The sequence below is a fragment of the Ranitomeya variabilis genome, chromosome 5 (genome assembly GCF_051348905.1).
Source record: "Ranitomeya variabilis isolate aRanVar5 chromosome 5, aRanVar5.hap1, whole genome shotgun sequence".
Classification (NCBI taxonomy): domain Eukaryota; kingdom Metazoa; phylum Chordata; class Amphibia; order Anura; family Dendrobatidae; genus Ranitomeya; species Ranitomeya variabilis.
In genome coordinates, this window is record NC_135236.1 from 19228924 (window position 1) to 19301012 (window position 72089).

The window sequence follows — 72089 nt, forward strand, 5'->3', positions numbered from 1 at the left end:
ACCATGGGCTTGGAAACAACATGAAAACACATCGAAAAAAGATCATGCCCATACATTGGGAAGACCTCAGATTATATAAAAGTCAAAAAAGCTTTATTGGTAGGAATACACAGCACAAACAACAGTTAAAAACACTAAAATACAAACAGATAACTATACAATAAACTATACCCTAGTATAAGGGCAATGATGACTAGCACCCAGAGTCCCCTTTCCCCCCTTATTTTTCTCAGACCCTCCCATCGTGGTGGCACAGAGGCAAGGGGTGCTGTCACAAGAAGTGCAATGTTTGAGAAGATGGTGAGGGTGTACCTTGCAGATCGTACAAACTGCATGAACTGGCTCTCTATGCCTTGAAGGTCCTGGCCTGCCCTGCTGCTAGCGTTCTGTCAGAGAGGATTTTTAGTGCCGCTGGTGGAATTATGACAGATAAGCGCATCCGCATGTCAACTGAAAATGCTGCCAGGCTGACTTTTATTAAAATGAACAAGGCCTGGATTGGGACTCCTGTACACCACCAAGTGAAACCAGCGAAACATAACCTCAAATAAATTCTCTGTTTTGGAGAGGTGTATTCTCATGCACCTGTTCACAACTACACATGGGTATACGCTTCCAGATTTGGTCTGTTTGTTTTTATCCTCCTCCTTATCCTCATCCTCCTCATCCAGAACCACTATATCACCATGGTGAACGTGGTCTGTATGGTGCATTTTGGCCAAGGGTGCTGTGATGGCACTCTTTTATTTTTGAAAATAAGGACAACACAATGGGGAATTGGGCATGACATTTCTTTGGGCCTACTTCTTAACTCTGTCTCCTGCAAACTGTCCTGTACCTGCCAGTAGATCACCAGGGTGAACGTGCTCTGTACGGTGCGTGTTGGCCAAGGGGCCTGTGATGGCACTCTTTTCTTTATGAAAATGGGGAATTGGGCATGACATTACATTGGGCCGAATTCTTAACTCGGTCTCCTGCAATCTAAAATGTACCTGCCACTAGATCACCTGGGTGAACATGCTCAGTACTGTTATATGCCATTGAAGTTTTGGCAAAGGGCATGCGATGGCACTAGTGTATTTTTTAAAAAAGGTACCACCATTGGGGAATTGTTTGGCAGATCATTCGCTGCATTAAACGTCTCAGAGACATACAACACTACATTAGCCCTAATTCTTAACTCTGTCTCCTGCAATGTCTCTTCCTTATGTCCGACGATATGACCAGGGTGTACGTGCTCATTACTGTTATAGGCCGGTAATTTTTGGGCACTAGGGCTGTGAAGGCACTATTTTATTTTGTAAAAACAGGACCCCACATTGAGGAATTGGGCATTACATTACATTGGGCCTACTTCTTAAGTCTGTCTCTTGCAATGTCTCTTGTTTAACTGCCACTAAATCAGCAGGGTGAACATGCTTTGTACTGTTATAGGACGGTGAAGTTTGGTCAAAGGGGGCTGTGATGGCACTAGTCTATTTTTACAAAATATACCCCTCATTGGTGAAACCACATCCTTGTTGGCAAACACTTCATAGCATTTGTGTACCTTAAAGAGCTCACTTGAAAAGCTCCCTTTTGTGTTGCCTGGTTGCTAACATTGCACACAATACACTTCATATAAATTTGATAAAGCAATGCTGTTACTTTGCCTCAGTAGTTCATTAAAAATATAGCTTTGCCCACTATATTTGTTTCTCTCCTTGCGAGCCTTAACTTTCTCTGTCTCAAATGTACAAATGGAGAATATGCAAATGGCGATTTGTAAACAAGATTGAAATACTGTATACCGAATGCATTCAGACAATCACATCCAAGGATTATTGGGCTGCATATGAATTGGTAGCAGGGCAGGCCATGCATTCAACGCAGCAATTTTTTCAGGAGGCCCTCCTGGACATCTTATGAAAGGGGTATTGTGGTGAGTCGGAATTCTTGGCAGCCCATCCACTCACAGCATAGGCTACAACAGCTTAGGAGACCCACTGTTTCACAATGGACCTTTAAGAAGATTAATGCCGCCAGATGCACCAGTAAAAATAGGCCCTGTGACTTTCCCTCCTTTGTAAATGAAACAAGATGGGTCTGCTTATGTGTCACACACCACATGGCCAGCTAGGGGTGTTAAATGCTACTATGACATTTCCCAGTGAATGCATTTGTAGTGGTTGAAACAATGTTAAAGTTGAAAAACGCTTCAAAAACGCAGCATCTGAACTAAGCCTAAGTGGGAGATTACATATTCAGGCTGGGGTTAAATATTTGGCCTTAATGACTTGCCCTGCAAAGGGTGTACCTTGACATATTTCCAAGCAAAACACGTTTTGGTTTAGTTTTCATGTGTTTTTTGTGGCTCCGGGAAAAATTGCATGAATCTTGGAAAAAAAATGATTAAGGCTGTGAACTAGGAGTCAGGAATGCTTCCAGGGGCGATCCACATGAGGTCCCTGTGTCATTTGAGCAGTGTTTCCATCATTTTCAGACGTTTTTAGACCTTAAAAGGACCCACGGGGGGGGGGGATTGCGGATAAAATACTAGGGTCTCCCATAGACTTACATTGGGCTCGTTGTTCTGGCTGAGTACCCGAGTATTCCAATTTGCTCGACCCGAGCAATGAGCACCCGAGCATTTTAGTGCTCACCCATCACTACTGACTATGCTTTCCTTCACCTCCTCTCTGTCCTCAGGCCATCCTCGCTGAACAGACTGTATGACAGTTGTGCTTGTAGTACTGTCTTCAGCACATGAAAGTAGCTCCTGATTTTCCTCCTCCTTCTCTTCCTCATCGACACCCAATCCACGTTTGGATGAGATGAGGCTTGGCGGTTTATAGTCACCCTGTATGGTTCCTTGCTCCATCTCATTGTGCTCTGCCTGCAATGCATCCTCTTTGATTGTGAGCAGAGAGAATTTCAGAACACACAGAAGCAGTATGGTGATGCTAATTATGGCATCAGCACCACTCACCATCAAAGTTTTGGCAGATGGTTCATATGTCTGACATTCATGTCCTCTCCTGAGATCTAATGTGTGGAGTCAGCAACTGCCTCTTCTGCTCACAAATCCTTTCCAACATCTGTAGTTTAGAGTTCCAACACGTGGGGGCATCACACAACAGTTGGAGAGCCAGAAGCTGCAAACGCTGCTAAAGCACGACAAGGGTGGCAGAAGCTGTAGCTGACTTTCTTAAATGGGAACACAGGTGATGTACTTTGACAAGCAGATCCGGAAGCTCCAGTTAGGTTTAGAGAAACCACTGAACGACGAGGTTAAGCACATGGGCCAGACATGGTACATGTGTGAGCTCGTCTCAGACCGCCACCAGGTTCCGGCTATTATCATACATGACCATGCCTGGCCGTAGGTTCAGGGGTATCAGCCGCAGATCTGCCTACTCTTTCAGAGCTGTCAACAACTCTTTAGCATTGTGCGGTTTGTCATGTAAGCATATTAGCTTCAGCTCAGAATGTTGCCACTTGGCTGAGGCAGTGCTGTAGTGCCTTCACCTTTTGACCGATGTGGTCATTTCAGAGATGGAGGCTGAAGAGGAGGAGGAGCATGAAGTGGAGCAGGAGCTGTAAGCTGTGCGGGCAACCCTGATTGACATTGAGCCCACAATCCTCGGCGCCGTGAGGATGTTCTCCATCCCAAGGTCTGACTGGGTTCTGGCTTCCATTTAACCCAGTGTGCCATCAGCAAAATGTAGCAACCCTGCCCACAATCACTTGTCCATGTGTCCATGGCTAGGTGGACTGTTGTGAATTCCGTTCTCGGGCTCCCTCCTGTGGTCATGAACGGTATTGTGTGAGTTTGTTCTGGGGCTCCCTCTTGTGGCCTTTAGCGATATGGCTGGTCTTGGCTGGGCTCAGCTTCTTCATTTCCTGCTATGCTGAGGCCTATTTAATTCAACTGGCCCTTCATTTGTTGCCTGCTGTTGGTGTATTCAGTCCTGTTTCTGAGAGCTCCTGAATATTCCTTGTGACCAGTCTCCTGCTGGAGAAGTTAAGTTTGTTTGTTCATTTTGCTCATTATTTCCTTGAAAACGTTTCTCTGTATATGATGAGTTCAGTCCAGCTTGCTTATATGTGATTTTTCGCTTGCTGGTTAGTTCTGGGGTGCAGAGTGCGCCCCTCACATCGTGAGTCGGTGTGGGGGTTCTTGTATTCTCTGCGTGGTTTATTTTTGATAGTTTTTGTACTGACCGCACAGACTCCTATCTATTTTCAGTCTATCTAGTGTTAGCGGGCCTCATTTGCTAAACCTGTTTCATTTCTACGTTTGTCTTTTCCCCTTAACTCACCGTTATTATTTGTGGGGGGCTGACTAAAACTTTGGGGTTATTTCTCTGAGGCAAGTGAGGTCTTTGCTTTCTCTCTAGGGGTAGTCAGTTTCTCAGGCTGTGAACGAGGCGTCTAGGATTTTAGGAACGCTCCACGGCTGCCTTTAGCGTTTGTGGATAGGATCAGGATTGCGGTCAGTATAGCTTCCATCTCCCCAGAACTTGTCCTATATTCTGGTCATATGTGTCAGGTCAGTTTTGAGATCCTACCACCGGATCATAACAGTGGACTTTCCTAATAACTGCATTGTTGAGGGTACGGCTAATGTTGTGAGACACGTGCTTGTGAAATGGGGAACGGCACACCATGTGAAATAGTGGCGGCTGGGGGCCAAGTACCTTGGGACGGCCACCGACATCAGATTGTGGAAAGCTTTGATTTCCACAAGCCTAAAAGGCAACATTTCTAGATCAAGCAGTTGCGAAATGTGTTAATTTAGTAGTGTGACCTGTGGGGCATTGGCTGCATTATTTGTGCTTGTGTTCCAAGGGCTGGGGTATGAACAACTGAATGCTGAGCTGGGACTAGGATGTGGACGTACTTGCTGATATTGCTAGTTGAGTGTGTGCAATGACAGGTGCAGGGCAGGAGGTATCTTTGCATGCACCATGGACAGGGGATTGTCTTTCATGCACAACAGTGGAAGAAATAATGGTGTCACCCGCAGACAGTGTTCCTGGACTCTGGGGTTCGGCCCACAAAGTCGGGTGCTTTGCTGCCAAGTGCCTGATCATGTTGGAGGTGGTCAGGCTGGTAGTTTTGCTACCCCTACTGATGCTGGCCTGACAGGTTGTGCAAATGGCCTTTATGGGGTTATCAGAAAGTCTTAAAAACAACCACCTGATGAAGACGGGGTACCGTCGAAACACGTTGTGGTTTACACCAATATTCTTGTCCTGATTTCATTTAAGTTTTGCTCGATCCTTCTAGAAGGTGCATAGCTGGATCTGAGTTGAATCCTGCATCCCTTCTTAACTCCCTCACCGCCCTCACAGCGCTCCCAATAGACCGCTATTTTCCTGACTCATAGAAAACAACCAGACTCGGAATGACCTAACAGTTGGACTGGCAACTTCCGTTGTGTTGGTGTTACGGAAAATGGTTGCCCACCTTCTGTCTGCAGCCACAACACTGCTTTTTCCTGCCTGTTGGGGTGCTAAGCCTCCTTCCCCCTGTGTGTTGCTGTCCTTGCTCTGCATGTCCTCTTGCCAGCTTGGGTCAGTTAATATATCATCCACCTTGGAGGCTAGTCTGTAGTTATTTGTGCAGGATGGGTCGAGAGTGGGTTTCTTTAGTAATGGAGTAATCATAGAGTGTTTGAAGGAGGATGGGAAAATGCCTGAGGATAGAGAGAGATTAAACATTGCAGTTAGGTGAGTTGTGATGACTGGGGAGAGAGACTGGAGGACATGACAGGGAATGGGGTCAGTAGTGCATGTAGTCGGATGAGAAGAAGAGAGGAGCCTGGAGACTTCTGTGATGGGATCGAATATGGAGAGTGAGCTAGGGGAGAGGCAGGGAGGGATGGGAGTCACTGCACTTGGTGGCTGGGAGCGGATTTCCTGATGGATATTGTCTATTTTGTCTATAAAGTGTGAGGTCAGGTCATCAGCACAAATGTCGTTGATAGGGGCTTGTGCTTTTGGGCTGAGGAGGGAGTAAAAGGTGTAAAAAAGTGTCTTGGGGTTGTTGGATAGTGAGGAGATCAGGGTGGTGATGTAGGTCTGTTTGGTGAGACAAAGGGCATATCTGTAGGTTTTTAGCATAAATTTGAAGTGGATGAAGTCTTCTGGTGTGCGAGTTTTCCTTTAAAACGTTATGGCTCTGGGAAGAAGTGGAACAAAAGCGCAAAAAATAAAAAAGGGCTGCAGTGTGAAGGGGTTAATTAACCAGACATATATTTTTAGCAAACCAAGAAGAATAGACTGTTATCTGTATGTTGGCTTTTGAATGTATGTATCGGTCAAGAAAACAGACTTTTGCTTGTGTAAACCTGTAATATACACATTTCATATAACATATTGTGCTCTTATCCTTGATGACTAGTGTTGTTTATTGGTTTTCTAATTTTGCATTGTGTAGGCCAGATAGTCTGGTGACTTTGAAAACAGAGGAGGAAAAACTATGCACATAGATTAAGTAATCAAGTAATGCTACTTGATCTCATCTCCAATCTTACCGTTTATGTAAATACTGAATGAAGGACACTTGTTAAGTATAAAAATAGGTTACATGCCTTTGCATAGTCTGACAGAGACAGAGAGATAGAGACAGCCAGAGATTCTCCAAAGACATCCAAGCATCCAGGAAACTTTACAGGACTGCTGCCAATACATCATGGCTCCACCACGTGGAACGCGGATCTTTAATTCTACAGGAAACAAACTAGGGGACCTCGGCCCCAATTGTAAGAATACAGTTCTGCTCCATTGACCATTGTTAAACCATTGATACATTTGGAGAAATCCAGAACTGGGACTCTCCGGTCACATGGCTCCAAGGAGATGTTCAGAGAACCCAGGTTATGACCCTCTGGTTAACTGGCCTTGTATTTCAATGGACTGTCATCTTCCTATGCTTGTCGTTACCTCATCTCTGTGTGCATGCCAAAGGTGGGGTAGTGGACCCTGGCAGCTCTGAAGTAGCAGCTACCATTATACCGGCGAGTCAGTGGAAGGGTGAGACTCTGCAATGTGCACCAACTTTAAGTATTTTGCTTTGACCGTTCTACGTGTTATCTTCCTGTTTTGTTGTTCAATAAAGCATTGCCACACTTTTTTACCCTCATTTTGTGTTGTTTCAGTAGCTTCATACCCATGTTAAATTTAGAGCAGGCGTTTGGTGGGATAATCCCTGGTTCATGCGGTTTTGGCGAGTGGACCTGGTTGCCCGCCGACCTTGTGTCTTCACAGTTTCTGCATGCTGCATTAACAAAAACACATATCACTGGGACCTCTGAGTGCTGTGGAATTCATCATTACCTGACCTGGCAATATCATTCTCCAGGTCGGTACGATTACACAGATTCTAAACATGCATGTTTTATTTTTACCAAAGTGCTGAAAAAAATTGGGAAACAGGTAAAAAATCAAATAAATTGTTTTGGTCGTCATTTTCGGAGACCCGTAACATTCTCTATTTTCTGACTCTGTGACTGACCGAGGGCTTATTTTTTCAGTCTGAGCTAACTTTTTACTGATACTATTTCATGTTAATTGAAATGACGTGGCTGCAAAAACAAGAGTAATTTTGACATTTCATTTTTTTTATTGGTATTCTACTTGTCGGTTGGATTAATTTTTTATGTTTTAATAGATGAGACTTTTTTCTGAATACAGCTACACCAAATATGTGTATTATTTTTGTTGTCTTTTGTTGGGGAAAAAGGAGGTGTTAAATGCTGCTGTCAAAGATTGACAAAGATTGCCAACAGCATTTATCAGGTTAATTTAATCAGCCATCATGTGCCAGGAAAGATGTATGATGAGAATGCAAGTCTGCATCAAAGTCTGGGAGCTAGCATGTGATGTACCTTTTTGTTGTTTGTCGGTAAGAGATTGAAAGAAAACTAATGTCTGTACTGCTCACATCATCAAATTTTACAATTTCTCATGAAACATTACAAAACAAAGTAGAACAATTATGTTGAGTATCTTGGTTCAGCCTCTTTGATACTTAAAATATTATTTATAATTATCTAGATTACATTCTTATAACATGCTTTTTGTATGGCTTTTATAAAATCTTTATTTCTTAGACTGTATATAATGGGGTTAATAAAAGGAGTAAGCACAGTATATAGCAGGGATAGGATCTTACTGATTGTTGATGATTGCCCTTTTGTTGGGACAACATAAACACTGAATATAGTCCAGAAGAATATGGAGACCACAGTGAGGTGGGAGCTACAGGTGGAGAAGACTTTATGTCTACCGGTACTGGATGGAATCCTTAAGATTGCTAGAACTATACAGGTATAAGACATCACAATAGTTGTAATAGGAATAAAGACAATTGGAATACTCAGCAAATAAACCTCCAAGTGAACAATATGCGTGTCAGAACAGGCAAGATCTAGTAAGGGGACAATGTCACAGAATAAGTGGTCAATTATGTTAGGACCACAATAGTTTAATTTTGCTGTAGTTATCATGTAAATCAAAACAATAGAAAATCCAAACACCCAACAGATGACGGTCAGTTTCACACAATAACCACTTTTCATGATAACGTTAAAATGTAGAGGTTTACAGATGGCCACATATCGGTCATAAGACATCACAGCGAGGAGAAAACATTCAACTGTTTCTGAAGCACCTAAAAAATAAAACTGCGTAATACAGCCAACAAAAGTAATGGTCCCCCCATTATTCAGTATGACATGAAGCATATTCGGGACAATATCTGTGATTACTAAGATGTCACTGATGGAGAGTTGTGAGATGAAGAAGTACATTGGAGTGTGGAGGATATTGCTGGAGGACACCAGGGTGATGATCAGGAGATTCCCACATATTGTCCCACAGTAAATCATCAGGAGAAGACTGAATAGGAACATTTTTAATTCTTGGCTGACTTGAAATCCTAAAAGGAAAATCTCATTGACTGATGTCAGATTGTTCTCCATCATGTAGAACAAATTGGTGATGCTAGAAGGATGAATAAGAATAAAACACTACTATTTTATTTTTTAAAGTTGTACACATTTTAATTTTTTTTTACAAAAAACATATTAGTTTTGGTTGATATGCCCAAGTGTACATTTTGAAACAACATACGTTTTCATGGAAGCCACAGGAAGTAAAAAAAAACATCTGCACAATACACATAAAATAATCAAATCAAAACTCACCAATCTTTGCCAGAGCATTTGCCCTTTCAAAAAAAAAGCCTAAATTGAGCATGAAATGTATAAAAATAAAAGATAAATTTATATCACTCTCAAATGTAAAACATTTTTATGCATAAAAAAGGATTTATTATTATTATTTTTTTTTGGCTATTATTATGTTTTTGGCTATTATGATACCACAATATAATTTCGGTATTGAACATTTTCATTCTCAAAGAAATGAATTAGAATTTTAAAATATGTTTTCTTTATCTTTCCTTTTACAATGTATGATACACTAATAATACATACGTAAATAATTCTGCATTGCTTAAAAATACTGTAAAATGTTTTTTTAAAAAACCTTTGAAATGTTATATTTATACCATGGAATAAAAAGTGTTAAGTCATCCAGGTCTAAAATTGTTAAGCTTTATAATTAAAATTAACTACAAATGAAGCCTTTCACCCACTCATTCCAGAAGGCAATTTTTTTTGTAACCATACCCTAAATGTATAAAGTGCCTTAGAATTCCTAAGATTTTATTACATTGCTTAACATTTAAAGTAAGATTTGTAGCAGAACTAGTTCAACAAACTTTAAAAAAAAAAAAGAAAAACCTTTTTGTCTCTGCCAAAACACAACTTTTTACAACTTTTTGGATCTGAGGGTTTATTTCACTAATCCACACAAATTTAGTTTTATATCCTTTATTTAAGCACATAATGTAGTAAAATGAATGGTGTCATTAAAAATTACAACTTGTCCCACAAAAAAAAAAAAGGCCGCATATGGTTATGTTAATAATACTAAAAAAAAGGTTATGGTTCTAGAAAGAAAAGGAAGTTACAGCACAACAATGAAAACTTGCCAGATATTAAAAGAGTTCAGCAGAAAAAAAAAGGTTTGAAAATGCATAAAACAATATATATGCAATTACTTCGCGAGATATCTTAAGTAGACTTTATTAAACATTTGTTCAAAATAATACTTACAGATATTTTTTTGCTTCTTCTGTTTATTTCTTTAGTCTCAATTTCAGTTGTGGTTTCATCTACTAGAGGAAAATTGGCTAAATGTTAGACAGCATAATATCTTGTTGTGTTCATGAATATGAACTACAGGGGATATTTATGTACAAAATATGGGGCAAGGTGCCAGGTAGGAGTCTTCAGAGATTTTTTTCCTATTCTCTATAGGGTCATCTTTGTAATCAAAATTGAAAGTTAAAAGTAAAGCTGTTATTATTAATTTGATTGGAGAATATGGGAATCTTCTCATTTGTTTACATGAAAAAAGAAAATATAGAATGGCATTAGAAAGTGAAATGAACACATGGTAATATTAATATTAGATGGCGTAGGACCGTCCTGATCCAGGTCACCTTGTCGACAGTAGGAGTGCTATTTTTCATCAAAAGCAGTATTACTAAAAGCCCTGTGTTATTTAATGCACTTTTGACTTATTTAGTTACAGCAGGGTTTTTTGCTCATTTTGTTTCTTGTAGGTTGATTCTTGTATCTGAGTCAAATCAGGATTGCCTCCACCCTTGGTAGTTAACATCTGGTTACGAGGATCTTGATTCTGCTTGGACCTCACTTCATCCTGCCCATGATCCAACATGAGACAATTTTGGGCATCAGTGCAGATGCTTTCCTACTCTGGATTCTCTGATTCTTAGGAGCAGAGCTCGAATGCCCATGGAATAGAATGTGTAAACAGCTCTTCAAAGTGGACTATCTGTGGTTCACCGTAGTCGGTTGGATGTTTGGAAATTTTTGATGCAGGGGGTAACAAGGGTGATTGGGGTGCCACCTCTGAGGATTGTACTGTGTGTGTGATGTTAAGGTGGAGGAAGAGGAGGAGAGGCTACTTAATGCAGCACAGCGAATGCCATTCACTGTAGGACATTCTCTTTCTGAGCCTCATCTACAAGGCAGACCGCTGTGCAGCTGAAAAAAAAGGGAATTGAGTAGCCCGGCCAGTAACAGATAATGTCAGTGGTCTTTGGATAGGATGAAATGTGTTGAGCTTTCATTCACATTGATACCTAACCAGCGTACACGTCAAACATCAAGCCTATTTTCCCTTTCACACCACCTCGCTTTTTTCCATTCATGTTGCAAGTAGCCTTCCCCTCTTGTACCCTGCTGTTTCACAACCTTAGGTCCACAGCTGTCAGTCACCTGTCACTAAGTGAATAATCAGTATTTGTTTTCTTAGATGTGTTCCTGAACAACACTGTTATACATAACGATTTTAAGTGGAAATCTGACCTACTGATTGGTCTCTGAATTACTGTTTTATCACAAATGATTTTGAGTAGATTATTGGGCTTCTTGGTTGCACCACTATATTAGGCCTAGCAATTTTTAAGTGGAAATTTGGCCTACTGATTTGCCACTAAAACATAGTTTTAGCACAAACTATTTAGAGTAGGTATTTAGGCCTCATGGCTGCACTATTATATTAGGCCCAATTACTTTTAAGTGGAAATCTGAGTTTCTGATTTGCCATTGAAATACAGTTGTATCTCAAAAGATTTTGAGTAGCTACCTGGGCCTTGTGACTGCACTACAATATTATGTATAACAAGTTACACGGCACTCTATAGAATTGTAAGTGTAGGTGCTCAAGTAGGGTCTCCAGCCCGTTAAGTCAAGTATATAGAAAAACTTGGCACTCAATGATTTTGAAGAGATTTAGAGTCATTTATTTTCACATCTGGACAAACAGATCAATCGTAGCTCAATTGCTGCTAAACGTTTTCGGTCCGTTATGGACCTTCTTCAGAGCAAGTTTATCTAGAGCATGGGATCTGGATATGTGCCCAGATAAGCTAGCTTATTGGCACTGCGTATGGTAGCAAATTTCGGAGGCAGTGTATGGAGACAGTGACTGCAAGCACAATAGGTTGCTTAGGACATGCGGTAAGCTCACACTGTGCGCGTTCTGCGCCTGGAGCGCTGGTGGCATGCTGAGACGCTAAGGGAGGCGCGCTGCAAGTGCGGCATGAACTTCCAGGTAGTTCCTTGCATTCTGATTTGCCACTGAAACACAGATTTACCACAAATGATTTGGAGTAGCTAATGCGGCCTCGTGCCTGCAACACTATATTAACCTTAACAATATTTAAATAGAAATCTGACCTTCTGATTTGCCACTGAAACACAGTTTTAGCACAGGTAATTTGAGCAGCTAATGGATTCTCCAGGCTGCAACCCACAATCAGTCTGAATGATTTATAAGTGAAATCTGGCCTTCCGATTTGCCACTAAAACACAGTTGTAGCACAAAGGATTTTGGAGTAGCAAATGGGGCTTCCGGAGACTGCCACACAGTTTTTGCACAATCTACTTTGATGCTGAAAGATCAATTTCACATAGGGCATGATACTATTTATTTAACTGGTAAGTTCACTTTCAGCACCAGCACTAGAGCAAGAGCAACCTCTCTGCACTGTGACAGGGACATGTGACTTTGGCAGCCAATCACAGAAGACCTGGTGTTGTGACATTGTGGATGGTTTCTACACCCTGATTGGTTCCCGGAATCAATACACATTAAGTTAAGTGAAAAAAAGCGTGCGTTGCTGCTGTAACCTCTCCACACTCTTCTAACCTCTCCACACCTATTTCCCTTCAATTCCCCTACACATCAAACACATTTCCCCGTCCACCCACCTCATCATACAGCACCACTATCCTAGCCAAAGTAATAACAAAAGCATTAGTAGAAGCACAGTGATTTACCAAACTGCAACTGATTTTTGCCGACGTTGAGTAAAAATGCTTGTGAAAGCGAATCTGAATGTGCTACGTATGTGCTGAATTTGAGATTGACAAACATTTTCCGAACATGTTTGCTCCTCCCTACCTACTATATTATTTAATGAGACACGCGTTCCAACAGTTCAGAGATAATACCCCCACCTCTGTGCTGCGCAGCCAGGGCTCACTGCAATCAGGAAGTTATTAAATTAATATGCCTTGGAGATCGCAGTGACACAGCTCAAGAGTTGTAGACAGATCTCCAGGACAAGTTAGAGTAATGACTGTCTCCACAAAACCTGGAGCCAGAAAAGGCTGTGTGCGATAACAGTGCAAACCTGGTGGTGGCCTTACACAGGGGTAACTTCACACACATACCTTGGATGGCTCACTTCCTCAACCTGGTGGTACAACAATTTTTTTTCCACCTTCCTGGCCTTGATGCGCTGCTTTAGAAAGCATGGTAACTGTGTGCTCACTTCTGACGATTGTGCCCCACAGGTTAATACCTTGCATTGCTATAGAGATCTTTCAGCCTATGGGTTATCCATTTGATTTGCGATGTGTTGACACAGTGGAATTCTACTCTGCACATATTGTAGTGACAGCAGTGATGAGCCCTTGAGCAGTATATCCTTTTGCATAGCCTTGGTCAACACACTACAGACGCTTGCTGAGTGGGCACAGTGTTGTGAATTCTGTTTTTGGGCTCCCTCTGGTGGTTACTGGTGGTACTGGCTGACTTTTGTCTTGTGTTTCCTGTGCACCTGTTCCCATCAGGAAACTGGGAGTTTCCTATTTAGTCTGGCTTCTCAGTCATTCTAGTGCCGGCAATCAATGTTACCAGAGCACCTCTGTTGCTTGCTACCTGCTCCAAGCCTGCAATTCAGCTAAGTTGGATCTTTGGCATTTTTTGTGTTTGTTTGTCCAGCATGCATTTATATTTCTCTTGCTGCTGGAAGCTCTAGTGATCTGAAATTACTACTCCGGTGTCATGAGTTGATAACGGAGTTAAAGTAATTTCAGGATGGCTGTTTAGGATTTTGAGGTGACCGCGAAGTCCTCTTTTGTATTTTCTGCTATCTAGTCAGAGGGCCTCTCTTTGCTGAATCTATATTCATACTGCGTACGTGTTTTCCTCTTACCTAACCATTATTATATGTGGGGGGCTACTATCACTTTTGGGGTTTCCCTGGAGGCAAGCCAGGTCTGTGTATTCCTCTACTAGGAGTAGCTAGATCTCCAGCTGGTGCGAGGTGTCTAGGGATAATCGTAGGCACACCCCCTGGCTACTATTAGTTGCATGTTAGGTTCAGCATCGCGGTCATCTGAGATTCCATCTTCCTAGAGCTAGTCCGTTTTTGCCTGAGTCCCTGCCATTGGGAACCATGACAGTATTGCCGGCCGAAATGTATTAAAGGTATTGGCTGAAGAAAGAGAGAAAAAAGAAGTTTCTGACACTTTTTTTTTTTTTTTACTCAGAAGTTCTGTCTAGCCATAATTGCAATCTGCTGCTTTTTTCTCTCCTCTTAACCCCTGAATGGCTCAGATCTCAGCTGTTAAGAAATGGATATCCAGAGTTTAGCTACATACCTGAATACTCTTGCTTCTAAGGTTCAAAATATCCAAGACTATGTTATACATGCTCCTATGTCTGAACCCAAGATTCCTATACCTGAGTTCTTTTCTGGAGATAGATCTCGTTTTTTGAATTTTAAGCACAATTGTAAATTGTATCTTTCTCTGAGATCTCACTCTGCTGGAGACCCCGCTCAGCAGGTTAAAATTGTTATTTCCTTGTTGCGGGGTGACCCCCAGAATTGGGCATTTGCATTGGCACCAGGGGATCCTGCGCTGCTCAACGTGGATGCGTTTTTTCTGGCACTGGGGTTGCTCTATGAGGAACCTAATTTGGAGATTCAGGCTGAAAAGGCCTTGATAGCCCTCTCTCAAGGGCATGATGAAGCTGAAATATATTGTCAAAAATTTCGAAAATGGTCTGTGCTTACTCAGTGGAATGAGTGCGCCCTGGTGGCGAATTTCAGAGAAGGTCTCTCTGACGCCGTTAAAGATGTCATGGTGGGGTTTCCTACGCCCACAGGTCTGAATGAATCCATGACTATGGCTATTCAGATTGATCGGCGTTTACGGGAGCGCAAACCTGTGCACCATTTGGCGGTGTCTTCTGAGCAGGCACCGGAGATTATGCAATGTGATAGAATTCTGTCCAGAAGTGAACGGCAGAATTATAGGCGTAAAAATGGGTTGTGCTTCTACTGTGGTGATTCTGCTCATGTTATATCAGCATGCTCTAAACGCACAAAAAAGGTTGATAAGTCTTTTGCAATTGGCACTTTACAGTCTAAGTTTATTTTGTCTGTAACTTTGATCTGTTCTTTATCATCTATTACTGTGGATGCCTATGTGGATTCTGGCGCTTCCTTGAGTCTTATGGATTGGTCCTTTGCCAGACGCTGTGGGTTTAGCCTAGAGCCTTTGGAAGTTCCTATTCCTCTGAAGGGTATCGACTTCACACCATTGGCTAGGAATAAACCACAATACTGGACACAAGTGACTATGTGTATGACTCCTGACCATCGGGAGGTGATTCGCTTCCTTGTGTTGCATAACTTGCATGATGTCTTCGTGCTTGGATTGCCATGGTTGCAAACTCATAATCCAGTCCTTGACTGGAAAACAATGTCTGTGTTAAGTTGGGGATGTCAGGGGGCTCATGGGGAAGTACCTTTGGTTTCCATTGCTTCATCTACTCCCTCTGAAATTCCGGCATTTTTGTCTGACTATTGTGATGTTTTTGAGGAGCCTAAACTTAGTTCTCTCCCCCCTCACAGGGATTGTGATTGTGCTATAGACTGTGCTATAGGCAGCAAGTTTCCCAAGGGTCGTTTGTTCAATCTGTCTGTGCCTGAGCATGCTGCTATGCGAGAGTATATTAAGGAGTCCTTGGAAAAGGGACATATCCGTCCATCCTCATCCCCTTTAGGAGCAGGTTTTTTTTTTGTGGGTAAAAAAGATGGCTCCCTGAGGCCCTGTATTGATTATCGCCTGTTGAATAAGATTACAGTCAAATACCAGTATTCTTAGCCACTATTGACTGATTTATTTGCTCGTATTAAAGGGGCAAAGTGGTTCTCTAAGATTGATCTTCAGGGTGCGTATAATTTGGTGCGGATTAAGCAGGGAGATGAGTGGAAAACTGCATTTAATACGCCCGAGGGCCATTTTGAGTATTTGGTAATGCCTTTTGGTCTTTCTAATGCTCCTTCAGTCTTTCAGTCCTTTATGCACGATATTTTCCGTAAATACCTGGATAAATTTATGATTGTGTATTTGGATGATATTTTGATTTTTTCGGATGACTGGGAGTCGCATGTTCAACAGGTTAGGAAGGTTTTTCAGGTTTTGCGGGCCAATTCTTTGTTTGTAAAGGGTTCAAAGTGTATTTTTGGAGTTCAGAAGATCTCCTTTTTGGGGTATATTTTTTCCCCTTCTTCTGTTGAGATGGATCCTGTCAAGGTTCGGGCTATTTGTGATTGGACGCAGCCTACTTCCCTGAAGAGTCTTCAGAAGTTCTTGGGCTTTGCTAATTTCTATCGTCGATTTATAACTGGGTTTTCAAGTGTTGCTAAACCTCTGACTGATTTGACTAAGAAGAGTGCTGATGTTGCCAATTGGTCCTCTGCGGCTGTGGAGGCCTTTCGGGAGCTTAAGCACCGCTTTTCTTCCGCCCCTGTGTTGCGCCAGCCTGATGTTTCGCTCCCTTTTCAGGTCGAGGTTGATGCTTCCGAGATTGGAGCTGGGGCGGTTTTGTCGCAGAGAAGTCCCGATTGTTCAGTGATGAGACCATGTGCATTCTTCTCTCGAAAGTTTTCGCCCGCCGAGCGAAATTATGATGTCGGTAATCGGGAGCTCTTGGCTATGAAGTGGGCATTTGAGGAGTGGCGTCATTGGCTTGAGGGTGCTAGACATCAGGTGGTGGTCTTGACTGATCACAAGAATCTGATTTACCTTGAGTCTGCCAGGCGTCTGAATCCTAGACAGGCGCACTGGTCGTTGTTTTTCTCCCGGTTTAATTTTGTGGTTTCGTACTTGCCGGGTTCAAAAAATGTGAAGGCAGATGCCCTTTCTAGGAGTTTTGAGCCTGACTCCTCTGGTGATTCTGAGCCTATGGGTATCCTTAAGGATGGGGTGATTTTGTCTGCTGTCTCCCCAGACTTGCGACGTGATTTGCAGGAGTTTCAGACTGATAGGCCTGATCGTTGTCCTCTTGGGAGACTGTTTGTTCCAGATGAGTGGACCAGTAGAGTCATCTCGGAGGTTCATTCTTCTGTGTTGGCAGGTCACCCTGGAATTTTTGGTACCAGAGATTTGGTGGCCAGGTCCTTCTGGTGGCCTTCCCTGTCTCGGGATGTGCGTACCTTTGTACAGTCTTGTGATGTTTGTGCTCGGGCCAAGCCTTGCTGTTCTCGGGCTAGTGGATTGTTGTTGTCCTTGCCTATTCCGAAGAGGCCGTGGACGCACATCTCTATGGACTTTATCTCGGACCTCCCGGTTTCTCAGAAAATGTCCGTCATTTGGGTGGTGTGTGACCATTTTTCTAAGATGGTTCATTTGGTACCCTTGCCCAAATTGCCTTCTTCTTCTGAGTTGGTTCCTTTATTTTTTCAGAATGTGGTTCGTTTACATGGTATCCCGGAAAACATCGTTTCTGACAGGGGGTCTCAATTTGTGTCTAGGTTCTGGCGAGCGTTCTGTGCCAGGATGGGCATTGATTTGTCTTTTTCGTCTGCATTCCATCCTCAGACTAATGGCCAGACGGAGCAAACTAATCAGACCTTGGAGACCTATTTGAGGTGTTTTGTGTCTGCTGATCAGGATGATTGGGTCGCCTTTTTGCCGTTGGCAGAGTTTGCCCTCAATAATCGGGCCAGTTCTGCCACTCTGGTTTCTCCTTTCTTTTGCAATTCAGGGTTTCACCCTCGTTTTTCATCTGGCCAGGTGGAATCTTCGGATTGCCCTGGAGTGGACACGGTGGTGGATAGACTGCACCGGATTTGGAGTCATGTGGTGGAAAATTTGAAGTTGTCTCAGGAGAAGACTCAGCAGTTTGCTAATCGTCATCGTCGTGTGGGTCATCATCTCCGTGTTGGGGACTTGGTGTGGTTATCTTCTCGTTTTGTCCCTATGAAGGTCTCTTCTCCTAAGTTTAAACCTCGGTTCATAGGTCCTTATAAGATTTTGGAGATTCTTAATCCTGTATCTTTTCGTTTGGACCTACCAGCATCTTTCACCATTCATAATGTCTTCCATCGGTCGTTGTTGCGGAGGTACGAGGTACCGGTTGTTCCTTCTGTTGAGCCTCCTGCTCCTGTGTTGGTGGAGGGTGAATTGGAGTATGTTGTGGAGAAAATTTTGGACTCTCGCGTTTCCAGACGGAGACTTCAATATTTGGTTAAATGGAAGGGATACGGTCAGGAGGATAATTCTTGGGTGACTGCCTCCGATGTTCATGCCTCTGATTTAGTTCGCGCCTTTCATAGGGCGCATCCAGATCGCCCTGGTGGTTCTCATGAGGGTTCGGTGCCCCCTCCTTAAGGGGGGGGTACTGTTGTGAATTCTGTTTTTGGGCTCCCTCTGGTGGTTACTGGTGGTACTGTCTGACTTTTGTCTTGTGTTTCCTGTGCACCTGTTCCCATCAGGAAACTGGGAGTTTCCTATTTAGTCTGGCTTCTCAGTCATTCTAGTGCCGGCAATCAATGTTACCAGAGCACCTCTGTTGCTTGCTACCTGCTCCAAGCCTGCAATTCAGCTAAGTTGGATCTTTGGCATTTTTTGTGTTTGTTTGTCCAGCATGCATTTATATTTCTCTTGCTGCTGGAAGCTCTAGTGATCTGAAATTACTACTCCGGTGTCATGAGTTGATAACGGAGTTAAAGTAATTTCAGGATGGCTGTTTAGGGTTTTGAGGTGACCGCGAAGTCCTCTTTTGTATTTTCTGCTATCTAGTCAGAGGGCCTCTCTTTGCTGAATCTATATTCATACTGCGTACGTGTTTTCCTCTTACCTAACCGTTATTATATGTGGGGGGCTACTATCACTTTTGGGGTTTCCCTGGAGGCAAGCCAGGTCTGTGTATTCCTCTACTAGGAGTAGCTAGATCTCCAGCTGGTGCGAGGTGTCTAGGGATAATCGTAGGCACACCCCCTGGCTACTATTAGTTGCGTGTTAGGTTCAGCGTCGCGGTCATCTGAGATTCCATCTTCCTAGAGCTAGTCCGTTTTTGCCTGAGTCCCTACCATTGGGAACCATGACAGCACAGATGAAGGACCTCTGCACTCTTCTGCACAGTTTCGAAATGGCTTCTAAGATGGTTAGCGCATTGTCATCAGCATCACTATTCCACACTGTCGCTGCACAGGTGGGTGCCATGGGAGGGCAGATTACAGTAATCAAGGGGGCTTATATTACCAGACAAACTGTTAGTAAAGGTGCAGGAGCCGAGGAACAAATGGAGGAGGATGAGAAGGAAGAGATGATTGGTGCGTAATAGTCAGGAGATGAAGAGGATATTGATCCTATCTCCGCTGTCCCTGATAGGTGGGAGGGCACAGAGGAAGCAAGCTTAAGTGTTACTCGGCAACCAGCACACCATGAACGCGCCTGACTCATGAATGCCTTCTTGTAGTACTATCTTCAACATGACACCCATACTCCTAGAGTTAGAAATAGTGCTGTCTACTGGGTTGCCACTCTGCTAGATCCACGTTGCAAGAGTAAAATTTTCCAGATGCTTCCCCCCTGTAAATGGTTGTGCACATGCTAGAGTATCGAAACACACTTGTAGGTAATCTTAACAGTGGTTTCCTCCAATACAGCAGTGAGGCACACAGAGTGCATCACAGTTCTATACTTTCAACCCCAGAAACATCAAGGCATCACAGCAAAAACATTAGCAGCAGCAGCAGTGTAAGTGGCATAGGCAATTTAATTTCACACATATTTTTACACCAGCCCATCAACGAGCACAACAGAGTACAAGTCTGACATGTTGTGAATGACTGGAGAAGATGATGCAGAAGTATCTTGAGCTCAATATCAATGCCATCAGGGGGAATTTGAACCATTTTACATTTTGTTCTTTAAAAACAAAAGAGTGGCCTTAACTCACCTGTCATGCCTTGAAGGTTTTGTCATGCCGGGCAGTCAGCGTTCTCTCACAACGTGTCTTCAGCAATCCTAGTGGTGTCCTGACAGACAAGCACTTTTGGCTGTCTCTTGAAAGTGTAAGCTTCCTAACTTTTATCAAAAATTACAAGGCATAGATCTCCAAAGACTTTTGCACCCCAGTCGCAGATTAGGTAGACTACGCTATGAACTAATTTTTAGTTTCATGCTTTGATCTCATGTTATTACAGTCTGTGACATCTTTATTGTGGCTTATTTGCCTTTGCTTTGCCATTGTTGCTATTATCAAATTTCCACTGCGGGTCAATTGATGCCACTTTTCCTGCTATCTGCCCCTAAATTAAGATGTTTTGGCAGCTTTTTTTCCCTTCTGAAGGTGTTGTCTATGCCTTTTGTTTTGCTTCCCATTGAATTAAATCGGGTTCAGATACATTTGATGAACTGTTCGACGAACTGTTCCGCGAACATCGGGTTGCTCTTTATATCCAAACAGAACCAAGCTTTGATTGTTTCACTCAATTCTAATCAGCATTCTCAGGAGAAATTGCACAATAAATTTTGGGGTACACTTTTCCTTTTACCCATGACATAATAAAAAAATGTAAGCTAAACCAAAATTTTTGTAGGAAAAATGGGATTTTCTATTTTCACGGCTCAACATTATAAATTTCTCTGAAGCACCTGCGGGTAGAAGGTGTTCATAACACATCTAAATAAATCCCTTGAGGAATTTAGTTTCCAAAGAGGGATAATTTGTTGGTGGTTTCCATTGTTCAGGCACATCACGGGCTCACCAAATGCGACACAAAGTCTGTTCTCAATCCCAGCCAATTTTGTGTTCAAAAAATCAAACGATGCTCCTTCCCTTATGAGAACTGCCATGCACCTAAACATTAGTTTTCCCACACATATGGAGTATTGTGCACTCAAAAAAATTTGTACCACACATTTTTGGTCCATTTTCTCCTGTTACTCTTGTGAAAATTAAACAATTTGGACTTAATTAAAATGTTCATTTTTTTCCCCCTTATTGCTTTAATTCCTGTGAAGCACCTGAAGGGTTAATACATTTCCTTATTGTGGTTGTGGGGACTTTTCGGAGTACAGTTTTTAGAATGGTTTCACTTTTGGGTATTTTATGTCAAATAGGCCCCAAAATTAACTTTAATTGTGATGTGGTCCCTAAATAAATGGTTTTGTAAATTTTGTTTGCTGATCAAATTTAACCCTGCTAATTTCCTAATAATTTTGTTTTTTCAAAAATGATGCAGATATAAAGTAGAGATATGGGAAACTATTTTTTTACTATATTTTTTATTTAACTCTCTGGTTTAAGCGCATGTGAATTAACAGCTTGAAAAATGCAAAAATTTCAAAATGTTCGGCAAAATTCCAATATTTTCACAAATAAATGCAAATTGTTTCTAACAAATTTTACCACTCTAATGAAGTAAAATATTCTCAGAATCACTGGGATGCATTGAAATAAGGGTTCCATAATTATTACCACATAAAATGACACTGGTCATAATTGTGAAATTTGGCCTAGTCATGAAGGTGAAAAAGGCTTGGTGGGTGCAGGGGTTAAATAACTTAAAAGGAAGACAAATTGAATAGTTTCTAGATGCCCCTTAGAAAAAAGGACCATACTTGTCATATGTCACTTCCATTACATTAAAAAGTGGGCGACCAAAGAAATTATTAACATGGGCTCATCTAAAGCCTTGAATTTTTGTAAGGTATCATAAACAACCAAGTGATGTCTGTAGCGATATAAGAAAGTTTGTGGATACAGCTCACCCCATCCAATATATGTATGTAGCTCAATCTGGTTACTGGGCAAGACACTTCACTGTGAATGGATTAGGCTTGTGTGGTTTCAATCTAGCAATTGGAATTAAAAGCAGAAAATTATTTATTGTGACTTTATTAAAATAGTAGCAGGGTCATAGAAAAATTGATGCGTTTGAGTCTGGTTAACGTTTAATCATAGATAAAGTTAAAAAATGACAAAAAAACCCACAACAACATATAAACACTAAATTAGTTGACATTACATCACCTGAAAAGTAAAGTATTCATCCTACAATGAGATGTTGTGGATATGTATTTGTCTTATAGACAGCCATGTAACAACTTTTTTTTTTTTTTGCATGGTTGTCTATCAGAGACATGGATGTTCACAACATCCCATTCTAAGTTTAATACTTTGCTTTTCGGGAGATGTCAACATGTAATATCATCTATTTATTGGCCTTTATGTGTTTTTATAACAAGTTGATTTGTCATTTTGTAACTATGTGCAATTGCAAATGTCAGCCACACTCGAAATGCGTTGGTAATTTTTCTATGCCCATGCAACTATTTTAATGATGTGACAATAATTTGTTGTATTGAAAATCTCATCACTTTTAACCAGGTGAGTTTTCACACAGAGGCATCTGGGACTACTGAAAGAAAAATGGCTGTAGCATCATCAATACATTGTATGGGTGAAAATAGCTTAGACTACAAGACTACAAATTCAAGAAACGAGAGAGATTTTTTTCTTCTCAATGGGCTTAGAAATCTTTTTAGCTTTTCGAAAATGTCTTCAATGTAAAGATATGATGAATTTATATGTTTGGCTGTATTGTCATAGTACCTAAACATATACGAGTACTGCTTTCACTACTAACTAGCTGCTTACATAGTCTGCAGATAGTCACAATTAGTAATCTGGCACAGATAAATTTGGAATATTTTGTTAAAGAATAGAAAACCAAAATAATAGGCAAATGTGTGCTTGGACTTCCAACATTTTGCAGAGAATAGGAAAAGTTGTCAAAGTTCATTGTAGTTAATATGTATATACATTAATTTTGAATATGTAACAAAAAATATATAAAATCACCTGATTTAGTATTTTATTCAATTTATTATGATAGAAATTAGTTACATAATACTCATAAATTAACCTTTACAATTTAAATCGAAAGCCTACAAGATAAAGCAAAGAGCAGCAATCAGTCGAAGTGTCTTCAGGTCTAACCTAAGGGATATCTACAATGTTGTTGATAATTTTCTTGACTAGGCATCTATGAACTGCGTCTTGCACAGCTTTAATAATATCTTTATTTCTCAGACTGTAGATAACAGGATTAATTAAGGGTGTAAGAACAGTATATAGTAAGGTTAGGATTTTACTAGCGCTCAATGATGAGCCTTTTGTTGGGACAACATAAACACTGAATATTGTCCAGTAGAATATGGAGACCACAGTGAGGTGGGAGCTACAGGTGGAGAAGGCTTTCTGTCTACCGGTACTGGATGGGATCCTTAAGATTGTGAAAACTATGTTGGTGTAAGAAGCTACAATAATTGAACTAGGAATGATTACCACTGGAATACTAAGAATATAAATCTCTAAGTGAACATTGAAAGTGTCAGAACAGGAAAGTTCTAGTAAGGGGACAATGTCGCAGAACACATGGTGAATAATGTTCGGACCACAAAAGTTTAGTTTTGCTGTTGTAACAATGTAAAACAGGACAATAGAAAATCCAAAAACCCAAGAGATGATGGTTAATATCGCACAGTATGCACTGGTCATGATAACTGTATAACGGAGAGGATTACAGACGGCCACATATCTGTCATAAGACATTACAGCGAGGAGAAGACATTCAAATGTTTCCAAGCCAGATAAAAAATAAAACTGAGTGATGCAATTAATAAAAGTAATGCTCCCCCCATTATTCAGAAGAAAAGGCAACATCTTAGGGACAATATCTGTGATAACTAAGATGTCACTGACAGACAGTTGAGAGATGAAGAAGTACATTGGAGTGTGGAGGTTCTTGCTGGTGGACACCAGGGCGATGATCAGGAGATTCCCACATATTGTACAGTAAATAACAAGAAAAAACAAAACAGTGAAGTTCTTAAACTTTTACTGACTTCAAATCCTAAAAGGAAAAACTCTGTGACTGCAGTTAGATTGTTCTCAAACATGAAGAACAAATAGTGGTTATGCTAGAAGAATGAATAGAAACAATAGAATTATGCTACATTCAAATGATATTCCTTAATTCTGAAACAATATAAATTTATGATTGTTGGTCCTGGCCTTAAATCCAAGGCAGCATACATTTAAAGTGCAGATTGAAGCATGTTGATTGATGTCACTAGAAGGCGGGAATCCGCAACTCTCACAATGGTGACAATTGTCACTTTCAAATGACTGCAAATTTCCAGCTAGATGGGGAAAGTAGAAATTGAAAAGCATTTTTCACCTTGTAAAGAAAATTCTAAAAATATACCGTATATACTCGAGTAGAAGTCAACCCTAGAATAAGCTGAGGCACCTAATTTTGCGATGAAAAACTGGGAAAACATATTGACTCGAGTACAGCTCTGGCAATAATTAAGAGTCTACCACATCAAAACCCTGTCATGGCAGCCCAATCTCCAGACCTGAACCCCATTGAAAACCTCTGGAATGTAATCAAGAGGATGATGGATAGTCACAAGCCATCAAACAAAGAAGAACTGCTTACATTTTTGCGCCAAAAGCAGTGTGAAAGACTGGTGGAAAGCATGCCAAGATGCATGGAAGCTGTGATTAAAAATCATGGTTATTCCACAAAATATTGATTTTTGAACTCTACTTGAGTTAAAACATTAGTATTGTTGTTTCGAAATGATTATGAACTTGTTTTCTTTGCATTATATGAGGTCTAATAGCACTGTTTGTTTTCTCATTTTGACCAATTTTCTTTGTCAGAAAAAAATACAAAAATTATTGCTTGGAAATGTAGAGACATGTTGTCAGTACTTTATAGAATAAAAGAACAATTTACATTTTACTAAAAAATATGCCTATAAAGAGAAAAATCAGACAAACTGAGTATTTTGCAGTGGTCTCTTAATTTTTGCCAGAGCTGTATAAGCCGGGTATGTATTGTCCCCTCATCGCTATCCCGGAATGAATGGTTCCCTGTCCCATCCTTGTATGCATGGCTCTCCTGTCCCTGTCCTTGTATGTGTGGCTCCCCCTTCCATGTTCTTGTAAGCATAGCTCCTTATCCCCTATCCTTCTATGCATGGCTCTTATAAAAAAAAGTCCTACTTACCCTCCCAGCGTGCCCTTGCTGCATCTAGTTCCGGCACCAGCAGCTCTTCCGGCCAAGTGATCACATGGCCCGCTCATTAAGGTAATGAATGTTCACTCCATGCCTATGGGAGTGGAGTTCAGTGAATTTTCATTACCTTAATGAGCGGGGACACGTGATCGCTTGACAGGACAAGCTGCTGACGCTGGAACTAGCAAGATGAAACGAGGGCGCGCAGGGAAGGTATGTAGAATTTGTGCTGGAAGCCGACAGCTGCAGCTGTAACTGTGTATGCTATAAGAGTAATCAATATTCACTGCCAGCACAGTGAATATTCATTTCTCTTTAGCAGTGGGCACAGTTAGAGCTGCAGCCGCAGGCTCCTGCCTCCTGTGACCCACTGCTCCATTGCTCCCCTCCCCCGCCGTCTTTCTGGGACAGTGACTCATGTATAAGTCGAGGGGGGCGTTTTCAGCACAAAGTGCTGAAAAACTTGGCATATACACGAGTATATTCGGTAAGTAAAAATAAATAGTTCACAAAATGCACAGAAAATAAACCATTCAATACTCATTAAATAAAATCACCAGATCATTAGACTAGACCTAAATAAATGTAAATTGAACATGTAATATATAAAATTAAAGAGAACTTCCCATTATTCCCTGAATAATGAGCCAGACTTCTAAAATACATTGTCCTTTACTTTTTTATAAGTATAGTTTTTAAGTATAATTAATCTATAAATAACCCAGCATTTCTTACAAAAAAAAAAAATAATAATAATAATAATAATAATAATATTTAAAAGAAACAAAATAAATGTATTAAATAGGTATAACTGTAATATAAATAAGAAATGAAGAGTTAAACTACATCTGGATATGAAGTTCCAAACTCTCCAGTCCTGATTTGAATTCGTTTTATATTATAAATAATTATAGCATTCAAAGCACTTGTCAATCTGCAGGAGATAAAGTCCTTCTTTTATCAAAACGGCATCAAACAGGTGAATACATAATTCATAACTGAAATGATGGTCTCTTTATCTAGATAATGCTGCTCTCAGACGAAAACTTGAAACCTGGAGAAATATTTCTTTTAGATACTTTTTAAGAAATAAGTTTTTGTTCCGTCATTTATAAAATAAATATTAGTAATCACGTTGGTCCTTTTCAAAGTTAAATTCCTAAACAAAATTATTTGTAACGTTTGTCTTATTTTTACAGACACCTTTAGACAAAATGGAACCAGACTTTATCATCTATTGGTTAACAAAGGTTTTCTTAGGATAAATCTGTTAGAGGCTGCAAAACTCTTGAGACTTGAGTAGGGAAGTAGGTTCACCGTATAGCACGACAATGACCCTAAACATGCAGAAAGAGCCACAATGGAAGGTTTAGATCAGAGCAAATCCATGTGTGAGAATGACCCAGTCACAGTCCATCGCGCCTTGAAATGTATTCTTACCCTTGAACTTTTACAAATTATTTCAATATACACCCACAAACTTAATTCTATAAACAGATGATGATCATTGCATATATTCATCATGAAAAACACCAAAAAAGGAACAATTCAAGAAAACACACCAAAAACAGGCAGAGATGCTTACCTGTCTGAATAGGCCTCAATACAAATGCACAAGCAGGGTGCAGCGGACCCAAATAAAATAGCAAATGCACAGGTGCAATACCTAATGAAACAGCCAGCCTTCAATAAGGGATTGGCCGTGTGGTACACCAATGCACTAAGATTGTGTGAACACGCCACATACAGTTTTTATCTTAGTGCATTGGTGTACCACACGGCCAATCCCTTATTGAAGGCTGGCTGTTTCATTAGGTATTGCACCTGTGCATTTGCTATTTTATTTGGGTCCGCTGCACCCTGCTTGTGCATTTGTATTGAGGCCTATTCAGACAGGTAAGCATCTCTGCCTGTTTTTGGTATATATTCATCATGAACATGTCTGGATGTTTGTAATAGATATTGATCCCCCCAAAATATGTAAAGACATTTTTAATAGTATGAAGGCATCACACAATCCTGAATAACTGACCAAAAATCAGTAAATAGGGCAATAAAAAATTAGTCATAGCCTGTGAACTTTTCTATATTTTTTCACCCATACACTTAATTGTATTTTATCGTGATTTTACATAATATAGGAACATAAAGTAACAAGTATTTGTAAAGTGCAAAGGAAATTATACATACTTTAAAAAATATTTTTAAAATACAAATGTGAAAATCTGAAAATTTTAACATACATTTGTATTCAGCTTCCCTGTAGTCAGATTGAAACAAGAAGTCACATACTTGGTATATTAAGTCTATGCGTGTATTTTTTTCTATTTATAGCTACGGCTGTTCTGTGAAGGCCTCATAGGTTTGTTTGACAACATTAGGGTCTAAACTGCATTAAGAAACCCAAGAAGCCCCCCAAACAGGTCAGGGATAAAGTTGTCAAGAAAACTAAAGCAGAGTTAGGTTGTAAAAAATAGCCAAATCTCTGAATATCTCACAGAACACTTTTCATTCTATAGTGGGTACAGCAAGTATTCAGACCCCTTTAAATTTTTCACTCTTTGTTTCATTGCAGACATTTGTTAAATTCAAAAAAGTTCATTTTTTCACATTAGTGTACAGTCTGCACCCCATCGTGACTGAAAAAAACAAAACTGTAGAAATTTTTGCAAATTTAATAAAAAACAAAAACTGAAATATCACATGGCCATAAATATTCAGACCCTATGCTCAGACACTCATGTTTAAGTCACATGCTGTCCATTTTCTTGTAATCCTCCTTGAGATGGTTCTACTCCTTCACTGGTGCCCAGCTGTGTTTAACTAAACTGATAGGACTTGACTTGGAAAGGCGCACACCTGTCTATATAAGACCTCACAGCTCACAGTGCATGTCAGACCAAATGAGAATCATGAGGTCAAAGGAACTAACTAAGGAGCTCAGAATTGTGGCAAGGAACAGATCTGGCCAAAGTTACAACAGAATTTCTGTAGTTCTCAAGGTTCCTAAGAGCACAGTGGCCTCCATAATCCTTAAATGGAAGAAGTTTAGGACAACCAGAAGTCTTCCTAGACCTGGCTGTCAAGCCAAACTGAGCACTCGTGGGAGAAGAGCATTGGTGAGAGAGGCAATGAAGAACCCCAAGATCACTGTGGCTGAGCTTCAGAGATGCAGTAGGAAGATGGTAGAAAGTTGATGATCTTGGTGCAATTAACTGGGACGATATCCTGAGACATAAAAATACACAAAGAAAATGGGAGACGTTTATTAGCATCCTGGATAGGACCTGTGCACAGTATATCCCGTATGGGAATAAACCTACTAGAAATAGGAGGAAACCAATATGGCTAAATAGAGCTGTAAGGGGCGCAATAATGGACAAAAAGAAAGCATTTAGAGAATTAAAGGAAGTAGGTGGTGATGAGGCACTAAATAAATACAGAAAATTACATCAATTCTGTAAGAAGCAAATCAAGGCAGCAAAAATTGAGACAGAGAGACTCATTGCCAGAGAGAGTAAAAATAATCCCAAAATATTCTTTAACTACATAAATAGTAAGAAACTAAAAAATGATAGTGTTGGCCCCCTTAAAAATAGTCTGGGGGAAATGGTGGATGAGGATGAGGAAAAAGCCAATATGCTAAATGACTTTTTTTCATCAGTATTTACACAAGAAAATCCCATGGCAGACAAAATGACTAGTGATAAAAATTCCCCATTAAATGTCACCTGCTTAACCCAGCAGGAAGTACATCGGCGTCTAAAAATCACTAAAATTGACAAATCTCCGGGCCCAGATGGGATACACCCCCGAGTACTGCAGGAACTAAGTACAGTCATTGATAGACCATTATTTTTAATCTTTAAAGACTCCATAATAACAGGGTCTGCACCACAGGACTGGCGTATAGCAAATGTGGTGCCAATATTCAAAAAGGGGACAAAAACTGAACTCGGAAATTATAGGTCAGTAAGTTTAACTTCTACTGTGGGTAAAATCCTGGAGGGCATTCTAAGGGATGCTATACTGGAGTATCTGAAGAGGAATAACCTCATGACCCAGTATCAGCACGGGTTTACTAGGGACCGTTCATGTCAGAGTAATTTGATCAGCTTCTATGAAGAGGTAAGTTCCGGACTGGACCAAGGGAACCCAGTAGATGTAGTGTATATGGGCTTTTCAAAAGCTTTTGATACGGTGCCACACAAAAGGTTGATACATAAAATGAGAATAATGGGGATAGGGGAAAATATGTGTAAGTGGGTTGAGAGCTGGCTCAGGGATAGGAAACAAAGGGTGGTTATTAATGGAGCACACTCGGACTGGGTCGCGGTTAGTAGTGGGGTACCACAGGGGTCAGTATTGGGCCCTCTTCTTTTTAACATATTTATTAATGACCTTGTAGGGGGCATTCAGAGTAGAATTTCAATATTTGCAGATTATACTAAACTCTGCAGGGTAACAAATACAGAGGAGGACAATTTTATATTACAGGATGATTTATGTAAACTAGAAGCTTGGGCTGATAAATGGCAAATGAGCTTTAATGGGGATAAATGTAAGGTCATGCACTTGGGTAGAAGTAATAAGATGTATAACTATGTGCTTAATTCTAAAACTCTGGGCAAAACCGTTAATGAAAAAGACCTGGGTGTATGAGTGGATGACAAACTCATATTCAGTGGCCAGTGTCAGGCAGCTGCTTCAAAGGCAAATAAAATAATGGGATGTATTAACCCCTTCACCCCCGGAGCTTTTTCCGTTTTTCCGTTTTCGTTTTTCGCTACCCTCCTTCCCAGAGCCATAACTTTTTTATTTTTCCGTCAATTTGGCCATGTGAGGGCTTATTTTTTGCGGGACGAGTTGTACTTTTGAACGACATCATTGGTTTTAGCATGTCGTGTACTAGAAAACGGGAAAAAAATTCCAAGTGCAGTGAAATTGCAAAAAAAGTGCAGTCCCACACTTGTTTTTTGCTTGCCTATTTTGCTAGGTTCACTAAATGCTAAAACTGACCTGCCATTATGATTCTCCAGGTCACTACGAGTTCATAGACACCTAACATGACTAGGTTATTTTTCACCTAAGTGGTGAAAAAAAAATTCCAAACAACAAAACAAAACAAAATTGTGCCATTTTCCGATACTCGTAGCGTCTCCATTTTTCGTGATCTGGGGTCAGGTGAGGGCTTATTTTTTGCGTGCCGAGCTGGCGTTTTTAATGATAGCATTTTGGTGTAGATACGTTCTATTGATCGCCCGTTATTGCATTTTAATGCAATGTCGTGGCGACCAAAAAAACGTAAATCTGGCGTTTCGAATTTTTTTCTCATTACGCCATTTAGCGATCAGGTTAATGCTTTTTTTTTATTGATAGATCGGGCGATTCTGAACGCGGCGATACCAAATATGTGTAGATTGGGGTTTTTTTTAATTGATTTATTTTGATTGGGGCGAAAGGGGGGTGATTTAAACTTTTATATTTTTTTTATTTTTTTCACATTTTTAAAAACTTTTTTTTTTACTTTTGCCATGCTTCTATAGCCTCCATGGGAGGCTAGAAGCAGGCACAGCCCGATCGGCTCTGCTATGTAGCAGTGATCATAAGATCGCTGCTACACAGCAGATTTGCAGGTGTGCTGTGAGCGCCGACCACAGGGGGGCGCTCACAGCCACCGGCAATCAGTAACCATATAGGTCTCAAGGACCTCTATGGTTACAATGGAGGAGCATCGCCGACCCCCGATCATGTGACGGGGGTCGGCGATGCGCTCATATCCGGCCGCACGGCCGGATGCGGTAGTTAAATGCCGCTGTCTGCGTTTGACAGCGGCATTTAACTAGTTAATAGCGGCGGGTGATCGCGATTTCACCCGCCGCTATTGCGCGCACATGTCAGCTGTACAAAACAGCTGACATGTCGCGACTTTGATGTGCGCTCACCGCCGGAGCGCACATCAAAGCGGGGGTCCCGACATGTGACGTACTATACCGTCACATGTCGGGAAGGGGTTAAAAGAGGCATAGATGCTCATGAGGAGAACATAATTTTACCTCTATACAAGTCACTAGTGCGACCACACTTAGAATACTGTGCACAGTTATGGTCTCCGGTGTATAAGAAAGACATAGCTGAACTAGAACGGGTGCAGAGAAGAGCGACCAAGGTTATTAGAGGACTGAGGGGTCTGCAATACCAAGATAGGTTATTACACTTGGGGCTGTTTAGTTTTGAAAAACGAAGGCTGAGGGGTGATCTTATGTTAATGCATAAATATATGAGGGGACAGTACAAAGACCTTTCTGATGATCTTTTTAATCATAGACCTGAGACAGGGACAAGGGGGCATCCTCTACGTCTGAAGGAAAGAAGGTTTAAGCATATTAACAGACGAGGGTTCTTTACTGTAAGAGCAGTGAGACTATGGAACTCTCTGCCATATGATGTTGTAATGAGTGATTCATTACTTAAATTTAAGAGGGGACTGGATGCCTTTCTGGAAAAGTATAATGTTACAGGGTATATACACTAGATTCCTTGATAGGGCGTTGATCAAGGGAACTATTCTGATTGCCATATGTGGGGTCGGGAAGGAATTTTTTTCCCCAATGTGGAGCTTACTCTTTGCCACATGGTTTTTTTTGCCTTCCTCTGGATCAACATGTTAGGGCATGTTAGGTTAGGCTATGAGTTGAACTAGATGGACTTACAGTCTTCCTTCAACCTTAATAATTATGTTACTATGTAATTTTAGCTGCTTGGGTGGCTTTTTGTTACTCCCTATGGTGTTTGCTTTGGCATCCCATCATCCCATTCTATTTAATGGAATTTTGGTACGTTCATCTAACTGTTCGATGAACAGAGACATTTTGGCGACCCAACCCTAACCTTTGAAGTTTCCAACATCTCTTCTCAAAATGAAATAGTCAGTACAAAAAGATTATATTGAATATGGATGGCTATAAAAAGATAAGAGAAAAATAACAGAGTAAATTGCAAATGCATAGTTCAACTACATGCATTTTTTTGAATAACATCCATTAATTTAGTAGGGATATAAGTATGCAAAAAATAAATATGTATGATTTAGAAAATAAGTATTTTATACACTGCCAATTTTGCAAGTCTTTCTACCAACAAAGAATGGAGAGGTCTGTAATTTTTATTGTAGGTACAATTCAACTGCAATAGACAAAATCTAAAAACAAATCTGATTTTCACATGATTAATTTGCATTTTGTTGAATGAAATAAGTACTTGATACTATAGAAAAACAACTAAATATTTGAGAAAGAAACCATTGCAATCACAGAGGTCAGATGTTTCATGTAGTTCATGAGCAAGTTTGCACACACTGCAGTAGGGATTTTGACCCTCTTCTTTATATAGATCTTATCCAGATCTTTCAGGTTTTGGGGCTGTCATTTGGCAACATTGAGTTTCAGCTTTCTTCAAAGGTTTTCTATTGGGTACAGCTCAGGAGAATGACTAGGCCATTTCAGAACCTTGAAATGATTCTTAACAGAGCCACTCCTGAATTGCCCTGACTGTGTGTTTCAGGTCATTGTCATTCTGGAAGAACTGACCAAGAGCCATCTTCAATGCTCTTACTGAGAGAAGGACCTTGTTGGTCAAAATCTAAAGATACATGAGGTCGTCCATCCTCGTTTCAATACGGTGAAGTTGTCCTGTCGACTTTTCACTTTCAAAGTATTATTATTATTTATTATTATTCATTTTTATAGCGCCATTTATTCCATGGCGCTTTACATGTGAAATACGGGGGAAAATATAGACAAATACATTAAACATGAGCAAAATCAAGGCACACGGGTACATAAGGAGGGAGGACCCTGCCTGCGAGGGCTCACAGTCTACAGGGGATGGGTGAGGTTACACTAGGAGAGGGTAGAGCTGGTTGTGCGGCGGTTCAGTAGGTTCAGGATCACTGCAGGCTGTAGGCTTGTCGGAAAAGATGAGTCTTCAGGTTCTTTTTGAAAGTTTCTATGGTAGGCGAGAGTCTGATGTGCTGGGGTAGAGAGTTCCAGAGTATGGGGGAAGCACGGGAGAAGTCTTGGATGCGGTTGTGGGAAGAAGAGATGAGAGGGGAGTAGAGAAGGAGGTCTTGAGAGGATCGGAGGTTGCGTGTTGGTAGGTACCGGGAGATCATGTCACAGATGTATGGAGGAGACAGGTTGTGGATGGCTTTGTAGGTCATTGTGAGGGTTTTGAACTGGAGTCTCTGGGCGATAGGAAGCCAGTGAAGGGCTTGGCATAGAGGAGAGGCTGGGGAATAGCGGGGAGACAGGTAGATTAGTCGAGCAGCAGAGTGTAGGATGGATTGGAGTGGTGCCAGAGTGCTAGAGGGGAGGCCAGAGAGTAGGAGGTTGCAGTAGTCGAGGCGGGAGATGATAAAGGCATGCACTAGTGTTTTTGCGGTGTCGCGGTCAAGGAATGCGCGGATCCGGGAAATGTTTTTGCGTTTGAGGCGGCAGGAGGAGGCAAGGGCTTGGATATGTGGCTTGAAAGAGAGGGCAGAGTCGAGGATCACCCCGAGGCACCGGGCGTGTGGGACTGGGGAAAGTGAGCAGCCATTGACATTGATGGATAGGTCTGGTGGAGGGGTAGAGTGAGATGGGGGAAAGACAATGAATTCTGTTTTGTCCATGTTCAGTTGTAGAAAGTGAGCAGAAAATAAGGCTGAAATAGCAGACAGACAGTGCGGGATTTTGGTAAGTAAGGAGGTGAGGTCAGGTCCGGATAGGTAAATCTGCGTGTCATCAGCATAGAGATGGTACTGCATACCGTGGGATTCTATGAGCTCTCCCAGACCAAAGGTGTAGATGGAGAAGAGCAGGGGTCCTAGAACAGAGCCTTGAGGAACACCGACTGACAAGGGGCGAGGTGAAGAGGTGGTGTGGCGGAGTGAGACACTGAATGTCCGATCTATCAGATATGATGAGATCCAGGAAAGGGCCAAGTCTGTGATGCCAAGTGATGAGAGGATTTGTAGCAGAAGGGAGTGGTCCACAGTGTCAAAGGCAGAAGACAGGTCCAGGAGAAGGAGGACAGATTAGTGTCGCTTGCTCCTGGCAGTTAGTAGGTCATTGGTGACTTTAGTTAGGGCAGTTTCAGTTGAGTGATGGGAACGGAAGCCAGATTGTAATCGATCAAAGAGGGAGCAGGAGGAGAGGTGAGAGGACAGTTCAAGATGGATGTGTTGCTCCAGCAATTTGGAGGCATAATGAAGAAGAGATATCGGGCGATAGCTAGACACAGAGGATGGGTCGAGGGATGGCTTTTTGAGGATGGGTGTGATCTTGGCATGCTTGAAGGATGAGGGGAAGACACCTGTTGTGAGTGAGAGGTTGAAAAGGTGCGTTAGGGTTGGGATGAAGACCGTGGAAAGGTTAGGGATGAGGTGGGATGTGAGCGGGTCGAGCGTGCAGGTGGTGAGGTGTGATCTTGACAGGAGGGTGGAGAGCTGATGTTCTGTCATGGTGGAGAAGCTGGTTTTGGAGGAGTAGGGGTGAGCAGCTAAGAGGGGCAGTGGGTGCTGTGGGCCAAAGCTTTCTCTGATCATATCGAAGTATGATGTTTCCTCCACCATGCTTAACTGTTGAGACGGTGTTCTTAGGGTGCACTCATCCTTCTTTTTTCTCCAAACACAGCGAATCGAGTAGAAAGCCAAATAGTTCTTTTTTGGTCTCATTTGACCACATAACCTTCTCACATGCCTCTTCTGGTTGATCCAAATAGCCATTGGCGAACGGCAATCAGTCGTGGACATTTGCTGACTTGTGCAGGGGAATCTTGCATGGCCTGCAGGATTTGTGATCCAGGACAGCATAGTGGGTTACTAATGATTATGTTTGAGACTGTGGTCCTAGTTCTGTTTAGGTCATTCACCAGTTCTTCAAATGTAGTTCTGGGCTTTTACCCCACGAGGAGACATCTTGATTAGAGCACCAGACTGATTAAGATTGACAGTCATCTTGTGTTTCCGGCATTTTCTAATAATTGTGCTAACAGTTGTTGCTTGCTCACCAGGCTGCTTGCCTATTGTCTTGTAGCTCATCCCAGCCTTGTGCAGGTCTACAATTCTGTCCCTGGTTTCGTTAGACAGCTTTTTTGTCTCGACAATGGTGGAGAGCTTGGAGTGTGATTGTGTTGACAGGTGTTTTTTTATACAGGTAATGAGTTCAAACAGGTCATGACTGCATAGTAGGAGGGCTTCTTAAAGAAAATCTAACAGGTCTGTGAGAACCAGAATTCCTGCAGGTTGACAGGTGACCAAATAGTTAATTCATGCAATAAAATGCAAATTAATTATTTAAAAATTATACAATGTGATTTTCAGTTTTTTTATTTCTTTTTATACTCTGCCCCTCACAGTTGAAGTGCACCTACAATGAAAATTACAGACCTCTCCATTCTTTGTAGGTGAGAAAAGTTGCAAAATTGACAGTTTATCAATTACTTATTTTGACTATTGTATATAAGATCAGAGTTGAGACATTTTCATTATGATCCCATAAGGGATATATTTACACGAGCCAATCACCTAGACACCTGTGCCTCGACGCACATTTGGAACATTTGGTTCCTCAGTTTCTTCCAAACATTATAAGAACTAGGATATAAATACTGAAAATGAAATTCAGGTTATGTTGTTTTTTTTCCCCACAAAACCATACATTAATCTTGTCAGCTTTTCCAAATAGGGCCGCATGCATGGAAACTTTGAATTGTCGGACACAATCCGTAAGGTGTCATGCACATGGCTACATCATATGGAGGAGGCTGAACTGTAGCACACAAAGTTCTGCTTCCATGACATATTATTCTATTGTGCAACATTTAAAAAGCAACAAGTTTATTTTTTGATTGATGGTGCTATACAAGGTCATACTTTGATTTTATTGTATATAATAAACATTCTCTATTGATTCAGACATGAATTTTTATTATTCCGTGGACCTTGAAACTATATCTTTGTAATATTTTCAATTTTTAATTATATTTTCTTACCTTTCAACACATGTAAAATTACAAAATTCACAAAGATTAAACCTCAATTGAATTAATTAATTTCTGGGCTTTGCATTCATGGTGTACACAAGGGAGTTTTCTGGATATCTCACTGGATCTTGCAGTATAAATTGACCATATATTAATGCATTATTATCAGATTACCTCTTTGGCTATGATCCTGGCTGTGCTCTGTTCTTCACTTGTGTTTTAGATAATTGATATTTAGAAGACTGCACGGAATAGATAAAGCTGAGGTGAGCCTGTGCGACTGTTGATCTTTACATAGAATTTTGCTGCTATCATAAGTTTTTGAGAAATACACTACTCATGAAATATTAGGCATATTTGACTTTTGGGCAAAGTTTCAGTATAAATCCAAACTGCTCTCTTACCTATTCAGGTGAACATTATTTAACCTCTAAACTTTTGTATTCACATGTCCAATTATTTAAAGTTCCAGTATTCTTTTGCACAACTTGCTGTTCTCTAATAAGGAGCTTAAAGGAAAAAAAATCAAACGAGGTATTTGATTCATGAATTTGCCTAGTATATTTCAAGGTTCAATTGAAATTGATATTTAAACAGTCTTACACATAATGCTGTTCACTTTTTTACATCATGAGACCAAGACGACACCTAACATTTGACCAACAGTACTTCAACATTGAGAACATCCTACTTGAAAACTTCACAGATGGAAGTGGCCACTGAGCTAAGAGTGTCACAGAGTTATGAGCAGGTTGCAACAGAGATACAGAAAGACATGGACGTGTTTTGGCCACATGCCACACTGATGAACTCATCATTGTGAGCAATGCCCTTCAGAACTGGATGATGAATGCCACACAACTCCAGGCACATTTAAGTGAGGGAAGATTCACCCAAGTTTTACATCCGATCATTCAAAAACATTTAGATCAGCGTGGTCTGCATGCTTGATGACCTGCAATGGTTGCTGACCACACCACCAGGCATAGGCAAGGGCCAGGGAGCATCTACTCTGGGCAAGGGACCAGTGGACCTCAGTGCTGTTCACCGATGAATGTCGTTTCACCCTGAGCAGAAATGATAGCCACCAATGATGTTGAAGTTGTGAAACAGATCGCTAGGCATAAACCACTGTTGTCACCAGAAGAGCTTTTTGTGGTGGTGTTATAGTGTGGGCAGATGAATCTAGTCAATACTGAACTGCCTTACACTTTGTGAATAGTACAGTAACATGCCCCTATTACTTGAATAACATCAATAATCAATTCATTGTGTTTCTGCATGAACAACACAGGCCTAATTTCATATTCATACACAACAATGCTCCAGTTCATCAATGCTGCACCTTTAGGGAATGACTGAGGTACCTGAAATGGAGCAGCCTGCACTTTCTTCATACCTGAATTTTATAAAAAACTTATGGGATCAGCAAAGTCACTGTGTAGAGGCTCGTAACTCTGTACCCCCAAAATTCTATGACCTCTAGGCTTTCTTTCAAGAAGAGTGGCATGACATGCCTTAGCGGACAATAACTCTGCTTGTTAAAAACATGAGACATCATTGTCAATCTGTGGTTGATGCTCAAGACCACATGTCAAGTTATTGAGACATTGACATTTTTTGATGGAATATACCCACCATTGTTGTTGGCTTTTGTTTCAATAAATTGTTTGAGATGAGGTCATCACCATTGCATGCTTCAACTTAAATGCCCTACTTTCACAATAAGATATCACTGTAGTGTGAACTTTTTATGTTTTACATAAATTTAACAAGAAAGCCAAATATCCTTAACTTTTGTCCAATTGAAAAAGAAGGTAGCACTCACTGTACCAGTCGTGATTCTTTATTCAAAAGTGGAATTACACACAGTGGCAGGGAGAAGAGGTGGAGACAAGGAAACAGCTTCTGCCATTTCGCGCTGCACGCGCATCCACTGGACCTAGATCCTTAGCGTTTTATGAGCAGTGTATGCATAAAACAGGCTAAGAATGTCAATAAATAGTAAGGAAAATGAATGAATAGATGTACATTCAATATATTTTTTTCTTTACCAATGTAAAAACAAAATTAATATCAACCATCAAGTGAACATGACAGATTTTTGTACATTTTTGTAAAATTCAATTACACTCAAATTAAAAAGTTCAACTTCATTTGCAACAAGAAATCATAGAAAAAGAAAAATTGGGGAAATTCATTTTGTAAGCACATTTTTATTTTTTTAAAGTGTAGGAACCTAGATTTGGATAATTTGGATATTGATTATCATATCAATAATAATATGTTTGGGGAAGTTTTACCTCAATAATGATACATTGGTTAATTAGATGATATTTAAGAATGCTGACTATGATCAAAAACTCATTTAAATTGGAAAAAAACATTAAACCTTATTGTTTCAATACGTGAAATATTTAAAAGTATTTTTGGAAATGTCAGGAAACTAATAGTAGAAAACTAGGTTGAAAATTTGTAAATAAGATTGAGGCTAAACAAAATATTCAAGCATTATGAACAAACACATGGAAACTTCAATGTCGGCAATTATACTTATATTTATTTCTGGATTTTGAAAAAAGTATATATATATATATATATATATATATATATATATATATATATATATATATACACACTCACTGGCCACTTTATTAGGTACACCTGTCCAACTTCTTGTTAACACTTAATTTCTAATCAGCCAATCACATGGCGGCAACTCAGTGCATTTAGGCATGTAGACATGGTCAAGACAATCTCCTGCAGTTCAAACCGAGCATCAGTATGGGGAAGAAAGGTGATTTGAGTGCCTTTGAACGTGGCATGGTTGTTGGTGCCAGAAGGGCTGGTCTGAGTATTTCAGAAACTGCTGATCTACTGGGATTTTCACGCACAACCATCCCTAGGGTTTACAGAGAATGGTCCGAAAAAGAAAAAAAATCCAGTGAGCGGCAGTTCTGTGGGCGGAAATGCCTTGTTGATGCCAGAGGTCAGAGGAGAATGGGCAGACTGGTTCGAGCTGATAGAAAGGCAACAGTGACTCAAATCGCCACCCGTTACAACCAAGGTAGGCCTAAGAGCATCTCTGAACGCACAGTGTGTCGAACTTTGAGGCAGATGGGCTACAGCAGCAGAAGACCACATCGGGTACCACTCCTTTCAGCTAAGAACAGGAAACAGGCTACAATTTGTACAAGCTCATCGAAATTGGACAGTAGAAGATTGGAAAAACGTTGCTTGGTCTGATGAGTCTCGATTTCTGCTGCGACATTCGGATGGTAGGGTCAGAATTTGGCGTAAACAACATGAAAGCATGGATCCATCCTGCCTTGTATGGAGCATCTTTGGGATGTGCAGCCGACAAATCTGCGGCAACTGTGTGATGCCATCATGTCAATATGGACCAAAATCTCTGAGGAATGCTTCCAGCACCTTGTTGAATCTATGCCACAAAGAATTGAGGCAGTTCTGAAGGCAAAAGGGGTCCAAACTGTTACTAGCATGGTGTACCTAATAAAGTGGCCGGTGAGTGTATATATATATATATATATATCAATAAATATATTTATCTATTTAACTATATTCAGAGACTGTGAGTCCAAAGTTGTGTATATGAGTGAAAATCTGGTCAGTAGGGTGACCATGAAGGATAAATTGATAAAAATAAACTTAAAGAGATCTTAGTTTGAGATGGGTGAACCTGAAGAATAAAGTTCAGAGTCTGTAACAAACACCTACTGTTCGGCCACGGGCACCGAATATGGACTTCATCAGGATGTCCGTGTTACTGTTTGGGTTCAGCTGCCCGAAAACCGGGTGTTTGTCTCCCTAATATATGCATGACACCCTAACCTGAACTTTTTGTAACTGTTCGTCATAACTCAAACATTCATGTGTCCTCCCATCTCTAATCCTAATAAAAAAACTTTTGATTTTCAAAGTGAGAAAATAAAAAATAAAAAAATGTGGAAAAGTTTTGTTTGCACATTAGCAATATGATCACATTGGGCCAGTTCAGAATTTGATCAAATAAAGTGCTGTACAAAAGTCAACGAGTTCAGCAGCTCTGAGTGGCTGAAGCTGTCTACATCTGCAGAGCTGCTGAGTTCTGATATTGCATTCAGCACTACTGATGTGAGAATAGCTCTGCAGACAACATCAGACACCGGGAGCAGTGGAGGACTCAGAGCTATTATTTTCTTATTCCTTAAATGTTTATGTAGTGTAAGGTAAATGTGTTAATATACTCACCAATCACCATCTACCCCAGTTTACAGTGCTGTTCTGGTCCTCTTCTAAGTTTTCTGGCTTTTCCAATGTGCCGGCTGACTCTGTATTTTATGAGTGAGCTAGAAGAGGCTTTTACAATGTATGTCCATGGAGCAACAGAACAACTCCGTTAAGTCTATGAGTATGTTGGAATGAGAGGTTTTAGAGTGAATTTATCCTTAATCATATACTAAGCATGAGTGATCAATCCCAATATTAAATAATTGCCTTTTTCAAAAAATCATACAAAATTCACAAATATCAAGTTTTAGCTGCATAAGCAAATAATACTAGCAACAGAAATATTTCTGCTTCAAACTAACTTGCAAAGGTTACAAATTTGTTTATTTTTTTTTTACAGATAGAGAACTTTTGGGGATTGCTCAAACCACGATGTTTTAAGATGTTGTGAAGCAGAACACATGACCTAACGCGACGTGTTAATTAGCATGTGCTTCGTTAAGTGTCTAGTTACTGATTTCTTCATCAATATATTTTTCTTTCTCGCCATCTAATGAACATGTTATGTGTTAGGTTAAAGAATAGAGAAGACTGGATTGGATTGCGAAGGATCGAGTTTGAAACTAATTTCCTAAAATTTGCTAATTTAAACATTTTGAGATTCAATTTGCTAAGCGAAAAAACTGAAAAAGGAAAAAAGTGGTATAACAATTTTGTTTTGCCGCATGGCCCTCATCATCATGCCGTGCATTTATGAAATATTATGGATGACCATATTTTGTTCAGTGGTGGTCAATACTTGGGACATGGCAGATCAGAAGTTTTCAGTGGAGTACAGTTTTTATGTGAGACTCATTTTCCATCATCAGAGTCACTGGATAAAATTTTCTCTTTGTAAAGAGTAAATTCTTATGGTCAGTGGGGTCCTCTCTCTCCTTTTCTTAAAGTGTAAGCTCTTATGGTTATCAGTGTCCCCTCTCTCCCTCTTCTGTAGAATGTAAGCTCTTATGGTAAGCGGGGTCATCTCTCTTCTGCATTGTATAAGCTCTTATGGTCAGTGGGGTCCTCTCTCTCTTCTGTAGTATATAAGCCCTTATGGTCAGTGGGGTCCTCTCTCTTCTGTAGTGTATTAGCTCTTATGCTCAGTGGGGTCCTCTCTCTCTCCCTTCCTTAAAGTGTAAGCTCTTATGGTCAGTGGGGTCCTCTCTCTCTCTCCTGTAGAGTGTAAGCTCTTATGGTCAGTGGGGTCCTCTCTCTCCTGTAGAGTGTAAGCTCTTATGGTCAGTGGGGTCCTCTCTCTCCTGTAGAGTGTAAGCTCTTATGGTCAGTGGGGTCCTCTCTCTCCTGTAGAGTGTAAGCTCCAATGGTCAGTGGGATCCTCTCTCCCTCCTGTAGAGTGTAAGCTCTTATGGTCAGCGGGATCCATTCTCTTCTGTAGAGTGTAAGCTCTTATGGTCAGTGGGATCCATTCTCTCCTGTAGAGCGTAAGCTCTTATGGTCAGTGGGGTCCTCTCTCTCCTGTAGAGTGTAAGCTCTTATGGTCAGTGGGGTTCTCTCTCTTCTGTAGAGTGAAAGCTGTTATGGTCAGGTGGGTCCTCTCTCTCCTGTAGAGTGTAAGCTCTTATGGTCAGTGGGGTCCTCTCTCTCCTGTAGAGTGTAAGCTCTTATGGTCAGTGGGGTCTTCTCTCTCTCCTGTAGAGTGTAAGCTCTTATGGTCAGTGGGGTCCTCTCTCCCTCCTGTAGAGTGTAAGCTCTTATGGTCAGCGGGATCCATTCTCTTCTGTAGAGTGTAAGCTCTTATGGTCAGTGGGGTTCTCTCCCTCTTCTGTAGATTGTAAGCCCTTATGGTCAGTGGTGTCCTCTCTCTCCTGTAGAATGTAAGCTCTTATGATCAGTGAGGTCATCTCTCTCCTGTAGAGTGTAAGCTCTTATGGTCAGCGGGATCCATTCTCTCCTGTAGAGTGTAAGCTCTTATGGTCAGCGGGATCCATTCTCTCCTGTAGACTGTAAGCTCTTATGGTCAGTGGGATCCTCTCTCTCCTGTAGAGTGTAAGCTCTTATGGTCAGCGGGATCCATTCTCTCCTGTAGAGTGTAAGCTTTTATGGTCAGTGGGGTCCTCTCTCTCTCATAGCGTGTAAATTCTTACCGTCAGTGGTGTCCTCCCTCTCTCTTTCTTCTGTAAGCTGTAAGCTCTTATGTATAGCAGGGTCTTCTCTTTCCAGTAGAGTGTAAGCTCTTATGGTCAGTGGAGTCCTGTCTCTCTCTTTCCTGTAGAATGTCAGTTATGGTCAGCAAGGTCCTCTCTGCCACTCTTTGATAGAGTGTAAACTCTTAAGCTCATCACAATTCTCTCCTGTAGAGAGTAACATTTTATGGTCAGAAGTGTTCTCTTTCTCTCTCTCTCTCTTATAAAGTGTAAGTTCTGATTGTTACCATGGTCCTTTTTTTCTCTCTCCTCTCGCCAATGTGTATTTTCTGACCATTTACAGGCTTTCCAATATTGAGATTCACGCAAATTTATTAATTGCAAATAAACTTTTGGGGGAAAATTGAGCACAATTGGCGACTTTAAATTTCAAAAAAGCCACTCACATTTATTATAGATTTTTCAATCTGTATACATGTACATTAAATATGAAAACTTATATCTTAAATATTCAAATTATTTCTAGGATATAATTTTTACTATCAAGAAAGATGTTCCTTCAAAGTTTTATTGACCATTAACAGAACCAAGCTTATGGGCACAAAAATGCAATATTAGTTTTTTTAACATGGCAAATTATAAAAACTAAGTAGATCTTTGATATTGATAGCATTAAGTATTCTCAACACCTTGTTTTCAAGAAGGGATGCCAAGTAATATCACCTCCATCATCCTTCTGGGATTTCCAAATGTTCATTGCCTAAAATTTCTATTTTTTCCTCTACTTATTATTGTATATTTTGGGACCATTTTTGGAAACCTTCTCATCATATCTTTGTATTCAGTCAGTAAAACCCTCCAGTCTCCGATGTACTTCTTCATCACACATCTGTCATTGTGTGACCTCCTGGTGATTACAGATATAGTCCCCACTCTTCTTCACACCATATTAGATGGAGACATTGTTGTGTCTTTTAACTCCTGCATATTCCAGTTGTGTTTCTTTGTTACTTTAGAGTCCTCTGAATGTCTTCTACTGTCAGTGATGTCTTATGATCGTTATCTGGCCATCTGTAATCCCCTCCGCTATAACTCTATAATGAATCACAGGTTTTGTGAAAGGTTGGTAAATATAATTTGGTTAATTGGTTTTATCATGGCACTGACAGATGTCATTTCTATGCCTAATTTGTATTTCTGTGGACCACACATTATCGACCATTTCTACTGTGACCTAGAGCCCATACTGCAGCTCTCCTGCTCTGATACATCCAGGATTCATAACCAGGTTCTTATATTAGGATTTTTTGTTGTTGTAGGACCTTTTGTAATAATTATGATTTCCTATGTGTGCATTGCTATCACCATTCTAAAGATCCCACCCAACACCGGTAGACATAAAGCCTTCTCCACCTGCAGCTCCCACCTCATTGTAGTTTCCTTATTCTATGGGACATTAATCACTGTTTACATGTTTCCAACAAAAGGAAAATTCATGACCATGAGCAAAGCCTTATCTCTAATTTATACTGTGCTGACTCCACTGCTTAATCCTATTATATACACCATGAGGAACAAAGACTTTAAAAAAGCTTTTTACAAAATCAAACTTGCTTTCTAATTTGGTCATGATAGTTACTGGATACTTTTAAAAATTGTTATAAACACTAAAGGTACCGTTACACTAAACGACTTACCAACGATCACGACCAGCGATACGACCTGGCCGTGATCGTAGGTAAGTCATTGTGTGGTCGCTGGGGAGCTGTCACACAGACAGCTCTCTCCAGCAACCAACGATCAGGGGAACAACTTTGGCATCGTTGAAACTGTCTTCAACTATGCCAAAGTCCCCCTGCAGCACCCGGGTAACCAGGGTAAATATCAGGTTACTAAGTGCAGGGCCACGCTTAGTACCCGATATTTACCCTGGTTACCATTGTAAAAGTAAAAAAAAAAAAAACAGTACATACTCACATTCCAATGTCTGTCACGTCCCCCGGCGTCCACAGGGTTACGCGCTGCTGCTCAGAGCTTACTGCACTGAATGTGTCAGCGCCGGCAGTAAAACAGAGCACAGCGGTATGTACTTTTTTTTTTACTTTTACAATGGTAACCAGGATTAAATATTGGGTTACTAAGTGCGGCACTGCGCTTAGTAACCCGATATTTACCCTGGTTACAAGTGAACGCATCGCTGAATCGGCGTCACACACGCCGATCCAGCAATGACAGCGGGTGATCAGCGACCAAATAAAGTTCTGGACTTCTAGCTCCGACCAACGATATCACAGTGGGATCCAGATCGCTGCTTCGTGTCAAACACAACGAGATCGCTATCCAGGACGCTGCAACGTCACGGATCGTCGTCGTTCTCGCTGCAAAGTCGCTTAGTGTGAAGGTACCTTAAGGTAAATTAAATAATTGTATTAAACCCTTCACCGTGTAGCCAATTTCTGTCCGTTTTTTTCATCCCCTTCTTCTGTGAGCCATAATTCATATGACTGCTTGTTTTTGAGGGGAATCCGCCCTTTTCTCACCATGGAAACAACAAAAACCCACACTGTTTCCCTAATCCACTCCCACCTGGACTACTGTAATGCTCTATTAATTGGCCTCCCCCTCACTCGACTTTCCCCTCTGCAGTCCATACTTAATGCAGCAGCCAGGGTTGTCCATCTGGCTAATTATTACTCAGATGCATCCGCTCTTTGCCAGTTATTACACTGGCTGCACATTCATTACAGGATACAATTCAAAGTACTTGTTCTCACCCACAAAGCTCTTCACAGTGCGGCACCCCCTTACATCTCCTCCCTCATTTCTGTCTATCGGCCTAACCGACCGCTGCACTCTGCAAATGACTTTCGACTAACCTCAGCACTAATCCGTACCTCCCACTCCACACTCCAAGACTTCTCCCGTGCTGTGCCAAGCCAATCCTCTGGAATGCTCTACTCCAATATATTAGGACTAGTGTTGAGCGATACCATCCGATACTTGAACGTATCGGTATTGGATAGTATCGGCCGATACCCGAAAAGTATCGGATATCGCCGATACCGATACCCGATACCAATGCAAGTCAATGGGACACAAGTATTGGAAGGTATCCAGGATGGTTCCCAGGGTCTGAAGGAGAGGAAACTCTCCTTCAGGCCCTGGGATCCATATACATGTAAAAAATAAAGAATAAAAATAAAAAATATGGATATACTCACCTCTCCGGCGGCCCCTGGACCTTACCGATATAACCGGCAGCCTCCGTTCCTAAGAATGAGCGCGTGAAGGGCCTTCGATGATGTCACGGCTTCTGATTGGTCGCGTGACCGCTCATGTGACCGCTCACGTGACCAATCACAAGCCGCGATGTCATCGCAGGTCCTTCAGGTGCTCATTCTTAGGAACGGAGGCTGCCTGTTACAGCGGTAAGGTCCAGGGGCCGCCGGAGAGGTGAGTATATCCATATTTTTTATTTTAATTCTTTATTTTTTGCATGCATATGGATCCAATTCCGATTTCCGATATAACAAAAGTATCGGAACTCGGTATCGGAATTCCGATACCGCAAGTGTCGGCCGATACCCGATACTTGCGGTATCGGAATACTCAACACTAATTAGGACCATTCACAATTTGCATAGTTTTAGGCACTCGCTTAAAACACATTTGTTCAGAGCGGCCTATCACGTTCACTAATCAAAGTCATTTTATGTTTGTGTGTGTGTGTACCCCATTCACTATCTTCATCTGTCCCCCACCCCCTGAAGATGGCTGGACCATCATTGTAAATACATCATTGTAAATACACACCTGTACTTTGTATCTCCCCACCTCATTGTAGATTGTAAGCTCTCACGAGCAGGGGCGGCTTATTTTGCTTTAATTATTGTATTGTTAACATTGTTACTTATGACTGTTGTGTTTGAAACTGGTAAACTGTAAAGCGCTGCGGAATATGTTGGCACTATATAAATAAAGATTATTATTATTATTATTAATATTTTTATTTGAGGGCTGAGCTGTACTTTTTGGTGACACCATTAATTTTACAACATAGTGTACTCAAAAATGGGAAAAAATCCAAGTCTGGTGAAATTGTGAAAAAAAGAAACACAATTCAGACATTGTTTTTTGGGAATTGTTTTTACGGTGTACATTTTGTGGTAAAAATGACCAAATAATATGATTGTCCTTATCAATACGACTGTGACAATAGCAAACATGTCCAGTTATTTTTTTTATATTTTGGTGGTTTTTAGAGCTGTGAAACCATTTTACAAAACTCATAACATTTTTATTTTTCTTCCAAGAAGCGGTGGAATGGCTTATTTTTTTGAGGGGTGAGACAACATTTTTATTAGTACCTGTGATGACAACATATTATCTTAAAGGGTATCTGTCACCCCCCAGGCCTTTTTAACTAAAAGAGTCACCTTGTGCAGCACTAATACTGCATTCTGTCAAGGTGGCTCTTTTAGTTGGGGTCCCTGCTAACGCTGAACTATTCATTTTTAGAATTTGCCTTTCCTACCTGTAGTTTGTCAGGGGGCATGTCTATCCCCCCTGACACAAACGCCTCCCAGCCATCACTCAGGGCCTCCATGCACCGGGCGTCGCCTCCACTTCCTTCATTAACTTCCCTGGTGCCTGCACTGTAAGTTCCCATCATGTGATGGGAGTCGAATTGCAGCGCAAACTGTGCATGCCCCCCAAAAAACTTACAGCGCAGGCATTGGGGAAGTTAATGAAGGAAGTGGAGGCGGCGCCCGGTGCATGGAGGCCCTGAGTGATGGCCTGGAGGCGTTTGTGTCAGGGGGGAAAGACATACCCCCCTGACAAACTACAGATAGAAAAGGCAAATTCTAAAAATGAATAGTTCAGCTTTAGCAGGGACGCCAATTAAAAGAGCCACCTTGACAAAATGCAGCATTAGTGCTGAACAAGGTGGCTCTTTTAGTTAAAAATGCCTGGGGGGTGACGGCTTCCCTTTAACCCCTTTCTGCCTTCGGATGGAATAGCACATCTGATGGCAGAACTCCCGCTTTGATGTGCGCTCCAGTGGTGAGCCCGCATCAAAGCTGGGACATGTCAGCTGTTTTTAACAGCTGATATGTGCCCGCAATAGGCGCAGGTGGAATCATGATCCACCCATGCCTATTAACTAGTTAAATGCTGCTGTCAAACTCTGACAGCAGCATTTAACAAGAGCTTCCAGCCATATGGCCAGAAATGCTCGCTCCGGTGACCCTGTCACATGACTGGGATCATCGGTGCATCGGCATGATAACCAGAGGTCTCCTTGAGACCTCTATGGTTGTTGATGTCAGATTGCTATTAGTGCCACCCTGTGGACGGCACTCATATTAATGCTGCAATTCTACTACATAGGGGCGATCTGAGCATCACCTCCATCTAGCAGAGGCAATAGAGTTGTCCAATAACCCTAAACGTCTCTTTGACACTTTCCGGTCCCTACTCAACCCAAGAGAGCAGGCCCCAACCACAGATCTCCGCGCTGACGATCTGGCCAACTACTTCAAAGAAAAAATTGACCACATTCGACAGGAAATAATTTCCCAATCTCTTCATACCAAGCACTGTCCTCCCTCCCCCACTGCATCTAGTTCACTCTCTGACTTTGAACCAGTTACAGAAGAAGAAGTAAGCAGGCTCCTTGCATCTTCTCGCCCGACCACTTGTACCAGCGACCCCATTCCGTCGCATCTCCTCCAGTCCCTTTCCCCGGCTGTCACCTCTCACCTAACAAAAATTTTCAATCTTTCCCTCACTTCCGGTATTTTTCCCTCCTCATTTAAGCATGCCATCATACATCCATTACTTAAAAAGCCCTCCCTCGATCAAAATTGTGCCGCTAATTATAGACCTGTCTCCAATCTTCCCTTCATCTCTAAACTCCTCGAACGCCTGGTCCACTCCTGTCTTACCCGCTATCTCTCAGATAATTCTTTTCATGACCCTCTTCAATCTGGTTTCCGCTCTTTACACTCTACTGAAACTGCCCTCACTAAAGTCTCTAATGACCTACTGACAGCTAAATCTAATGGTCACTACTCCATGCTAATCCTCTTGGATCTCTCCGCAGCATTTGACAATGTGGATCATCAGCTCCTCCTCACTATGCTCCGCTCCATCGGCCTCAAGGACACCGTTCTCTCCTGGTTCTCCTCCTATCTCTCTGACCGATCCTTCACTGTATGTTTTGCTGGTTCCTCCTCCTCTCACCTTCCCCTTACTGTTGGGGTTCCTCAAGGATCAGTCCTAGGCCCCCTCCTCTTCTCTTTGTATACCGCCCCTATTGGACAAACAATCAGTAGATTTGGTTTCCAGTACCATCTCTATGCTGACGACACCCAATTATACACCTCTTCTCCTGTTATCACGCCGACCTTTTTAGAAAACACCAGTGATTGTCTTACCGCTGTCTCTAACATCATGTCCTCTCTCTATCTGAAACTGAACCTGTCAAAAACTGAACTCCTCGTGTTCTCTCCCTCTACTAACCTACCTTTGCCTGACATTGCCATCTCAGTGTGCGGTTCCACCATTACTCCAAAGCAACATGCCCGCTGCCTTGGGGTCATCCTTGATTCCGAGCTTTCATTCACCCCCCACATCCGATCACTGGCTCGCTCTTCTTATCTGCATCTCAAAAACATTTCTAGAATTCGCCCTTTTCTTACTTTCGAGTCTGCAAAAACTCTTACTGTCTCACTTATTCATTCTCGTCTGGACTATTGTAACTCTCTACTAATTGGCCTACCTCTTACCAGACTCTCCCCGCTCCAATCTGTCCTGAATGCTGCTGCCAGGATCATATTCCTCGCCAACCATAACACCGATGCCTCTACCTTGTGCCAGTCATTACACTGGCTACCCATCCACTCCAGAACCCAGTACAAAACTACTACCCTCATCCACAAAGCACTCCATGGCTCAGCACCACCCTACATCTCCTCTCTGGTCTCAGTCTACCAACCTACCCGTGCCCTCCGCTCTGCTAATGACCTCAGGTTAGCATCCTCAATAATCAGAACCTCCCACTCCCGTCTCCAAGACTTTACACGTGTGGCGCCGATTCTTTGGAATGCACTACCTAGGTTAATACGATTAATCCCCAATCTCCACAGTTTTAAGCGTGCCCTAAAAACTCATCTGTTCAGAATGGCCTACCGCCTCAACGCAGCAACCTAATTATCCCTGTGTGGCCTATTAATAAAAAAAACAAACAACATAATCAGGTTACTCCATGTTCTCATACACTTTTTGCAGTTAATAGCCATGTGTCTGTACTGCTACATACTTAGGCAGTTAATTGGTTCATGCAGCTTTACATGAACACCCGAGCCTTACACTATGGCTGGTCTAAATAACTAAAGCAATTGTTACCATCCACCTCTCGTGTCTCCCCTTTTTCCTCATAGTTTGTAAGCTTGCGAGCAGGGCCCTCACTCCTCCTGGTATCTGTTTTGAACTGTGATTTATGTTATGCTGTAATGTCTATTGTCTGTACAAGTCCCCTCTATAAGTTGTAAAGCGCTGCGGAATATGTTGGCGCTATATAAATAAAATTATTATTATTATTATTATAGAGTTGTGGCAGCTCCCAGCCTCCCATGGAGACTATTGAAGCATGCCAAAATTTAAAAAAAATGTTTTTAAAAACATGAAAAAAATAAAAAAATCTAGAAGTTAAAATCACCTCCCTTTCGTCCTATTCAAAATAAAATAATAAAAAAATCAAACCTGCACATATTTGATATCACCGCATTCAGAATTGCCCGATCTATCAGTAAAAAAAGGATTAACCTGATCACTACACGGTGTAGCGAGAAAAAAACGTAAAAACGCCAGAATTACATTTTTTTGGTTGCTGCAACTTTGCATTAAAATGCAATAACAGGAGATCAAAAGACTGTGTCTGCACCAAAGCAGTATTATTAAAAACATCTGATTGGCATGCAATAAGTAAGCCCTCACTCATCCCCAGATCACAAAAAATGGAGACTCTACGGGTAACGGAAAATGACGCAATTTTTTTTTTAGCAAAGTTTGGAATTCTTTTTCACCACTTAAATAAAAAAGAACCTAAACATGTTTGGTGTCCATGAACTTGTAATGAGCTGGAGAATCATAGTGGCAGATTTTTAGTTTTAGCCTTCAGTGAACCTAGCAAAAAAACAAACAAACAAAAAACAAGTGTGGGATTGCACTTTTTTCCCATTTCACCGCACTTGGAATTTTTTCCCATTTTCTTGTACACAACATGGTAAAATCAATGGTGTCATTCAACAGTACAACTCATCCCGCAAAAAATAAGCCCTAACATGGCCATATTGCTGGAAAAATTAAAAAGTTATGGCTCTGGAAATGATGGGAGCAAAAGACAAAAATGCAGCGAAAAACGAAAATGCAAAAAAGAAAAAAGGGTTAATTAGCCAGATGTCTATTTTCAGTAAGCCAGGAATAATAGACTGTTTTCTATATGTTGTAATTTTAATTTATGTGTTTCTTTCTGGTTGATCTAAAAAACACAGACTTTTATTAGTATATGCTTATAATTTTGACTTTTAAGTTGACAGTCATTGTAACATATTGTGCTTTTATCTTGGATGAGAAAAATGCAGAGCAAATTAACAATAATGTTTGGAGATATGTTGATTACACTTTGTCTGGGTCAGCTAGTTTGTTGACTTACAAAACACAGGAGTAAAAACTTCAAGCTGATTAAAAAACAATGTGAGTCAACCTCATGACATCTTACGCTTGATCCCTGGATGCTGGTTTGAAGGACAGTTGTTAACAATAAAAAGAGGATATTCTCCTCTGTACCATCAGACAGATATATGCCTCCAGATATGAATACAGCCAAGAGATCCAGAGATCCAAAGAACCAGAGACTTTTACAAGACAGCAGCCATGACATCATGGCTTCAACTCAAGGGACACTGATATGAGAGTCTACAGGATGTCAGCTTAGGAGACCACGGCCCCAGCTGGAAGAACACAGCTCTGCTTCATTGACCATCACTGAACCCCCAGAGACATCTTGAAGAATCCAGATTGGGACAATCAGATCACCTGGCTACATACCTCACTGCTCTCAGTATGCTTCCTTAGCTTATTATTACCTTCTATCTGTGGGGGCTCATCAAAAGTGGGGTACAACTGGTCAGGGTAGTTGACCCTGGAAGCAGCTGTTATTCTGGTCAGTCAGTGGAAGGGTGAGACTCTGCTATTTGCACCATCTTGGGTATTTCACTAGGATGATTCTTTATGCTGTTGTTTGTTGATATTTTAAAAAAAATATTGCCACACTGTTTTACCCTCACCCTGTGCTGTCTGAGTAGTGTTCTGTCTATGGGAAAAGACAGCAGCCATTTAGTGGTATGTGCCCTGGTCCATGTGGTTTCATCTAGCGGGCTAGATCACCTGCTGACCCCTGTGTCTTCACAGTACCAATTTGGGATAGATGTAACTTTTAAATCGCTTGTTACAGTATTTTGGGGGGAATTGCAGTGACCGAAAAAATGTAATTTTGGTGTTTGTGAATTTTTTTTTGTCTTTATGTTTTTCTGAACTTGGCAATACCAGAAACATAGATTTTGTTATATACCTTTAATTTGAATTAGGGGAAATAAAGATGATTTGAGGTTTTTATTTTGGTTTTTTTAGATTTTTGTAAACTTTTTCCTGCTCTTGTTAGCCTGATCACATGCACTATATACAGCGATGTCACAGTATAACTGCATATAGTAGATATCACTGCCTCCTTATAAGGCCTGCAACCAGCATGGTTTCAAAGGAGCTCCATACTGACAAGCATGGGGGCAATTAACTGATCCCTGACTGTCATGACAACCTATTGTCAATCCGTGACCTCATCATGATGGGAAGAGATAACCACATGCGCGCACATCGGTGGGTGTTAAATGCTGCTATCAGAGATTGACAGCGACATTTAACAAGTTAATAACAGCAGGCATAGCTCCACTTTACCTGTGATTGTTAGGGGAAGGTCCTGGCTGTAATACTCAGCCACACACGTGGGCTAAATTGTTGGTACCCCTTGTTTAATGACAGAAAAACTCACCATGGTCAGAAATAACTTGAATCTGACAAAAGTAATAATAAAAAAAATTGGGGAAATGAACAAATGAAAGTCAGTCAGACATTGCTTTTCAAGGCAACCATGCTTCCACAGACTTTTTTTTTTAAATAAAATTCATGAAATAGGTTGAACAGAAATGATGGAACCCTTAACTTAATATTTTGTTGCACAACCTTTTGCGGCAATCACTGCAATCAAACCATTCCTGTAACTGTCAATGAGACTTCTGCACCTCTCGACAGGCATTATGGCCGCTCCTCAAGAGCAAACTGCTCCAGTTGTCCCGTGTCTGAAGGTTGCCTTTTCCAGACAGCATGTTTCAGCTTTTTCCAAAGATGCTCAATAGGATTTATTTCAGGGCTCATAGAAGGCCACTTCACAATAGTCCAACGTTTTCATCTTAGCCATTCTTGGGTGTTTTTAGCTGTGTGTTTTGGGTCATTATCCTGTTACAAGACCCAAGACCTGCAACTGAGACCAAGCTTTCTGACACTGGGCAGCACATTTCTCTCTAGAATCCCTTGATAATCTTGAGATTTCATTGTACCCTGCACAGATTCTAGACACCCTGTGCCAGATGCAGCAAAGCAGCACCAGAACACATCAGAGCCTCCTCCATGCTTCACAGTGGGGGCAATGTTCTTTTATTGATATGCTTCATTTTCCCATCTGCAACCATACAGCTGAAGTGCCTTGCCAAAAAGTTCCATTTTGTCTCATCTGTCCATAGGACATTCTTCTAGAAACTTTGTGGTTTGTCAACATGTAATTTGGCAAATTCCAGTCTGGCTTTTTTAAGATTTTTTTTCAACAATGGTGTCCTCCTTGGTTGTCTCCCATGAAGTCCACTTTAGCTCATACAACGATGGATGGTGCGATCTGACAATTATGTTTCTTTAGCTTGAAGTTCACCTTTAATCTGTTTAGAAGTTTTTTGGGGCTCTTTTGCTACCATTCATATTATCTGTCTCTTTGATTTGTCATCAATATTCCTCCTCTGGCCACGTCCAGGGAGGTTGGCTACAGTCCCATGGATCTTACATTTCTGAATAATATGTGTAGCTGTAGTCACAGGAACATCTGTTGTGAATTCTGTTTTTGGGCTCCCTCTGGTGGTTACAACTGGTACTGGGTGACTTTGGTGGGTTGCGGTCTCTGGTTTCCACCTGTCCATCTGAGGCTGGGTGTTTCCTATTTAACCTGGCTTTCCTGTCATTCCCTTGCTGGCTATCAATGTATCAGTGTGTCTCTGTTACCTTTGCTACCTGCTTCTGAAGCCTTCAAGACAAGCTAAGTCTGGATTTCCCTGTTTCATGTTTGCTTTCATGTTTTTAGTCCAGCTTGCAGATATGTAATTCTCTGCTGCTGGTTGCTCTAGTGGGCTGAAATTACCACTCATGTGCCATGAGTTGGCACATGAGTTCAAGTAATTTCAGGATGGTATTTTGAAGGGTTTTAAGCTGACCGCGCAGTTCACCTTTTGTATCCTCTGCTATATAGCTTTAGCGGGCCTCAATTTTGCTGAATCTGTTTTCATAACTATGTTTGTGCCTTCCTCTCATTTCACCGTCATTATATGTGTTGGGCTGCTATTTCTGTGGGAATATTTCTCTGGAGGCAAGAGAGGTCTTTTGATTCTTCTGATAGGGGAAGCTAGATCTCCGGCTGGCGTGAGGCGTCTAGTGTCCCCCCAGGAACGCTCCCCGGCTACTGTTAGTTGTGTGTTGAGGTTCAGGATCGCGGTCAGCTCAGGTTCCATCACCCTAGAGCTCGTCCTGTTTTTGCCCATGTTCAGTTGCTAAATTCCCTGCCATTGGGAACCATGACAGTATAGCCGGCCCACAAAGTGTTAATTGTTTGGGCTAAAGCAGGAGAAAAAGAAGTGTGGAGGAGAGATTTTTTTTTTTTTTCCCCTCAGAGTTTTGCTGCCTAGCCCTTAATTGCTGTCTAGCTGCTTCTTACCTCCTCTTAACCCTTGAATGGTTCTGACCTTAGCTGTTTAATCATAGATGTCCAGAGTTTGGCTTCCAGCCTGAATAATCTCGCTGCTAAAGTTCAAAACATACAGGATTTCGTTGTTCACACTCCTATGTCGGAACCTAGAATTCCTATTCCAGAGTTTTTTTCTGGAGATAGATCTACCTTCCTGAATTTCAGGAACAATTGCAAACTGTTTCTTTCTTTGAAATCTCGCTCCTCTGGAGACCCTGCTCAGCAGGTTAAGATTGTGATATCTTTCCTGCGGGGCGACCCTCAGAATTGGGCATTTGCATTGGCACCAGGGGATCCTGCATTGCTCAGTGTGGATGCGTTCTTTCTGGCACTGGGATTGCTCTATGAGGAACCTAACCTGGAGATTCAGGCTGAAAAGGCTTTATTAGCCCTCTTTCAGGGGCATGATGAAGCAGAGGTTTATTGTCAAAAATGTCAGAAATGGTCGGTGCTTACTCAGTGGAATGAGTGCGCCCTGGCTGCAAACTTCAGAGATGGTCTTTCTGAGGCCATTAAGGATATTATGGTGGGGTTCCCTGCGCCTACAGGTCTGAATGAGTCTATGACTATGGCCATTCAGATTGATCGGCGTTTAGGGGAGCGCAAACCTGTGCACCAGTTGGCGGTGTCTTCTGAACAGGCACCTGAGATTATGCAATGTGATAGAATTCAGTCCAGAAGTGAACGGCAAAATTATAGGCGGAAAAATGGATTGTGTTTTTATTGTGGTGATTCAGCTCATGTTATATCAGCATGCTCTAAACGCACAAAAAAGGTTGATAAATCTTTTGCCATTAGTACTCTGCAGTCTAAGTTCATTTTGTCTGTAACTCTGATTTGTTCACTGTCATCCATTTCCGTTGATGCCTATGTGGATTCGGGCACTGCCCTGAGTCTTATGGATTGGTCATTTGCCAAACGCTGCGGTTTTAGTCTAGAGCCTCTGGAAGTTCCTATTCCTTTGAAGGGTATTGACTCTACACAATTGGCGAAGAATAAACTGCAGTACTGGACACAAGTGACCATGCGCATGACTCCCGTTCATCAGGAGGTGATTCGCTTCCTTGTACTGTATAATTTACATGATGTACTTGTGCTTGGTCTGCCATGGTTACAAACTCATAATCCAGTCCTGGATTGGAAAACAATGTCTGTGTTAAGCTGGGGATGTCAGGGGGTTCATGATGATGCACCTCTGATTTCAATCGCTTCATCTACTCCTTCTGAGGTCCCTGCGTTTTTGTCTGACTATCAGGATGTTTTTGAGGAGCCTAAGCTTAATTCGCTCCCTCCTCATAGGGATTGTGACTGTGCTATAGAATTAATTCCTGGCAGTAAGTTCCCTAAGGGTCGTTTATTTAATCTGTCAGTGCCAGAGCATACTGCTATGCGGAATTATATTAAGGAGTCCTTGGAAAAGGGACATATTCGTCCATCTTTGTCCACTCTGGGAGCAGGTTTTTTTTTTCATGGCTAAAAAAGATGGTTCCCTGAGGCCTTGTATAGATTATCGCCTTCTGAATAAGATTACAGTCAAATATCAATATCCATTGCCATTATTGACTGACTTGTTTGCTCGCATTAAGGGGGCTAGGTGGTTCACTAAGATAGATCTTCGCGGTGCGTATAATCTTGTGCAGATAAAGCAGGGTGATGAGTGGAAAACCGCATTTAATACGCCTGAGGGCCATTTTGAGTATTTGGTAATGCCTTTTGGACTTTCTAATGCTCCTTCAGTCTTTCAGTCCTTTATGCACAATATTTTCCGTGAATATCTGGATAAGTTTATGATTGTGTACTTGGATGATATTTTGGTGTTTTCTGATGACTGGGAGTCTCATGTTCTACAGGTCAGGAAGGTGTTTCAAGTTCTGCGGGCCAATTCTCTGTTTGTGAAGGGCTCAAAATGTCTCTTCGGAGTCCAGAAGATTTCTTTCTTGGGGTACATTTTTTCTCCTTCTACTATTGAGATGGATCCCATCAAGGTTCAGGCTATTTGTGACTGGACACAGCCTACATCTGTTAAGAGTCTTCAGAAGATCTTGGGTTTTGCAAATTTTTATCATCGGTTCATTACTAATTTTTCCAGTGTTGTTAAACCTTTGACTGATTTTACTAAAAAGGGTGCTGATGTTGCTAATTGGTCTCCTATGGCTGTGGAGGCCTTTCAGGAACTTAAGCGCCGGTTTTCTTCTGCTCCTATGTTATGTCAACCAGATGTTTCACGTCCTTTTCAGGTTGAGGTTGATGCTTCCGAGATTGGAGCGGGGGCGGTTTTGTCGCAGAGAAGTTCCGATGGCTCGGTGATGAAGCCATGTGCGTTCTTTTCTAGAAAATTCTCGCCCGCCGAGCGCAATTATGATGTGGGTAATCGGGAGCTTTTGGCCATGAAGTGGGCATTTGAGGAGTGGCGTCATTGGCTTGAGGATGCTAGACATCGTGTGGTGGTCTTGACTGATCACAAAAATTTGATTTACCTTGAGTCTGCCAGGCGTCTGAATCCTAGACAGGCCCGTTGGTCGTTGTTTTTTTCTCGTTTCAATTTTGTGGTTTCATACCTGCCAGGTTGAAAGAATGTGAAGGCAGATGCTCTTTCCAGGAGTTTTGTGCCTAATTCTCCTGGAGACTCTGGGCCTACTGGTATCCTTAGGGATGGGGTAATATTGTCCGCCGTTTCCCCAGACTTGCGACGTGCATTGCAGGAGTTTCAGGTGGATAAACCTGATCGTTGTCCACCAGAAAGACTGTTTGTTCCGGATGATTGGACCAGTAGAGTCATCTCCGAGGTCCATTCTTCTGTGTTGGCTGGTCATCCTGGAATATTTGGTACTAGAGACTTGGTGGCCAGGTCTTTTTGGTGGCCTTCTTTGTCAAGGGATGTGCGTACCTTTGTGCAGTCTTGTGAAGTGTGTGCTCGGGCTAAGCCTTGCTGTTCTCGGGCCAGTGGGTTGTTGTTGTCCTTGCCTATTCCGAAGAGGCCTTGGACGCACATTTCCATGGATTTTATTTCAGATCTCCCTGTCTCACAGAAAATGTCCATTATCTGGGTTGTGTGTGACCGCTTTTCTAAGATGGTTCATTTGGTACCCTTACCTAAGTTGCCTTCCTCCTCTGAGTTGGTCCCTTTGTTTTTTCAGAACGTGGTTCGTTTGCATGGGATTCCGGAGAATATCGTTTCTGACAGGGGATCCCAGTTTGTGTCTAGATTTTGGCGGACGTTTTGTGCTAAGATGGGCATTGATTTGTCTTTCTCGTCTGCTTTCCATCCTCAGATGAATGGCCAGACGGAGCGAACTAATCAGACCTTGGAGACTTATTTAAGGTGTTTTGTTTCTGCTGATCAAGATGACTGGGTTGCCTTTTTGCCACTGGCCGAATTTGCCCTTAATAATCGGGCTAGTTCTGCTACTTTGGTTTCTCCTTTCTTTTGTAATTCGGGGTTTCATCCTCGTTTTTCCTCTGGTCAGGTGGAACCTTCGGATTGTCCTGGAGTGGACGTGGTGGTGGACAGGCTACATCAGATTTGGAATCAGGTGGTGGACAATTTGAAGTTGTCTCAGGAGAAGGTTCAGCAGTTTGCTAATCGCCGTCGCCGCGTGGGTCCCCGACTTCTTGTTGGGGACTTGGTGTGGTTGTCTTCTCGTTTTGTCCCTATGAAGGTCTCTTCTCCTAAGTTCAAGCCTCGGTTCATCGGTCCTTATAAGATCTTGGAGATTCTTAACCCTGTGTCTTTTCATTTGGATCTCCCAGCATCGTTCGCTATTCATAATGTGTTCCATCGGTCGTTATTGCGGAGGTATGAGGTGCCCGTTGTTCCTTCGGTTGAGCCTCCTGCTCCGGTGCTGGTGGAGGGAGAATTGGAGTATGTTGTTGAGAAGATCTTGGATTCTCGTGTTTCCAGACGTAGACTCCAGTATTTGGTTAAGTGGAAGGGTTATGGTCAGGAGGATAATTCCTGGGTGGTCGCCTCTGACGTTCATGCGACTGATTTGGTCCGCGCCTTCCATAGAGCTCATCCTGATCGCCCTGGGGGTTCTCGTGAGGGTTCGGTGACCCCTCCTCAAGGGGGGGGGTACTGTTGTGAATTCTGTTTTTGGGCTCCCTCTGGTGGTTACAACTGGTGCTGGGTGACTTTGGTGGGTTGCGGTCTCTGGTTTCCACCTGTCCATCTGAGGCTGGGTGTTTCCTATTTAACCTGGCTTTCCTGTCATTCCCTTGCCGGCTATCAATGTATCAGTGTGTCTCTGTTACCTTTGCTACCTGCTTCTGAAGCCTTCAAGACAAGCTAAGTCTGGATTTCCCTGTTTCATGTTTGCTTTCATGTTTTTAGTCCAGCTTGCAGATATGTAATTCTCTGCTGCTGGTTGCTCTAGTGGGCTGAAATTACCACTCATGTGCCATGAGTTGGCACATGAGTTCAAGTAATTTCAGGATGGTATTTTGAAGGGTTTTAAGCTGACTGCGCAGTTCACCTTTTGTATCCTCTGCTATATAGCTTTAGCGGACCTCAATTTTGCTGAATCTGTTTTCATAACTTTGTTTGTGCCTTCCTCTCATTTCACCGTCATTATATGTGGGGGGCTGCTATTTCTGTGGGAATATTTCTCTGGAGGCAAGAGAGGTCTTTTGATTCTTCTGATAGGGGAAGCTAGATCTCCGGCTGGCGCGAGGCGTCTAGTGTCCCCCCAGGAACGCTCCCCGGCTACTGTTAGTTGTGTGTTGAGGCTCAGGATTGCGGTCAGCTCAGGTTCCATCACCCTAGAGCTCGTCCTGTTTTTGCCCATGTTCAGTTGCTAAATTCCCTGCCATTGGGAACCATGACAAACATCAAGCTGCATGGAGATGGTCTTATAACTTTTACCTTTAACATGTTTGTCTATAATTTTCTTTCCAATCTCCTGGGACAACTCTTTCCTTCACTTCCTCTGGTCCATGTTGAGTGTGATACACACCATGTCACCAAACAGCGCAGTGAGTATATGTAGCCCTATATACAGGCCACTCACTGATCCAAAGATTATAGACACCTGTGATGCTAATTAGTGGACACACCTTGGTTTAACATGTGTTGTCCCTTTTGTTACATTGTTTTCAGGGGTACCATCATTTCTGTCCAGGCCTATTTCATGAGTTTTATTGCTTAAAAAATTCTGTGGATGCATGGTTGAAAAGCAATATCTGACTATCATTTTTTCATTTTCATAGATCTTTTAATTATTATTAATTTTGTCATATTCAAGTTATTTCTGTGAGCATTATGGGTTTTTCTGTCATTAAACGAGGCGTACCAAAAATTCTGAACATGTGTGTATCACCTGCCGGTATAGGGCAGGCTTGGAAAATGAGCCCTCTCCATACATCTGCTTTCAACATGTGCCGTATATACAGCTCTGGCAAAAATTAAGAGACCATCACATCAAAACCCTGTCATGGCTGCCCAATCTCCAGACACCTGAACCCCATTGAAAACCTCTGGAATGTAATCAAGAGGATGATGGATAGTCACAAGCCATCAAACAAAGAAGAACTGCTTAAATTTTTGCACCAGAAGCGGCATAAGAGACTGGTGGAAAGCATGCCAAGACGCATAAAAGCTGTGTTTAACAATCATGATGATTCCACAAAATATTGGTTTCTGAACTCTTCCAGGGTTAAAACATTAGTATTGTTGTTTCTAAATGATTATGAACTTGTTTGCTTTGCATTATTTGAGGTCTGAAAGCACTGTTTTTTTTTTTAATTTTGAACAATTTTTTGGGTCAGAAAAAAATACAAAATTTAATGCTTGGAAATTCACAGACATGTTCTCAGGAGTTTATAGAATAAAAGAACAATTTACATTTTACTCAAAAATATACCTTGAAAGAAAAGAAGCAGATTAACTGAACATTTTGCAGTGGTCTCTTAATTTTTGGCCAGAGATGTATACAGCACATGTCTTAAAGCGGTTAAGTTCATAATTCTCCAACAAACTTTTTATAAATGTCCCGCAGGTTCCAGTGAAGGTGTTTGTTTGGTGTCAAGTGCCCGCCGCTGCACAGAGGGAATCTCAAACATTGTCCTCTGCTGTCTCTCATTTATCCCCAGCCGCAGCCGAGCCTGCTCAGCAAATACTCCAGTTTTAGTGCGTTGCTCAAGCTGATGCTGTGCATCTGATTGCCACTGTCATTCCTGGTTCTGCTATTATAACCAACAGTGGTCAGCGGCGAGCAGACGCTCCTGGGACTAAGTTCTGCTTTTTCTCAGCTGAGCATGCCTGTGGGATGACCTCCCATTGGAAGTCGGGGGTCACATGCTTAGGTCCTGAAGTGGCCCTGATTGGACCACTGGGAAGGTCCCGGAAGGACGCCGTTATAAAAGGTTTGCATGGCCACTCGGCAATGTGTTAGTATAAAACTAATATTGTGTGTGTGTGTGGATGAGTGTTTGATATCTGGTGAAAGCTCCTAATTAGTGATTAGCGAATGTGCTCACCACTACTCGGTACTCGCCCAAGTATCACTATGTTCCGTGTTCTCGGTGAGCACTGAGTATTTCAGATATTATTCAGCGGGAGCTCGAGTCTCCGTGTCTGCCATGTACTGTAATGCCGCAGCCATCTTTGTTGTGGTATTACAGTGATTGGCTGGCTGCACAGCATCATCAGGTCTATGAGAAACCTGGCGCCGCCCTGTTTGCCGCATTCTGCTCTGGACGTAGCGAGTGTAGGGAGAGCTGCTGCTGAGTTAGGGATAGAATTGTCCTTTTAATACTTAGTGTAGGTCTGCAACTTTAACTGCCCCCCCAAAACTAGCTACAGTTGTTATAATTATCACTGTGTGTTGTATGTCACATGCATCGCATATCATTGCGCTAAATATCTTAAAATTTTAGTACTCCAATTTTATTTTTGGGTGTCATAGCCAACTTTTTGACAAAATTTTGGCATCCCAAAAAAAGGCAACATTTGAGCAGTTTGATATCTCTGGCTGACGCCTGGTGTATCAGTGGTGTCAAAATCTGTGCTTTGCAGGAATACATTGCATTCTTCTGTCTGCTACCTTTGGTCTACTCAGTATTTATTAATTGAAAAAAAAATATATACAGTCTGTTATCTCTGTCAAACGCCTGGTGTATCTGTGGTGTAAAAATCTTATGTTTGCAAGCATACGTTGCATTGTTCTGTCTGCTAGCCTTGGTGTACTCAGTATTTATTGTTTTACAAAAAAAAAAAATAAAGACAATTTATACAGTCTGTTATGTCAGGCTTAGGCCTGGTGTACCTGTGGTGGAAAAATTGTAGCTTCGCAGGCATAAGTTGCACAGCTCTGTCTGCTAGCCTTCTTCAACTCATTTTTATTTTGTTTCTTAAAAATCTGAAAAAAAAAAATATATAAAGTCTGTTATGTCACGCTGATGCCTGGTGTATCTGTGGTGGAAAAATCATAGCTTCGCAGGCATAAGTTGCATTGTTCTGTCTGCTAGCCTTGTTCGACTTATTTTTATTTTTTTCAATAAAAACAGAATTTTTTTTTTTATACAGTCTGTTATGTCTTGTTGAGGCCTGGTGTATCTGTAGTGGAAAAATCGTAGCTTCACAGGCGTAAGTTGCATAGCTCTGTCTGCTAGCCTTGCTTTACTCTTTTTTCTCTTTTTAAAAAAATTCACCAAAACCCCTCAAAAAATCCTCGACTTCAACCAACATCACCCAGTTCATCTTGATGCGCATTTGCTGTGTGATCTTGACCAGGTTCTGCAGAAGAGCGTTCGCAGCATCCTAATTTCTCTGGGTGTAAAAGAGCAGTCAATTATTCATATCTTGGGGGCTTTTAAGGTTAGATAGGGAACACAAGTAAAAATAAGGCCTATTGTGAGTATATTTTTTGTGGTTGACTGTGGAAGACAATTGTGTGAGACCAAAGGATCAGGTACAGTAAGAGTTACCGAAATGCTAAGTGTAACGGGCGATATTGAAATCACCCATGAGGATGGTAAGGATATCAGCAGAAATTAAGTTTAAGTGCCCGTTTACAAGGACTGACCAGTGGCACTAAGTGACCCCCAATCTGTAAACCAGAAAATGACTTCAAATATATGGCTAGGAGAAAATGGATTTTAACTAGAGGTGAATAACAGCTTATTCAACAACTCACTGCAGTATCAGACTTTTTTGGCTCCATAAATTGCATAAATAGTCTAAAAATTATCCCTTTTTGAGAATCAAATGCCCGCCATGCTATTTTTTATAGACGGATGAAGAAAACAAAATATGCTTTGCATTTTCACACATCTGGGTGCAACATTTATCCCAGGTGTGCTTCTAGTTTATTAATTACAAAATAATTAAGCAACTGATAAAGATTTTTTATCAAACAGTCAAATTACTATCCTGCATTTTCAGGAGAAAGAACGGGTGAACTATTTTGAATGTGAGGAAGTTATGGCTTCTCATTCAGTAATGAAAAATATTCACTTCTTGTGGATCTGCAACTGATTTACTGTCAAAATGATTTCGTAATTATAAAGGCTTTTTAGCCAGCCTTTGAAATAGTATCTGCTTTTGTTCTGTGCAGTGTTTAAAATGAGAATATATAAATAATAAATAAATGAGAATAATCTATGGTTTGTTGTCCTCAATCTTTGGGAAAAAACAGCTGTATATTGAAGCTATTCCAAGCTTGTGTCATGAATGTCTCCCAGCATCAGCATTAGTCCAGCACTTTAAGCACAGAGGGCAGCTGGGAAATGTGTGATGGGCATGGTTATACTCTGGCTGTGGTAGGAGAATCCTGATATAAGGATCGGATGGGCCAGGAAACTAGATGCTTGACATTTTAGAACAATCAGCGGCAGTCCTGGCAGCAGCACTGAGCTGCTGCTCTCTACAATCACATTCTTCTCTGTGATATTAAGTTTTTTCTATCATCTTATCTTGTCCATCTTACGAGCCATGTTTGTGTTTAGCATACATTTTAAGCAAAAGTAAAATATTTCATTTGTTTATAAATTTTATGTTCAAACTTACCATTATTTTATTTGAAATTCTCACTAACTCGGCAAAAAAAGTAACCATAAATAAAGAGGTCACTACGTAGCTACATGCAGAACAGTAATATATAATATAATGTATTTCACGTTACTCAGTAAATTTTTAGAGCAGCATTAGCTAAATTATATTGAATTTTGCACCAAGGAATAATTACCGTATATACTCGAGTATAAGCCGAGAATTTCAGCAAATATTTTTAGGCTGAAATTGCCTCTCTCGGCTTATACTCGAGTCATACCCAGGGGTCGGCAGAGGAGAGGGAGCGGCAGCTGTGTAATCATACTCACCTGCTCTTGGCGGAGTCCCTGGTTCCGCGGCATCGGCAGCTTCTTCCTGTAGTGAGTGGTCACATGGTACCGCTCATTACAGTAATGAATATGGACCCCACTCCAATCTCATAGGGGTGGAGCTGCAAATTTATTATCCATGATATTCACCTATCCCCCGTTCCACCGCTGCTGCTGCATCTTCCCCATCCACTGCACTGACACTCACGTCAGAGGGCACGATGACGAGATTAGTGTGCGCGCCACCCTCTGCCTGAACAGTCAGTGCAGAGGACGGGGAAGACACAGTGGCGGCCGGCGACGGTGGAACGCGGAGCAGGTGAATACAGCAAGTGCCAGGGGCCTGAGCGACGACAGGTGAGTATGTGATTTTTTTTATCGCAGCAACAGCATATGGGACAAATGTCTACATGGAGCATCTTATGGGGCATAATCAATGTTTGTGCAGCTTTATATGGGGCAAGTGTCTGAATGGAGCATCTTATGGGGCCATAATCAGCATTTGTGCAGTTTTATATGGGGCAAATATCTTTATGGAGCATCTTATGGGGCCATGATCAGCATTTGTGGAGCATTATATGAGGCATATTTTAATATGGAACATCTTATGGGGCCATTATAAACTGTATGGGGCTCCTGATTCAATATGGATATTCAAAAACACTTAACCTACTGATGTCTCAATTAATTTTACTTTTATCTATTTTATTTTTGACATTTAACAGTAGCTGCTGCATTTTCCACCTTAGGCTTCTACTCGAGTAGTTTTTTGTGGCAAAATTAGGGGTCTCGGCTTATACTCGAGTGTATACGGTACATAACCCGGAATAAATCACCTGTCCTTAAAGACACTAACACAATCTATTAAATGAGGAATGGTGTAGAATGAATCTATCTCCTCTCAAGAAGGTATAGAATATGGTGTAAAATAATTATCTCTCCAGCGTAATAAATAGCTGCTAAGGTGCTGCTCCTTCCGTAAATCACAAATGTGTTAATACACGGTGAAACACTGAGTGATGAGGATAAAGAGACTCTACAACAATTCACTATTAGAGATGAATGGAATGGGCAAAATATAAATTTACCAGTTCACATTGACTTTCCTTGTAAATTTGTTTTGCAGAGACGTCATTCTCAAATTTAATGTGTCTTATTATGTTCTATTGTTTCTCCAGACCCCAGAGCATAATAAACGTAATAAACGTAAAATATAAAAACCTTATATTCACCTTACTGCTCCCCTCAACTCTTCACCGTCACCCGTCTGTTTCCCAACCTAATTCCTGATCCCTGTCACGAGTGCGGAAATCTTACACAGTCGCACAAGCATGTAAAAGTTCACAACACCATGACATCTCAAGGTGATTTTGCACATGCATTCAGAAAACTGGTGATTTCAGCACTTGTGGTGGGGATCAGAAGACGTAGAGAGGATTAGACGAGTTGCAGAGATTCAGCATAGGTGAGTGGTAAGGTAAGTAAAGTATGAGGATTATATTTAACTTTTTATATCTCTTTACAGTTCAGAATGAGGAATGGAGAGGCAGGATAGGTGAGTGGTAAGGTAAAAACAGCATGAGAATTTATATTTAACTATTTATATCTCTTTAAGTTTTTTGTTTAATTTGATTATGTGATTTTTTTAATGTGATTTTTTTATTTTCATGACTCAAATTTATTAACTTCTGTAAAGCACCTGAGGGTTCATGGTGCTTACCACACACCTAAATAGATTCCTTGAGGGATCATGTTTCCAAAATGGGGTCACATGTGGGGTGTTTCCACTGTTTAGGGACATCAAGAGCTCTCCAAACGAGACATTTCACTCCAAAAAATTTAGCATTCAAAAATTCAAATGATGCTCCTTCCCTTCTGAAACCTGTCCTGTGCCCAAACAGTGGTTTTTTCCCACATATGGGGCATTGACATACTCAGGGGCAAATGCACAACAAATTTTGGGGTCCATTTTTTCTTTTTACCTTTGGAAAAGAAATAATAGGTATTGGCGTACTCAGGGGAAATTTTGCAACAAATTGTATGGTGCAGTTTCTCCCGTTTCCCTTATGAAAATGCAAAATGTGGGGCTAAAAAACATTTTTGTGAGGAAAATGTGATTTTTTTACATTCACGGCTCAATGTCATAAACTTCTGTGAAGCATCTGAAGGTTCAAAATGATTACCAGACATCTAAATACATTCCTTGATGGGTTTTGTTTCCAAAATTGAGTAACTTATGGAGGTTTCCACTGTTAAGGCACATCTGGGGCTTTCAAAACATGACATGGTGTTCGCTTACTGTTCCATCAAATTTTGCATTCAAATAGTCGAATGGTGCTCTTTCCCTTCTGAGCTCTGCCATGCACTCAAACAGTGGCATATGGGATATGTGCATACTCAGGATAAATTGCACAACAAATTTTGAGGTCCATTTTTTCATGTTGCCCTTGTAAAAAAAAAAGTAAATTTTCATTTTTATTTCCACATTACAAAATATCCTATTTAGCACCTGAAGGGTTAATACACTTATTGAATGTGGTTTTGTGTACCTTAAGGGGAGAATTTTAGAATGTTGTCACTTTTGGGTATCTTCTTTCATATAGACCTCTCAAAGTCACTCCAAATGTAATGTGGTCCCTAAAAAAATGGTGCTGTAAATTTTGTTGGAAAAATGAGAAATTGTTAAACTTTTAACGTTTCTAACTTCCTAACAAACAAAAAATAAATTGAAAGATGGTGCTGTTGTAAAGTAGACATGTGGGGAATGTTATTAGTTAGCTACTTTGTATGAAATATCTCTCTGATTTAAGGGCATAAGAATTCAAAGTTGGAAAATTGCAAAATGTTACAAATTTTCACCAAATTTTTTTTTTTCACAAGTGCAAGTCATATCAAATAAATTTTAACACTATCATGAAGTACAATATGTTGTGAAAAAAATGTATTCAGAATCAGTGGGATACATTGAAGCATTCCAGTGTTATTACCTCATAAATTGACAGTGGTTAGAATTGTAAAAATTGGCATGTCATTAACGTGCAAATCCCCTTGGGGGGTAGAGGGGTTAATATGATATTTAATAAAGAAGATTTGTTTGTAATATCCTGGGGTCACTTATACCTGTGGACAGGTTGTGATAACAATATATTATTATTATTATTATTATTATTATTATTATTGTTGAACGACTTTTGCTTTTTTAGGATCGAGTTGGGTTTTGTGAAACCCGACCTTCTCGAAAGTCGGATCGCATGAAATCGGCCGATTCTACTGTAAAGTCGGGTTCCAGACCGGAACATGAAACCCAATGCAAGTCAATGCGGATTTTCTCTCTCTCTCTCTCTCTCTCTCTCTCTCTCTCTCTCTCTGAAAAGCATATGTTGTGCTTGACTGCGGAAATCACTGCAGCCCAAACGGTAATATGGCTCTATGACGCCGCAGAAACCAGGCCGGAACCTATGTCATCACGCTGCCCACACTCCTTAATTGGCTGAAAAAATGGCGGGGAAGGCATCATACAAAACGCGACTTTGGCGCCAAGATCGCCGACCACGTGGCCGATCCCACGCTGGAGTCGGGTCGGGTTTCACGAAACCCGACTTTGCCAAAAGTCGGCGACTTTTGAAAATGAACGATCCGTTTCGCTCAACCCTAATTATTATTATTTATGCATATAGCATCATTGGTTCCATGGTGCTGTACATGAGAAGGGGTTACATACAAATTACAGATATCACTTACAGTAAACAAACTAACAATGACAGACTGATACAGAGGGGCGAGGTCTACAGGATGGTGTTACAGTTACAGTCTACAGGATGGTGGGGATGGAGACAGTAGGTCGAGGGTTGCAGTAGCTCCAATGGTGTTGAGGTGGCCGTGTGATCATTACAGGTTGAAAGCTTCTTTGAAGAGATGGGTTTTCAGGCTTCTTTTGAAGGATCCAAGTGTGGTTGATAGTTGGATATGTTGGGGCACAGAATCCCGGAGGATGGGGGATATTCGGGAGAAGTCTTGGAGGTGGTTGGGTGAGGAGAAAATAAGTGTGGAGGAGCGAAGGAGGTCTTGGGAGGAGATTACGTGAGGGAAGATATTGAGAGATTAGTTTTGAAATATATGGAGGAGAAAGGTTATGGATGGCTTTGTAGGTCAGTGTTAGTAGTTTAAACTGGCTTCGCTGGGAAATTGGGAGCCAGTGAAGGGATTTGCAAAGAGGGGAAGCAGGAGTGTAGGGAGGAGAGAGATTATATATATTGAGTTTTGACCAATATAACTCCTTTTAGAAATTTTTATATCTATAATTTCTATAATGTAATCTTGTGCAGTGTTTAAAACCAATTATTGTGAACGTGACTTCTTGTAAAATTTGACAAGAATTGCATTTAAATTGAATTGATTTGTTCATCTCTAGGAAGTTTATGAGCCGACAAGGCAATGGTGGTTTCTTTAGAACTTGGTAGTTGCACATTAGGAATGCTGCAATAATCTGATGTCTGGCCATGCATCACATTTGCAGCAGGATTAAATAGCCAAACATGGTTTTCTAGATAGGAAAGATTTTTGAGTTAGTGGCGTTGAATAATTTTGAGACTGCAGCAGTCTGTGCAAGTGGCATTTTTTGCTGCTTTTGGAAAAACCACTTGATAAATTAGTTGAGTTGAGCTATTGACATTGTTCCTGCTTCATTGTTTTACTGCAAACAGCAGAAAGTTTGTTGCTTTTACAATAAAATGACAATGGAGCTTGTATAATTTTAATTGCAACTGTATGTTCATTTGTATTTACCGAAATCCACACTACTGTAATGCAAGATTAAGAATCTAAAAACTGATGGGGCAGGGTAAATACTTAGTGGGATCTGACAGCATGCATACAGAGATGGTTGACGATTATTAAGAGAGCACCGACCACTGGACTTATAAAATGAGCCAATGACACATGTTTGTCCGTTACACATAACACTTCCAGTAAATCGAAAACCTGTGATACTATATAAACCCAGAAAAAGAGAAGAGATCTATGACATCATAAAAATTGCAAATTTTATTTAGAAAATACGTAAAAGTTCAAAATAAAATCATATAACGACTTATAAAACGCATTTTGAATAAATAAGTGCAAGTTATACTGATTTTTTTCTTGCAAAACAATACATTATACTTACCTGTTCCTCATGTTCTATAACATAATGCTTGCAGGTCTTACAATTTGATAGGATTTTCATATAATTATGATAATAACCTTTTATTAAACTTAGTTAAAGGGAACCTGACAGCAGAATATTGCTAAGCAAAGTACACACGTGACCAAATTGGTGCTTTGACACTCATTAAAATGAAACCCATGAGGAACTCCATTTTGTGGATTTTGTGTAGTCAAGGTTTGAAGTTTTCTTATAAACATAGCTTTGTGCATCAAGGTGGGATTGTGGATTGGGTCTTCCACCACCAGAGCACTTTTCCTGAAGACTGCCAGGAGATCAATGTGCACAAGCGCTGCTCGCAGCTAAGTTGGCACCATCACTAAGTTTAAACCAGAAAGTAGATAAAGGAAACAGGAGCAGTGGAGGTGCCAAAATATCAAGTTTGATTGAAGTAAAGGGCATGTCTATGAATTCCTTCTTGCAAGGCCTTCCTAATGTCTTTATTTCTTAAAGTGTATATAATGGGGTTGATCAAAGGGGTAAATACAGTATATAACAGTGACAAGGTCTTACTGATGGTCGATGTTTGTCCTTTTGTTGGAAAAACATAAACGCTAAAAAGAGTCCAGTAAAACATGGAGACAACAATGAGGTGGGAGCTACAGGTGGAGAAGGCTTTCTGTCTTCCAGTACTTGTTGGGATCTTAAAGATGGTGACTATGACATTGAAATAAGATGATGCAATTATTACACTTGGGATTATTACTAACAGGATACTTAGCAAGGAGACTTCTAATTGAACAATGGAAGTATCGGAACAAGAGATGTCTAGTAACGGAACAAGATCACAAAATAAATGGTCAATGATGTTTGGTCCACAAAAAGTCAGCATTAATGTTGTTGAGATTCCAAACCATATAATAGAAAAACCAACCAGCCAAGATATGGTGGCCAGTTTCACACAATGAGCACTTGTCATTACAGATTTATAGTGAAGGGGATGACAAATTGCTACAAATCTGTCGTAAGACATTACTGTGAGAAAAAGGCATTCAGATGCTTCAGAGGCACTAAAAAAATAAAGCTGTGTGATGCAGTTTGTAAAAGTAATAGTCCCCCCATTATTTAGTAAAATGTGAAGCAAGTTGGGGACAATATCTGTGGTCAGCAAGATGTCGTTAATAAATAACTGTGTGAGGAAGAAGTACATCGGAGTATGGAGATTCTTGTTGAAGGACACCAGGGTTAACAGCATGACATTCATAGAAATTGTCCAACAGTAAATCACAAAGAGTAGAAAAAACATTAAAAGTCTTACACTCTGGCTGCCTTGAAATCCTACGAGAAAAAGCTCTGTGACCAAAGTCAGATTGAGTTCCTGAATTTAACAATAGAAAGGCTTAACAATGGTGTTAATATTTATAAATCTACATACAAGTACAATTATTCATTATTATTATTTATTTAAAAGAATCACATTCGCATAGGCTAAAACATCTTGAACTAGTATGCAAAACTTTAGCATCTTGTTATGCTTCATAAATGTAAAACTGTGAAAATTGTCCAAAAACCAGATTGATATTAGCACGAATTGTAGGGTTTTACACTAAATGTTAAAAATTCATATTATAAACTGGGTTATGTAAAAGTTAAGATGCTGTAAACTAAAGCAATTAGAGTACTGCCCACTGAGTTTAATGAGTCTTTTAACTTTGTGAAAACCTACAGAACTTTAAAAAGTATTAATATCCCATAAACCTTTCCATTTTTTTTCACATTTCACCAAGAAATATAGATGTATTTTATTGGGATTTTGTTAGATACATATTAACATACATTTGTAATGTGTAAAATAAATTATATATGGATTTCTAAGTATTTAAAAAATATAAATTTGAAAGTTGTGAAGTGAATTTGTATTCATGACCCTGTTGTCTGTTACCCCTAAATAAAATTTTGAGTAACTATTTGCTTCAAGAAGTCACATAATTACTATATTTCATCATTATAACTACAGCTGTTCTGTGAAGTTCTCATATGATTCTTTGAGAAAATTAAGGATCAAACAACATCATGAAAACCAAGGAGCTCACCAGACAGTCAGGGATAAAGTTGTTGAGAAGAGTAAAGCAGGGTTTGGATATCACAAAAAAGCCAAGACTCAGAACATCTCATGGTGCACTATTCCATCCATCATCCAAAAATGTAATAAACAATTGCAAACCTACCAAAAAATTACTGTCCACCTAAACTGACATCCCAAGCAAGAAAAGCACTACTTACAGAAGCAGACAAGAGGCCCATGGTCTGTCTGGAGGAATTGTAGAGATCCACAGCTCAGGTAGGAAAATCTGTTAACAGGACAACTATTAGTCATATTAAGTGGACGAGGGCAAGGCCGCCCATGCATATTCATGATCTGGCCCAGCAAAACTTCCACACTCAGATTCCATCTTAACAAACGTATCTTTACTGTTAAACATTTTCTTAACACAGCGGAACACAATTGTAGACAATACAAAAAATGCCTATTCACAGAATTAACGTGTAATAACAAACTATCCCTCACTGTCCCTATCCACACGTTACCAGTTCCTTTACTCCAGGAGGTTATCTTCCCACGTCGCAGGCCTGTCTGTCACTGCAGGGAGACGCTCCAGCCAAAGAGGAAAACAACAGGGAGTAAACAAAACTCTGTCTCTCAGGTCCAGACTGTAATCCTTGGGGGTTCAGCAGGTAAAGGTGGGGTGTTCGGCCTCTCAACAGAGGACCCGCTTACAGTTCATGGGCTCCAGGATCTGTGAAGATGTCACCGCTGAGTGCTCCGCAGTGT

The 72089-nt window shown here is 41.0% G+C and overlaps 4 protein-coding genes across 4 annotated transcripts; 1 reads left to right on the forward strand and 3 right to left on the reverse strand.

Moving 5' to 3' along the window:
• Positions 1–8038: 8038 nt before the first annotated feature.
• On the reverse strand, positions 8039–8984 carry LOC143774671 (olfactory receptor 11H6-like). Its single transcript, XM_077262423.1, has one exon. It carries the CDS (start codon positions 8969–8971, stop codon positions 8039–8041), a length of 933 nt encoding a protein of 310 aa, XP_077118538.1. The 5' UTR covers positions 8972–8984.
• Positions 8985–23180: 14196 nt separating this feature from the next.
• LOC143774672 (olfactory receptor 6B9-like) lies at positions 23181–25340 on the reverse strand. The gene is made up of 2 exons (XM_077262424.1): positions 25264–25340; positions 23181–23991 (listed from the first exon to the last, which is right to left on the reverse strand). The coding sequence occupies exons 1-2, from the start codon at positions 25338–25340 to the stop codon at positions 23181–23183; spliced, it is 888 nt and encodes a 295-aa protein (XP_077118539.1).
• An 18040-nt stretch (positions 25341–43380) lies between these two features.
• On the forward strand, positions 43381–44295 carry LOC143774673 (olfactory receptor 11L1-like). The gene has a single exon (XM_077262425.1). It carries the CDS (start codon positions 43381–43383, stop codon positions 44293–44295), a length of 915 nt encoding a protein of 304 aa, XP_077118540.1.
• A 25397-nt stretch (positions 44296–69692) lies between these two features.
• LOC143774674 (olfactory receptor 6B1-like) lies at positions 69693–71560 on the reverse strand. Its single transcript, XM_077262426.1, has 2 exons — positions 71540–71560; positions 69693–70634 (listed from the first exon to the last, which is right to left on the reverse strand). The coding sequence occupies exons 1-2, from the start codon at positions 71558–71560 to the stop codon at positions 69693–69695; spliced, it is 963 nt and encodes a 320-aa protein (XP_077118541.1).
• Positions 71561–72089: the final 529 nt, after the last annotated feature.

Excerpts from the sequence above, each read along its gene's own strand:
- LOC143774671 (XM_077262423.1), bottom strand. The coding sequence starts at position 8,971 with ATGATGGAGAACAATCTGACATCAGTCAATGAGATTTTCCTTTTAGGA.
- LOC143774672 (XM_077262424.1), bottom strand. The coding sequence starts at position 25,340 with ATGAGCGGGCCATGTGATCACTTGGCCGGAAGAGCTGCTGGTGCCGGA. Across the intron at positions 23,992-25,263 it reads AGCAAGGGCACGCTGGGAGG|CAAGAACCTCCACACTCCAA; the intron begins GTAAGTAGGACT and ends GGTGTCCACCAG.
- LOC143774673 (XM_077262425.1), top strand. The coding sequence starts at position 43,381 with ATGCCAAGTAATATCACCTCCATCATCCTTCTGGGATTTCCAAATGTT.
- LOC143774674 (XM_077262426.1), bottom strand. The coding sequence starts at position 71,560 with ATGGGCCTCTTGTCTGCTTCT. Across the intron at positions 70,635-71,539 it reads TGGGCCTCTTGTCTGCTTCT|GAACTCAATCTGACTTTGGT; the intron begins GTAAGTAGTGCT and ends TGTTAAATTCAG.